Source organism: Microchirus variegatus, assembly GCF_963457635.1.
Source record: "Microchirus variegatus genome assembly, chromosome: 19".
In the NCBI taxonomy this organism is placed as follows: domain Eukaryota; kingdom Metazoa; phylum Chordata; class Actinopteri; order Pleuronectiformes; family Soleidae; genus Microchirus; species Microchirus variegatus.
In genome coordinates this window covers 16,191,037-16,263,125 of record NC_139820.1, presented here as the reverse complement: position 1 = coordinate 16,263,125, position 72,089 = coordinate 16,191,037, and the positions used below count along the sequence as shown (strand labels likewise).

The 72,089-nt window shown below is 41.6% G+C and overlaps 4 protein-coding genes across 6 annotated transcripts; 3 read left to right on the top strand and 1 right to left on the bottom strand.

Annotated features, from left to right (window-relative positions):
* Positions 1–17,563: 17,563 nt before the first annotated feature.
* tmdd1 (transmembrane and death domain 1) lies at positions 17,564–18,274 on the top strand (the record flags this gene model as incomplete). The annotated part of the gene is made up of 1 exon (XM_083906076.1): positions 17,564–18,274. One exon carries the CDS (start codon positions 17,564–17,566, stop codon positions 18,272–18,274), a length of 711 nt encoding a protein of 236 aa, XP_083762202.1.
* A 14,853-nt stretch (positions 18,275–33,127) lies between these two features.
* On the top strand, positions 33,128–35,536 carry LOC310941068 (protein EFR3 homolog B-like; the record flags this gene model as incomplete). Its single annotated transcript, XM_083906147.1, has 1 exon — positions 33,128–35,536. The coding sequence occupies exon 1, from the start codon at positions 33,143–33,145 to the stop codon at positions 35,534–35,536; it is 2,394 nt and encodes a 797-aa protein (XP_083762273.1). The 5' UTR covers positions 33,128–33,142.
* A 6,380-nt stretch (positions 35,537–41,916) lies between these two features.
* Positions 41,917–44,350, top strand: svbp (small vasohibin binding protein). 3 transcript variants are annotated; one of them, XM_083905695.1, is made up of 4 exons: positions 41,917–42,036; positions 42,482–42,537; positions 42,644–42,777; positions 42,888–44,350. In XM_083905695.1, exons 3-4 carry the CDS (start codon positions 42,664–42,666, stop codon positions 42,972–42,974), a joined length of 201 nt encoding a protein of 66 aa, XP_083761821.1. In that variant the 5' UTR covers positions 41,917–42,036; positions 42,482–42,537; positions 42,644–42,663; the 3' UTR covers positions 42,975–44,350. The 3 variants fall into 3 exon arrangements, with proteins under 3 accessions (XP_083761821.1, XP_083761820.1, XP_083761819.1); XM_083905693.1 differs by lacking the exon at positions 41,917–42,036 and adding an exon at positions 42,253–42,354; XM_083905694.1 differs by lacking the exon at positions 42,482–42,537 and having other exon boundaries at positions 41,974–42,036.
* A 3,204-nt stretch (positions 44,351–47,554) lies between these two features.
* bin2b (bridging integrator 2b) lies at positions 47,555–67,074 on the bottom strand. The gene is made up of 12 exons (XM_083906161.1): positions 66,972–67,074; positions 64,053–64,133; positions 57,334–57,388; positions 54,830–54,924; positions 52,822–52,917; positions 52,587–52,694; positions 51,767–51,852; positions 50,942–51,017; positions 50,714–50,796; positions 49,047–49,752; positions 48,532–48,624; positions 47,555–47,699 (listed from the first exon to the last, which is right to left on the bottom strand). The coding sequence occupies exons 1-12, from the start codon at positions 67,062–67,064 to the stop codon at positions 47,586–47,588; spliced, it is 1,686 nt and encodes a 561-aa protein (XP_083762287.1). The 5' UTR covers positions 67,065–67,074; the 3' UTR covers positions 47,555–47,585.
* Positions 67,075–72,089: the final 5,015 nt, after the last annotated feature.

Genomic DNA, 72,089 nt, shown 5'->3' with positions numbered 1-72,089 from the left:
CATCCATCTCACTGTGTCAATTTGTGCAGTGGAAGTTGAGGGAGCCTCCTGCTGCTGCCCAGCCATGTCCTGTTAAAAAAGGCTGAGAATGTGTTAATACTTCAGTGTAGGCTAAATGTCACTCTATATTCCACCAGAATGTTAAAAAATGTAAATGGGAAGAGAACTATCAATAACATATCAAGATGTTACCTCTATAGGCCTTTCTGGATCGCCCTCTGTAAAGGCAGCAGATAGAGTTTCCTCGTACTCTTCAACCTAGATGAGTGATACGTTTCAGTATAATTTAAATTACCATTTGACAAAATGGTATAAGAGTATTGCTTACTTACAGTAACAAGGTCTGTTGTGGCGTGAGGGGGCTCCAAAAGGCAGATAGCGGCATCAGAACCTGTTGGTATAAAAGTAAAAAAAAAAAAAAAAAACATTGAAAGAGAAATAACTATTTTTATGAATAGGCCTTCAAATATATATAGGTCTAGGCATATAAAAGCACTTGTGTCTTGGGGTGTGAGCTCAGAGGATGAGCTCCCTCCGGGGATTCCCTCAGCCACTGGCCTTCCAACACTCTGGCTTAGGGCCAGCACCTCTGCCTCTGTTAGAGGTGGCGGTGCTGGGCCACCACCCGCTTTCTTTCTGTTGGCTGAGTAGAAGTCTGTGTTAGTTTAACTACATTTAAACTTACGCATTGACCCCGAGCAGCAATGTTCTTCCATGCCGTCTCCCTCTCTTTTACTGCTGCAGTGCTGTTACACTTTCTTCTAAACACATGCTCAAACTCACCGTATGAGCACATTAAGATTTCCAACTCGAGTGGGGTGAAAAGCCCTCCGCTTCCCCGTTGCCATGGTGACTCGTCGAAACGGGGCTCCATTGATGATGTCTTTTTAAACTTGTGGTGCATGCGCTTAACGCCACGTGAAACCAGTCTGAGTTGATCAAACTAACTCAAATTAGCTGTTGTGAAACCGATAACTCAGAGTTTAGGGTTAGACTCAGAGTTTGTTGAACCTGCTTTGTGAAACGGACCCCTGATCTCTTCAGTTAACTGCTCAAAGGGAGAGAGAATATCGAGAGGAGAATTCTGCCGCAAGTTTCGCTTTTGCACAGAGACTTTCCAGCATTTAATAAGTGCTGTTACAGACTCACGTCTTGTTGGAATTGTTTTATTGGTTTTCCAAACGGATCTTGGACAGACTCTAAGTGGGATCTTTAGGATGTCCTGCCTAAAAGTAGGGCGTCTAATTTCTTATTATTTTCAGTACTGGCTAAAAGCCTGTTCTCCGGCATCTCCATTTTCCTCCTTCGCACCAGCAGCTACTACACTCAAATTGATCTACATGACAACAGTGCCCAGGCCATGGGCCATGGGATTGTTTTGATTTTTCAGCCTAATGATGGCTTGCTTCACTGACAGTCACAGCTCCTTGGATCTCATATACAGAGTCAAAATGCAAATGTCACTTCTGGAATCAACTCCAGAACTTTTACCTGCTTAATTGAAGATGACATGAAATAGCTTTTCAGTCAATTGTGCCATTACTTTTGGTGGGAGAAGTGGGAGGCGCATATTAAAAAAAAGTGACAATATGTACAATATGTTGGATCAGCTCATCTGTCAAGAACAGCTCCAAGTAGTCAGCTGGCAGGTCAGAATCCAGCTCTCTTTGCCCTGCCAAAAGTAGTGGGTGTGGGAGTGGGGACTGCTGCGATCATATGACATGGACTGAATTGGGTGTGCGTGTGCATGTGTGTGTGTGTGTGGGGGGGGGGGGGGGGGGGGGGGCGATCAAAGCGATCAAAGCGATCCGCCCACTCCCCTTTAGCCAAAGCTAAAAAAGTTAGCACGTTCTTACCTTCTTCCTGTCCTCCTGCAGCGTCTGGGGATGAGTCTCTGCTGCTCCTGCCCGATTCGGACGGCAACCACTCATCTGACGAATCCAATCTGATAAGGCTTAAAGAGCTAAATGATTAAATAATTCTATCAATATTCAGGTTAGCTGACTTCTCAGACGGAAGACAGTGAATTATTATGATAATAATACAGGAATTATCTGCATACAATACAATATGTATATGTTAAAGACTTTCTTGATTGAAAATTTGATTGTGTGTGTGTGTGTGTGTGTGTGTGTGTGTGTGTGTGAAAATAAAAGCCCTCAGATCTATTTTCACCATCAGTGTTCATTGTTCTGCCAATTAGATAACCTGAATGCAGCACAGATACAGTGTTTCATACAGGGAAGCTTTGTCCTTTTGGTGACAGTTATGAGATTCTTTAGGAATGTTCTCTCTCTCTCTCTCCCTCTCTCTCTCACACACACACACACTAAGGCCACATGATTACTAATTCCTCATAACTCTGTCTCTAAATCACACTATCGCTCTGTCACGCATCAACCCTCTTTGTCTTGTTCCGCCCATTCACACACACACACACACACACATAAATGTACTGTTGGCAAAGGTACTGGTGATGTTATTTGACAGAGTTCTGATCTGCGTCTGCCACACGCAAATGTCCATGGTCCAAATCAAGTAATCTATCAAACATGTGTCCTTTCACAAAGCACAGCAGAGAACAAGGCCTTTTCAGACACATTCCTACGAATACACAGTATCAATCACTTCACTGGCATTCTCACATTGTAACATACTCTCCCACAATAAAAGTATATGATTGGCTGACCACAGATGCCAGAGGAACTGAACCACTTAGCCAGAGCTAAGCTTCTATTATGTTGTGGGTCATCTCTGATTCTTTAATCGTGAAATAACCTACACGGAAGAGGTCAGTGACACACAGCGCCAGTGCATGTGCAGAACATCCAAATATGGCGAGCCAGCAGCAAAAAAGAATCAGTGATTTCTTTTCAATTAAAGGTGCATTATGTAATAAATCTTAAGCAACTGGCCATAAAATCCTCCTAATAATGTTCATATAAAAAACTGAACTCAGTAACAAAAATAGTACAACAAAAATATTTGCATTAAAAAAATATTTTTCGCACTGCAAAGTTTGTTTATGTTTTGAAATTATGTTTTGGCATGACGCGCCATCTACCCGGTATGAAAGGAAACCCGGTATGAATGTCAAAAACGGCAACATAAAGTTTACGACAAAGCGAGGGTCTATATAGGACATGCTTTTGAACGGTGGAGAGAGTTTAAACCTGAGAGGAATTTCAAAACGGACCCAGGTTGTGGAGTTTCAGGGCCAGCATGTCCGGGAGAACAGTGTTGAAGGCTAAACTGAAATCCACAAATAGCATCCTAACATAGGTATCAGGATGCTGCAGGTGAGTCTGCGCCGTGTGAAGTGCTAATGAGACGGCATCCTCCGTAGAACGGTTCTCCCTGTAGGCAAACTGCAGGCTGTCCAGCCCAGCAGGGATGGCGTCCTTGATGTACTTCAGGAGGATCCTCTCGAAGCACTTTGTGATGACCGGGGTCAGAGCAACAGGGCGGTAATCATTGAGGCAGGTGATTTTTTTTTCGGCACAGGCACAATGATGGAGGACTTCAGGCACACAGGGACCGTGGAAAGCTGCATAGACTGATTGAAGATGTCCAGAAAAACTCCTGCCAGTTGGTCAGCACATGATTTCAGGGTCCAACCTGACACCTTATCTGGACCTGCAGCCTTGCTGATGTCGATCTTCCTCAAGACGGATGTCACCTGGTGTAGCTCCAGGACGAGAGGCTGATGATGTGTCTCTGTCTGAGGAAGATGTACAGTCCTTCTGCTGCTTGGAGAGTCGAAGCGTGCAAAGAAGTTGTTTAAGGTGTCTGTAGTCTGTGATGGTTCTGATGCCTTTCCACATACTGCGTGGGTTGTTGTCCTTAAAGTGCTCCTCAATGCGCTGCTTGTACCTGTGCTTTGCCAGCTGGATGCCCTTTTTCAGATCTTTCCGGGCCCTGCTATACGCCAGCTTGTCCTCCAACCTATAGGCTGCATTCCGGGCTTTTAGCAGGTTCCGCACTGTGCCGTCCATCCAAGGCTTCTGGTTAGGAAAAACCATGATTGTCTTTGTGGGTAGGACAGCATCAGTGCAGAAGTGAACATAGGACAGCACAGATGACGTGTATTCCTCTAGATCAGTGCTTTCCTTGAACACTCCCCAGTCTGTCTGCTCAAAACAATCCTGTAAGGCTGAGGAAGCCTCCTCAGTCCAAACCTGAATGGTTCTGGTGGTGGGCTTGGTCCTACAGATTAGAGGTCTGTATGCAGGGGTCAGTTCCACAGAGATGTGGTCTGACATGCCGAGGTGAGGAGCTGCTGCAGCCTTGTATGCCCCTCGGATGTTGCAGTAAACCTGGTCCAGTATGTTGTAGTCTCTGGTCGGAAAGTTTATGAATTTGTGGAACTTGGGGAGAACAGCTTTCAATTCCACATGGTTAAAGTCCCCCGCCACAATCACAGCCGCCTCTGGATTAGCGTTCATCTGGCTGCTAATCAGGCAGTACAGCTCCTCCAGCGCTAGCTTAGCGTTAGCTTGCGGTGGTATGTAGGCTGCTATGATTATGACAGAGGTGAGTTCTCTAACCAGTTTAAACGGTCTGCACTTCACGGCCAGATATTCCATTCCAATTATGCTCGTGGCTGTACACCACGCGTTGTGAATGTACAGTGTCAAACCTCCGCCTTTGGTCTTGCCCGAAGCTGCAGTCCTGTCGGCCCGGAACAGAGAGCGTCTCGCCAGCTCCACCGCTGCATCGGGGATGTTGTTATCCAGCCAGGTCTCGGTGAAAATCGCCACACAGCTGTCCATTCTTCGTGAGACGATCCTCAGTCGAATCTCGTCCAGTTTGTTGGTGAGTGACCTGACGTTCACGAGGAGGAGACTGGGCAGCGCCGGTCTGTGTGGTTTAGCTTGTAGCCTAGCACGCACCCCGCTCCGCTTGCCCCACTTTTGTTTACGTTGTCTCCTTGGCCACAAAGGGGGTGTGATGAGTGCCTCTGTGGTCCCCTGCAGTTCGGGTGGGATAAAATCCAGCTTTGGAGGTGGGCAAAGTCCGTAGCCGATGCGTGTGCCCGCGCCGCCATCTTGGAAGGGCAAGACTGCCCACCGTATGGCGAGGCACATCTTTTCGACGGGGCGGTCGACCCCCTCCACCTCCTGGGACAAAACGGCACCCAGCCCGCTGTTCGAGGCATCCGACTGCAGAGTGAAAAGGGGAGAAAAGTTAGGGGTAGATGGAAGTGGCTTCCCACAGAGGGCCCGCTTTACCCTCTCAAACACCAGCTGACAGGGCTCCGTCCACTGGACCGGATCTGAGGCACCCTTTAGGGTCAGGTCGGTTACGGGGCTGGTCATCTCCGAGAAAGCCGGAATTAACCTCCTATAGTAAACTGCCAGCCTCAGAAACCTCCTGGCCTCTTTTCCTGTCTTTTGTATCTGTGGCCGCACATGCCAACCCCCCAAGTGGTAGAGCTTTTATATGTACAAAACAGCTACGATCCACTAAAGTAAAGGGGAAAACCCCAAAACTTAATATGGACACTTTAAAACTTTGAGCGCACATAAAATAAAAATGTGACTTTGATGTATAATGTTGGTATTAAATTTTATTGTAGAGAATGGTTCTAGTTGGCCTGTCGGGGTACACATTACATTCCACAAAGTTTTGAGAACTGAAAAAGTTTTGGCCAAAGGTAGTGTTTTTTGGGAGGGTTTTTTCCAAAAAGACTGAAGGCTGAAAACTTATAGAAGATCAGCTTCCATCATGTCCTGGTCCAAAAGATATGCAGAGGGTTTTGTATAGCTTCAATGCAATCTATTTCTCTAATTGTACAATCACCTGATTGTATGACTGTTGTTTTTGTATCCAGGGCAATACAGAACTCCAGGTAATTGCAGATGTATACCTTCTAAATTAATTTACCTGGACTTTGTTTTAAATTATGTTTTTTAAAGAAAAATCTCTAATTGATGGTAAGATGATCGCTGAACTACATCTCTTACAAGACAACTGTGTTAACTCCAGTTAGCTTTTTTTAGCTCGCATCCTGCTCTTTTGCTATGAGCTCTACCCCAGGTACAGAAGTGGTTTCATCAACAACTGTAGACCACTGAAGATCTGCCCATTATACTAATTTTATTGCACTTATTTGGTCAATTTATCAGGTTAACTAACATTTTTTTAAATATTAAAAATAACATTTTCCCCCAAATCCACCAATTACATCAATGAGGCCCAGAATGATTGTTTTAATGTATTAGATTTTCAATTAGTCACATATTGTATTATTTGTACTTCAGCAAAGCGGATGTGCTAATTTAATAAAGTTGACACTTGAACATGAGAACTCATGTTTTAACTCTGACACCAATGTAATCTCCCAGGATTACACGATTACACACCAAAACACAGTGCAAGACACAGGCATCATGGGCACACGGACACACACGTACAGGCTTTCACCATGTTTGTTTATGTTGGCATGAATGCATGAATGGTGCCTGCAGAGAAGCAAGCTCTTGCTGCTGTTTCTTCACCCAATAAAACAAATCTGTTGACATGAATCAGGACTTAAGTGGAATTCACAGTAGGCATGTAGTTGATAGTGAAGTATTTTAAAACCACAATAACGAACACAAGTTAAACAATGAAAACATGTGGTTATGAAAATAACACCAATCCGAGTGTGTGGGTGCGCAATCCAACACGTTCAACACAAAGAAAAGTTAACAAACACAGAAACATAATTTAACTCTGCCCAGAACACGTTGCCTCTTACTGTAAGCCGATATCAGGTTGTGTGGTCCGTCCGTGGGTCCGGTCCAGTTTGTTGGAGCCGCGTAGTGTGGACGGGCCGTTTTTTGGCTCACAGCAGACAGCTGTTGATCCTCTTTGTCTCTGAGTGGAAGCAGTTCGGGCATCAGGTATGGAGGGATGCGTCGGCCGAGGTGCGCTTCCCACGGGCGGAGGGATGGAAGCTGGCGGCTGCAGAGTCTTCATCTCAGTTCTGGAGGAATGCGTGGTCAGACACAAAGCAAATTTCTCACTCGGGCAGCGAGTGTGAAACTGGCACGGCTTCTTCAAAAAGGGCTTCGTTTGTGCGGCACGGGATGAGAGCCGCATGCCAGAGGCCATGGCCGGAGCCATGAGCCACGAGGCCAGAGAACCAGCAAGAGAGGAGCAGGAGCAGCAACAAGAGAGAGAAGAATCTCTGTCTTTTGGTTTTATATGGTTGACCAGTCGAGGGGCTTTTTGTCTGCATACAGACCTTAGTCAAAGAACAATGGATTACAGCCACACGCTTAGGTCCCAACAGCAGTTATGTGATTATTTTGGTTTATTTTGGTTTATCTCATTATTCCAAGTTAAGCTGTTTTCTACAGTGGCCCATAAGTGCAAAACACTTGAACAACTTTGTAAAGCTAGAGATATGTACATTCAGTGCAAAAATTTTTTATAAAAATATTTCTCACCACGCAAATTTACAAAATGTGTAATACTTTTGTAACATGTTTTTTTGGGGGGGACTTCATAAAAACCAAAACAAAAAAAACAAAACAAGAAAAGGGTGCATGTGTGTTAATTAAGTACATTTGAATGAAGGATTTCAAACATCTTCTCATCTTATTTTGGTACTATTCCTAATGGGAACACACTGATGACTGCTTGTAAAAAATCTGACTGTTTTCACAGTTTGAGCTCATGTTATTATACTACAAAGTCACCACAATGATTTGCATGACTTTATTACTTGAAGATGCTATTAGGTCAAATTACATGCACTTCACTCAGTGTGCAACTGGAAATGTTGCTCTCTCTGGGTACATGTGGACAGACAGTGGGATTTAGGAATTGATTTTCATGATCATTGGGTGTGTCCAGGCCCTGTTTGAGGCCAGTAGAAATCATTGCCAACTGCTCGGAATCCATAATTCGCCTACTCCGTTTCATGATTCTATTTAGTACATAACTAGCAGCTGACGTACTTGTGATGTGATTTTCGATTGATCCTGCTCTTGAGATAATGAATCCTCCTTTGTAAACATGTCATCATGTATGGAGACTCAGTATTTCATATCATGTTTGAGTACTCCAGCTAAGCCCAGGTGTTTATGATCATATCAATATCCATTTTTAATGTGTCCTAAACTAGCAAATCTCTCTCTCTGGTGAATCTTGACTTTCACTTGTAAAAAACCTAAAGCATAAAGACAAGTGCAAAGTGTATGCCTTGTTGAGGGTGGAGTAAGTAAAATAAAAATACTTATTTAAAAAAATTAAATAAAATAAAAAAAAGTATTTTGTTTAAAAAAAGTTCACAAGACCCGAATCATTTCCTGTCTAGTTAACAGACCAACAATTACAGTAAAATGTAAATATGGATCCTGTCCACTATCTTGCTATCAATCTCCACATACAGTAGACTAGTGTGTAACTCACACAGCTGTGCAGCTGAAGTGCAGCCATGTGTGATCACTGTAATCAGAATCTCAGCCACAGTTTACTACAGATTACAGACGATGACTGTTTTACTAACCACACGACAAGACGGCCTCTGACCCACCCCTGTTTCTTTTTTACACTAATCAGTATTCATATGTTGATTTATCCGTAGTCACCACCATTTACTCATGGTTAAAATATTATTTCAATGTGAGAAGGGCTATGATCTTTTTCTTACTCACTCACTCACTCACACAAACACATTTACATTAGACACAGTCAAATTTGTAAAATAATAATAAAAATAAAAAAATTCAAAAAGTCATGACATCACTGTGTATTCAAAATACACATTGTGTAAAAATGTGAGTTATTTTAATTCATGCACAAAAAAATGATTCTGGGTGTGATGACATAATGCTTGAATGTTTTTGGAGTAAAGTACAAAATCATTTTCACAAATGACCCAAAGCATTTGCAGTTTGTTTGTTCAAAACACTGAGAAAATGTGGCCAATAAATAATGTTAAATGATGATATGAAAAAGTAAACTAATGACTGACTGATCTGCACATGTGTAAATTAGGACCATGACTTTGCATATAAGTTGTTGTGGTGAAAATGGCTGGATGTGTCTATGCCACAATTAACTGCAGTGCCATTCAGCTTCAGTTTATCATAAGAACCAATATGCCATAAAGCATTGGCTCTATGAGACGCCATGCTCACCAGTGCTACACAAAGTCTGCGTGATTCTTTCGACAGAAGACACTCAGTTTCTTACACGGTCTTTTCAAATCCATGATACTGATGCTAATGCTAACTGATGTGACATAAGCTGAAGTGTTGCGTTATTTGTGAAGCCCAAACCAAAGTCTACCATCACAAGATGCTTCTACTACTAATCTTGTTGGAGGTTTAGCTTGAATATAACATTATGACTTTATTCATGTCATTGTCTGCGAATATGGCCCTAATACTCTGTTGTGGCGTCGACGACAGCCAACAAGCAACCAGCATGTGTATGTTACGCAGTAGAGCCAACAACTTTTTCTTTATTCGATGATCTCGCCCAGAAGAATCTGAATTCCCGCCAAGAAGTCGCCAGAATCGCAATTTGGTCTATGTGAAGGTGAAGCTGTCTTTTGATAACAGCTGTAAAAAATAGATATATACTGTATATATACATATATACTAGTGCAGTGCCTGAAGGAAATATGTATTACTATAGTGGGAGCTGGAAAAGATTTGTCAGTTATGGTAATGCAGGATAAGGAACGTAAAGGCTAACATAATACAAACACTGGCGTGGCTGAGAGTCACGACAGCTAGCTACGCTAATGCTAATTGGCCTTGCTAGCTTATTATTATTAACTTTGGAAACAGGTTCGCCAAGTTGGCTGCAAAATCGTAGCATGCTAATGCAAAATAAATACGTGCTCACATATTGGTGAATGGACACCTCGTCGTTTCAGTATAACATCATGTTCTGTGGTGAACCGTGTGAAAATGTCTCACCCACTGCAAGGACAGCCTCTTCACTCCACCTCCCTGCTCCAGACAGGCATATGCATAAATAAAAGAAACATTATGTGCATCCTCCTTTTGCAGAAATAACAGCCTCTAAACAATTCTATAGCTTCCAATTAGAGTCTGGATTCTGGCTGCAGGTATTTTGACAAGATTTTTGAAAAGATGAGGAAAACGGCCTCCAACACGTGTGCACAGCCCTGCGCAGAGCTTTTGATCACACCACGGCATCCAGAGAGGCAGCTTGAGCCCTTGGTCGCCTGCGACAGAACTGGCACAGTGTAGCGGATTACACCATTGATTTCCGGGCAGCAGCGACGGACAGTGGATGGAACAATGTGGCTCTGTGGGATACCTTCAGGAGGGGCCTTTCGGAAGAAATCGAGGACCTGCTCACCCCCACGGAGACCCCATGAGACCTGGATTCCCTGATCGCCCTCGCTATCTGTCTAGACTCTCGTCTGCACAAGAGAAACAGAGAGAGACAAAACTCTGCTGTGGCTACAGCAGAACATCGCCAGCCACAGCAGAACATCGCCAACCCGTTATGGCTTCCCCTATGCTGACGCAGAGAACCACAGCGCCCCATGCTGTATCGAAGAAGTCGATGCAGGTTCTCCAGACTGCTTCCTGTCCAGGAGAAAACTCCTGTAACATTACATTAAAGTAGTGATTGAGACCTTTAACTGTAGATGTTTTAAATGCACTTATATTGTTGTCGATTTTTTCTTTCTTCAGGAGAAGTGGAAGACTACGTCAACTTCTTATATACAGTCTTTAGGTACAGCACATATAAACCACATCACATCATACAGATGGTGCTCCAGACAGCCCTGTCATAGCATTGTATTCATGTCCAAATGTCCAAATGAAATAAGGAAGATATGGAAGAAGTTTGTCATACTCAAGCCCTTTTGTGTGTGACCTGTTGTTTGCCGCAGCCAGAACTATGGACAATCATCGGGTGTGTCTCGAGGCTTCAGATACAAGCTCCAGGTTTTGTCTTTCTCCTGTTTGGAATTACCCTGCTCCGCATCATGATCACTCTCGTCACTCCATGCCGTGTGGAGCTACACAAAGCAGCGTCCAAATGACGAAAAACATTGTCATACAAAGTGATTTGCAGCACATCAAAATAAATGGAGGATAATAGAGGATAATAGAGGATAACAAGAAGCGTTAGATGTTTTCCTATCATCACACGATATGTATCATCGTACCATTCACCCCTATTTCAAATTTTCTCTACACGGTTTGCGGTTGTCCCGACCACTGTACAAGTGGTACACAACACAGACACACACACATACGAACCAGTTCTGGCAGCTATGTGCAGCCAGACGGTCAGTCAGTGCATCTGATTCTGATGACCGCTGGTTTTTCCCAGTTTCCCATGGTTCAGTCTTTTTACGAGCAACTGGAAGCCATTATGGAGATGAAGGAGCTGAGTGGAGCGAAGCAGTCCTCTCCCAGTGATGACAGGACTTTCAGTGTGGGTCCCCTTCCCCTCCCAGCGTAAATTAAACACAAATGGACTCTGTGCTGTCTCACACACTCACACATACACACGCATTCCCTGGACACGTAGTAACATGTGCACAGAACATGCACGGTACCATGCAACCATGCAAACATGCTGTCACACATGACATAAACAAACATTTGTAATGTATTTTTCCTGCATCTACTGAAACTAAATCAGCATAAAAAACAGAAGAAACACTGCTGTATTTTTTTTCTTTGCTTTTCCTTATTCACTCATCGTTGTCTGGCTTTAGTCATGAAGACATCCAAAGTCATAAATCCAAATGTAGGTTTCATGCCTTAGTGTGAAATATGTAGCATAGACACGCACACAAAAATTTTTGAAGCTTTTTACTACTTTTTTATTATTCATTATCACATTCATCGAAGCAGAACTTTTGGTTTTCTCTGGCAGCTGACCAGGTTGGTTCAGTGTGTTCAGTGTGAACGTAATGTAGGAAACAGAGCTGAAAGTCACTGATAACAAGAGCGGGTGTTTGTTTACAACCCAAGTGTTTACAGCTGCACCAGCAGCGAGGTTGCTGTTTTTGTTTTTCATTTTGAAAGTATGTGGTCATAAAAAACAAAGCCATCGACACGTTATAAGATCTATTTCATCCTTAGTGACCGCCAGAGGCGGTGCTTTAGCACTGAATGTCTCCATCTCGCACATGCGCAGTTCGAGTGTTTATACCAGTAGTCTCGGACACACGGCCCGCGGGCTGCATATTTTGTGGCCCCCCACTTGATATCAAAGTTTAATATATAGGCTATAAGTGAGGCCCGCAGTGATGATAAGGAAGAGCAGCACAAGTGGGACAGAAGAAAAGCTGCAGACCGTTGCAGCTGCTGATTCAAAACAGCAGTTATACACACACACGCACGCACACAGATCTATATCAAAAAGTCTCAGCTGTTGTCAAGTTACTATAGCAGCCTATATGTGATTCTGTTTTCGCTCAAACGTGCGTCCGTGTATCCTCAGCGGCTGCACTGGCCCGCCACACCCGTAGAGCTGCAGTCTCGCCCCCGGCAGGTGCCAGGGAGAAGATATCAGTCAACACTCGCTGCAACCAGGGTATAACTGCGGTGTTCAACAGAGTCAATGGCCCGTAAGTGGGAAGTTCGAGGATAAGACTGACTGTGGGACTGTGGTAATGTGACGAAGACAGGAGCCAAGCGCAGGCGCCAATCGGCACAACAAATGTTGTGATGACGCATGCAAAAACTGCAGGCAGCACGCGCCTGTTCCAACAAGATGTGAGTACACTGTGTAACAGCACCTACTAAATGCTGGAAAGTCTCTTTGCACAAAAGCGAACCTTGGCTGCAGCGCAGAGCAGATTATGAACTCCCTGCGACAGAACTCTCTACTCTCTCTCTTTGAGCAGTTAACTAAAGAGATCGGCTCATCTGATGCATCTGTTATCGTCTTCTAGATTGAGATCGGGGTGAAAACAATGAAAAGTACGCTCTTGAGAATCTGTCAACACGTTTTACTAAGGCCCACTTTACATTACGCTTTTTGCAACAGCGGGACTGGCACAGCGGGAACCCCGTGTAAAGGGAATTCCCGCTGTCGTAGACCCACTGTCTTCAAATTTTCTCCCGACAACTCAACGGGAGTCCCGGACAACTTCAAAGTGCGTATAAAGAGAACGCGTCGGGCTCGCGACAGTGGGAGATCAGGGTTTAGGCAATTAGCATATAGTGCGCGCTAATTAGCATATACCGCAGGACTTTAGCTCCAAAAGAAAATGTCTGGGGTGAAGGCGGGAGCTTTACGTGGAGCACCTCCGAAACCAAGTGCCTGATCAGTATCTGGTTGGAGGACGAGATCCAGAAGAAGCTGGAGTCATCCAGGAAAAAGATGGCCTATGTAAAAATGCAACAGCGGATACGGGAGGCCGGCTACGATCGTACAGTCAAGCAAGTAAAGAGGAAAGTTGTAAGCGCCGCCGGTGTCCTGACAGATTACCGGGCGGTGTGTCTAAAGACAAAGAAATTTCCCGCTGTCGGGACGCCGCGTAAATGTAAAGTGGGCCTAAGATCTGCTCGGCTCTGTATTTCTTATTTTCCTCGTCATAAAGATCATTATGTATGTGTCATTTATGGATGTGGGGATATAACTGAACATAGAGAAATTATCCATTCTGCGTTGGATACCAGAGCGCCGCTTGGAGCCACGCACGATGCAGGAGAGAGGAGAAGAGTCAGCAGGGGCGCACCAGATGAGGGGCTGGGACTGCATAACAACACAATTAGATTTTAAAAAAACAATGTTACAGAATTGGCATAATAATTCATTTTGTTTTTTCTGTTGTTTTTTTTTACCATTTTGAGTTACTTGCCCTTCACCATAAGTCTTTCAAAAAGCCTCAGAATGCCCCATTTTTACCTCAAATTTTCAAAAGCTCTGCATTTTTTTTTTTGTGGGGGGGCTCCGGGCTTTCTTTTGAGTACTGAGTCGAGTGTATATACCAACAAAGTCACCCTTGACCCCTGATGATACCGGCCAGTCTATATCTTCCAGTACGTACCTCAGTGAGAGTAAAGGGTAGAGGCTGCAACATGGCCACATCCAGTGGGTAAGGGTGGCCACATTCACCCGATAGAATCTGGAGAGGGTAGTTGGTGATGCCCACCAGGGGCACGCCACACAGAGCCGCCCATGATGTAGAGACAGCCCTAGTAGAGTGGCACCTCCCCCGGATGGCAGGGGATAACCACTGTGTTTATAAATATACACCTGAGTGATGATGTCCATAATTCTGTGCGAGAGTCGCTGTTTGGAGGGAGCATACATACAGGGGTGTCTGGAGGGAGCATAGAGTGCTGTTTGGAGGGGTGCGTACACAAGGCCTCCAGCACCAGGGGCAGACCCCAAGCTGGAATTCTCTGTGCCCTTTGTAGTTGTAGCCTTGAGGCTCCCTTTAAGAAAAAGGAACACAAGTCTGTGGCACCCCACACTGTTGTCATCGACTTGAGTGTGTCAAGAGGAAAAGACCGCGACATAAGCTCTCCCATCCACCGTTCGGAAGTGGCTGTGCATCAGAGGAAAAACGTGTCATCCCTGGCCAGAAGGGGGGGCCACTAGTAGCAGGCTGTGGCCCTGCTGGAGGACCCTCTGCAGTATTTGAGGAATCAGAGGCTCTGGGCAATCGTGGGCAAGAGCATCCTGGCCAAGAGGGCTGGCCTTCTCTGTCAAGGAGAACCAGAGGGAGCAATGTGTTGACCCCTCTGTGGCAAAGAGATCCACCTCTGACCTCCCGAAAAATTTCCCAGATATTGAGTACCACCTCTACGAGTGTGTAAAATTATGTGAGAGACGGTTGAGACATTGTCCGGCCGTACACATGCCTCTCTCTCAGGAACTAAAGAAAAAGCTGCAGTGCCATGTGCACTGCCCGTAGCTGTGAGGGATACTGTTGTGACAGTCTCTCGAAGGGATGTAATGGAGCCCATGGGCATGCCCTGAAGAAGAAACAATCTCACCCTCCGTGGGGCTAGAGCAGGCCGAGGAGGCAGGAGGCCAAAGAGGCAACGTTGTGATGCCTTAAGCTTCCTGTGCTGGTGCCGCTTGGCATAGAAGTGGAAAACTGTTCGGCCACCTCTGAAGGGGGCGTAGTGACAGCAAACCGTTAGCTTGCCTAAGAGGCACATATACTGGACATAGCGCAAGCAGCGGCCCTTCTGAAGAGGAGAAGGAGGCAGGATATGTCGTCCACATGCCGAGGTGATGGACAGGCACTCATGGCAACGGCATCCAGAGTCACCCCCCTAGAAAAGTGTACTTGTACATGTGAGAGGAGAATCGATGTGTCTTGGTCACCAGAGACCAGGATGGCGCGCAGACCAGCCAATCGTCCAGATACTGCAGAACCTTCTTGCCCCGACTGCAGGGGTTAGAGGGCTGCTGCCGCACATCACTCACAGATATAGCAGAAGTACAGATGTCGGGAGAGGGAGCGAGTACACTTGCTTCACCAACATACGACTGCAACAAAAGGCGGGTACGATCAGCTGTGTACCGATTACACAGATGCTAGGTCGAGCAGGCAATGCTAACCGCTAGCGCCCGTAACTAAACACAGACATGTTGTGAGAGAGAGCGAGTGCAACGCCTTCACCGATCTAATTAAACAGAGAAAGACATACTCTCAAAGGAGGCGAAAGACGCCTGGATACACAGCCAGTTGTAGCGTTGGCTGATCCAACTTCTATTTCGGGGTGTCCACTGCGAACCGCGACGAACCTCCCATCTGGGCTCGTCGCAGCCCTTGGAGGGCGAGCAGCTCGCAGCTCCGACACATTGTCACACGGCTACCAGCGACTTAGCGGCAATGAACGCTTTTGATTCAGCTAGAATACGCTGACGTGCATCTACATGCGAAGCGAGAAGATGAAAAGGAACAGATCCTCTGATGTCACCGGAAGATATAGACTGGCCGGTATTATCAGGGGTCAAGGGTGACTTTGTTGGTATAAACCAGGGGTCTCAAACTCAATCTGCCTGGGGTCCGCATAAGTTAGAGCCCAGGTGAGGCTGGGCCGCATCAAGTAAGTACTCAAAAGAAAGTCCAGTATATGCTAATTAGCGCTTGCTATATGCTAATTGCCTAAACCCTGACCTCCCGCTGTCGCGAGCCCGACACGTTCTCTTTATACGCACTCTGAAGTTGTCGGGGACTCCTGCTGAGTTGTCGGGCGACCACTTCGCAGTTGTCGGGAGAAAATTTGGAGACAGCGGGCGGGGTTCCCGTTGTCGTAGTCCCGCTGTCGCCAGTCCCGATGTCGCGAAAAGCGTAGGGAGCTCATAACTTGCTCTGCGCTGCAGCCAAGGTTTGATTTTGCGCAAAGAGACTTTCCAGCATTTAGTAGGTGCCTTTATTTTACTCAAGCGCATCGTGGCCCAGGCCTTTATTGGAAGGAGGCCAGAATTAGATGCAGGCCTCTATTTCTATTTGAGCAAAACGGACTTACCAGTAGAATGAATAAAAACAAGATTTTGTGTCTATTTGAACCTATAAAATACTAGGTTCATTTATTGAGTAAGTACAGTTACCATAACATAACATATATTAACAAAAACGTAGCAAACATACCGGTAGTGCATTGTAAACACTTTGAAGTTAAAAACCATAAAAATCCTCCTCATCAGTTTCCTCCTCCTCTTCATCTCTCCCTGTAATCTCCTCATCAGTCGCGCAAGCCTCTACAACAAGTTCATTATTATACAGTTCCTCTTCGTCCTCCTCATGTTCCGCTGCGCGTCTGTTCTCTTCCTCGCGCAGGCAGGCATCAGTCAAGGGGGCAAACATTGCCCCCCTGTGGTACTTGCATGTTACTATCACAAGCATAATGTTGAGGCCTGCCCAGAGCAAGCTTGTTGACGCTGATAAGGACTCGTGTTAGTTGTGGATTATAATTGTTCAGATGAGGAGCATTCCAGCTGTCATTTAAGTATTTCACCATAATACGGTAAGCAACTGTTGCATGCTTTTAGCAGAGATTATTTAATTTTATAGCAAAGAAATCTAATGGTCTTTGCTTTTAGATTTTTGATTGGGCTACCATTGATGTAACGTTAAAAGCGGTATTAGCTGTACATGGGGGTACAGGATAATATATGGCTACAAGAATGACTGGAGGAGTGCAGGTCTGCGGAGTTGCATTTTGATTCGTAACTTTTATAATTAGAATTATATCGATATTTTAAGTGTTCTAATGAGAACAGTCTCATCTGTATATTTTTGCGTTCAATTATCCATTTAAAAACGTTGGTTCTAATAATAGCCCTAGTCTCTATTAGAGACCAGCCTTTATTTACCCCCGCCGACAGCAAGACCGGACCATGTTAGAGACCCGGCCGCTAATGGAATACAGGCCAATATAAGACGATTTACAGTATACCAGTTGCATGAAGAAATGCCAGAATCCGAGAGATAGCTTCAAAAGGAAATCAAAGGAATCCTTAAGATTCCTTTGAAGAAAAGAAAGCTTATTGAATTGTTATGTCAGACATGTTCTACAACTGTGACGTTTGCAAGGGAACTTTGTAAATTACTAGCAGAAAGAACCAGGTTCACAGTACTTTGGCTGACATGAAAGGCTGGAAACTCTGTCTCATCTTCATCTTTCCACAACTGACTTCAACTCTTGGAGGAGAGGACACAGTGGCAGAAGACATTGGTGTCCATCAACTGGCGCGATTAGTGAAGATGCTGACGTTAAAGGAGTGCGAAGACCTTCTGCTCACTCTCTCCCACCCTGAGAAAAATATATTCCATCAAATTGAACGCCTCTCACCAAAAAAAAATATTTTGGATCTTAAGCCCCGCTCCAAAAGAGACAGCTTGTCTTCATCTGAAGATCGTGAGGGTCAGTGCCCAGCAGCCCTCACAAAGTGGCTGCTGATGTACGGTGACCAGACCTACTATGACAGGTTCACACGCGCCTTGCAGCATATTGGCAGAACTGACATCGCCATTGAAGTGGGGAAGAATATCAATCAGGACAAAGTCTTAAACCTGAAGCGCTATGTGGATGGTTATCACAAATATGTGAGCTCTTTAAACATCCCGTCAGTACAATTGGATCCAAAACAAGATGCAGGTCAGAAGGTCAAGAAAAGAACTGTGAGGGATCTAAGTTGGCGTGACCTTGATCTGATTGTGGAGCGAGCTCCTGTTCGCCTGTACATGAAGGGACCCATGGATGTATTTCTGCCAATCTTGTATGGCTTCATGATGGGGTTTACAGGCACTTTGTTTGTAGGTGTCCTTATCTTCATTATTGTCAGCAGAAACAGCTGAGTCATCAACCAAGGGTCAAGATCTGCTCCAGCTGCAAGTACACAGTTTGAGAACACACGTTTTCTTAGAATAGAATTTAAAATCCTTACAAATTAGTTTGTAACTGTATTTTGGAACGTTTAAAACATTGTAGACTGACGTGTGTTCATGTGTTCACGTCAGCAGCTGTGTGTCTATTTACATAAAGAAAAGATTCATCTGTGTAAAATCAATTTCGGTCATTTGCTCAAAGTAAGATTTAGAGAAAAGTGTGTCTCACGCACACACACACACGCGCATCGCACGTGTTTGAAGTGTGTGTGTTTACGCACGGGATGAGTTTTGTCTTCAGTGTCCTCTCGGATCTTATCCACACATGTTCTAACGTACGTGGTGTATCATTGTTGTTTGTCACAGAATAATTCATGTTTGTCACTGTAGAAAAATTAATAATATTATTTTGAAACACTGTGATAAGTTTCAGAGCTTAATATTGCAGCGTCTCCACCTGACAAGAGTTTGCGGAGCGCTCCGCAAATTCTCACGGCAGCTAGAGAGTTTTCGCTGCGGTCCGTAAGGTTCCACGCCATGTAAATTTTTTATAAATGCCATCGTGTGCGTGAAAGCAAGCGTACGTCGTCTTTTGGTGCGTACGCACGGTTTATACATGAGGCCCCTGGTCTCTATCTTCTCTTTCCTCTTGTAAATGTGATGTTTGTAATCTGCTGAACTTGTTTCTGTGCATGTGACACCTACTGCAAGTCTGGTCAGAGGACAGAGGATGTCACTTGTACTGTGTTTGTGATGTTGGGTGACATAAATAAAAATCACTTGAACTGAATGTTACAATGAGTGGACATGACAGAGCATGGAACTCACTCACACACACACACATGAAGTTTTCACGACTTCAGGCGACATTACATTGACTTACATTCATTTTCTGGAGACTTACTCTAACCGTCGACCCGGAAGTAAGGAATTAACGCTGTTTTTGGTGTGTATCTGCGCCATTACCTCAGTTATGAAGCCCGAAAGTTTCAAAAATAAAACAGTTCAGCCACTGCTGGGGTCATAAGCTGCTAAGCATCTTCTGAAGGACTCGGCACCAAACTCAATCTGAAGGAAGGAGCAGTGTCAACTATCCATGATGGATTCTTAATGACAGAGATAAGTATTTCAAATGTTCATTAATTAGACTTGTGTGTGGTGCATGTTTGTTCTCCCGTGTAGTATGAGCTAACGCCGGCTAACAGCTAACTGCAACAAGTATGTTCATTGGCTGACAGTAACATTGGAGCATATTTCAGAGAGCTCATGAAAAGTGACTCTGGTATATTTAGTTTCTGAAGTAATTATCAGTGCCTTTATGCTTTTTCATGTAAACATTGCCATTACCGACGTTATTGAAGATACAGTAAACTATTAGTTATTCATATAAATCAACGAAAAATGATCCTCTGCTTCGTGTGTGTTGCTGGGATACATGTATCTTAACTTTTCATGTCTTTGAAATTATTTGTTGAATTTGCCAAATTTACATGATCCATAATAATGTTGTTTTTCTTATTTTTGGACAAATCTGACCTGGTTAATAACAAAGCAGATGTCATCAGTGGAGGCTTCAACAGCGTGGTCCTATGTTTCGCTCCTACAGTGGAATGTTATACTGGTGATGCACCTTATAATCAAGATTCTAAACTCATTGTCACATTCATTGTATAAATGAAGCAGCAGTCACATTAAATAGTAAGATACAGATTTTACTGTGCAAAACAATAACATAAGTTAAAGGTACAATATGTAGTATTTATGGGTTTATATAACCCAAAATCCACTTTTTTATACATATTATGTGCTCCTGCATTGTCTAGTCGCTGTATAATAGTTTTTGTTTCATTTTCGTAATGTTTCAAAAAGTCATGTAAAATAACATGGTCGCGGGCCGCGGTTGCATAGCCACTGTTAGCAGCGAGACGCCATGTTTCTACCGGAGCCTGTAAGGACAATCGCGAGAGAACAAAACAAGCGTCGCTTTACTTGTAGCGGAAGTCCCGCCTCCTCTCTCTCCGCTTCGTCTGCTACGGCCGCGGTAGCTCGCCCTCTCCCTCACCTCACGAACCTCATCTGCTGACACGGAGAAAGACAACGAGGACGACATTTGACCAGCTGCGGATACCGTAGCGCTCAGGGAAGGGAGGGGGTGAGCAGAGGAGCAGGTCTTTGTTGTAAATTTCCTAAAGACCTGCTCTTTAATTAATTAATTAATTAAAATATATATTGATATAGATATCACTCCCGCCATACATTGTATTTGTAAAAAAAAAATATAATTTAAATTTATTTGGAGCACCAACTATCGCTATGGAACTGGGAGGAAACTGTTCTCAACTGTTCTCATACACATGCTTGCCTTATTTATTCTTTACTACTGAGCAGTGCTCACTTTAGTGGGGGTCGTACCTATGTTCCCCGGGTCCTATGTTCCCCGTTTTCCCAAAAAAGGTCCTATGTTCCCCACTTTGTATGTGACAGGGGAACATGGGACCCTTTTTTTGAAAAAGGGTAGGTTTAGGGTTAGGGTTAGAGAAAGGGTCCCATGTTCCCCGGTCACATACAAAGCGAGGAACATAGGACCCGGGGAACATAGATACGGTCCCCTATAGTGGATACTCCGCTTTGTGGCCAAAAGGAGAAACCACACCTCTCTGTATGAGCACAGATACTATTTTGTGAGCTACACCGCTACACAGAACAATACATTTACAAAACTTGACATAATAACCTCACGAGAAAATAACTAATTTCCGTCCTGTTTTTGTTGTTTCTTTTATTTTGAAATAAGAGTTTGCAGTGCATCGTTGCATTGTCCATTTTAGTCGAGAGGCTTCTTTTAGTTGTAATATTTAATTTTTAAATGTTATATCCTGGCCATGCATACATTCATACTTCGCGTTGCTCTAAAATCCGGAGAAACTCACAACTTGTACTCTTGAGTACTTGAGTCTTTTTTCGCTGCGTGATTTTTTACTAATTATTTTCACGAGTACTTTTACTTCTACTTGAGTAATTATTATCTTAAAGTAACTACTTTTACTTGAGTCCATTTTTTGGCGACACTACCCACCTCTGTTTGTGACTGAATATTTGTTTTAAATGTAATATTTTATAGGACGACCTGGCTGATCTGCTGGTTCCTGTTTCAGTCACAGAGCGGACGTCGATGTATTAGGCAGCTGGATCAGGAAACTCTTGGCACACACAGGATGATATGATTTAACTGCGTAAAGGCGTACAGAAACGATCGTTCAGTCGAAGGTGCAGGATTCACTAAAACATACTTCTTATTGTATATGGGTTTCGCCAGCTATCACACAAAAGCTAACGGAGAAGCTAAAAACACAAGCTAACACACACTTCCGAGGGGTTTTCCTACTTGGAGGAAAAAAAAAGAGAGACACCCGTAGTGGACAACATTTCACATGCAAATGATGCCACACAGTGGCTGCAAGTGTGTACTGCAGGTGTGAACCAAACAACAAAAAAAACCCATTACAGAATACAACCACTTCCTCTCTTTCAAAAGCATTACTCACATAATAATAATTCAAATCAATAAGAAATTTACAACACAGGACGTGATGGCGACTTATACACTTCTACCCAAATACTCCCAGCAGCAGCAGACAAAGCTGTGATAACATCTGAGAAGAGAACCAGACAATAACAGTTAAATGCTGTTGTTGCTGTGTATGTTTTTGTAAATATTTTTGAAATATTCTTTCATTCATTCTTTGGTCCATATCGTATGATTTATTTTAATTGGCCTCTAATTTTGTTACATTACACTAATATTCTTCGTTAGATGTGATTCAGAATCTACTTGTGTAATGTTTTGCCTCTCAAAGACCCATGGTCTGCACAGCTGTAAATATTTTTGTACTCTTATTACTGTAAAATGATGAGTAAAACTCTAGTTACAGCCAGGAGTTGACAAAATGGAGGTATGTTTGAGTAGACTGAATTACGTAAAGATGCTGTCCATTCTGTATGATTCATCAATGTTTCCAAACGAACTGTTGAGGAATTCATTTTTTTCTCAACACTTAAATTACTACTAGTGGGCAAAATGTTAGATACTTTTTGTATCGCATTTTTTTGCGGCTAACTTGGCGAGTTGTGCAGCAGATGTTTCTCACCTCTGTGTGCAATGCTATGCAGAGACATCAGAAGAGACAGAGAATGTGATGTACAGAAAGTTCTGTTGCACATTTGATAGATTCAAGATGTATATTTGTCATTTCCTCACCTATCTATAAAGCAAGTTGCATTTGTGTGTGTCTGTCTGTGACAGGCATATCTCTCTGACCGTTAGATTGCCCTAAGATTTGGATATGCGTTGAGCATGGCCTGATGGTGTGCATCCTTGGTTTCTTTTGGAGGAATTTTAATTTTCACTGATTTATCATGCTGCACTTTCGCTGATTTATCACGCTAGACCAGGCAGGCAGCGGCTCATCAGCAGCAGCTGCGCTGTCTGGAGCAGGGAGGTGGGAGTGAAGAGGCTGTTCTCATGGTGGGTGCTACTTCTTTGCGGCTAACTTGGCGAACCTGTTTCCAAAGGTAAGCTAGCGAGGCTATGATTAACATTAGTGTAGGGCTAATATTATACAAACACTGTGCAACCTCTTTAGGCACAACGCAAATGTTAGGCACAAAGCTAGCTGTTTTGTCAGCGTGGTGTGGCTGACAGTCACAACATCTAGCTAATCGAAAAATGAAAACCTTTGTGTTGCGCCTAATGAGGTTGCACAGTGTTTGTATTATGTTAGCCTTTACTTTCTTTATCATGCATTACCATAACGGAAAAATCCACTATGAGAACTTCCTACGGGCACTGCACTATTAAAGGCAAATTAAATGACTTTTCAGTTCAATTACTTTACAGTCCCAGCAGCTAGCTATGAAAATGTGTGAAAAAGAACAACGTAAGTACAAAGCAGTGCAGAAACCAGTATCACTGTAGAAATCAGTAGACACTGTGTTGAGACGGCAGGGGAGACGAAAAAAACAATTGTACCCAAACAATGATCTCACATACATACATTCTTGTTTTTATGGTCAAAAACCTCCTAGATGTTGAAAATGTGCTGATTGTAAATGAGCTGAAGCTCTCGTCAGTCGCGCTTCATTTTCACATTTCAGTTTCAGACTGAAATCTCACCCCCAGAAGACATTGGCCAGCCAGAGTGAGCTTTCCCAACTGTCCTTTGACTGGCCAATACCTGGAAGTGACGTAATCAGCACACCAGCTCTCAGAAGCACAGCTCCCCCTCTGGAACAGTGGATGCACTGCTACTCATTATCAAAACATGGTTTTAACACTGTTTAAAGGACTCATATTATACCGTGTTTCTACAAGTGAACCTTGTTCCCTGGTGTCCTAATGAACATTGTCTGTGACAAGCTTTGGTCAAAATACCTTAAGATTGGAGCACCATAGCAGTTCAATCACTCTGCCAAAACAGCCCTGTTCAGAACGCTCTGTTTTGAGTGCCTGTCTCTTCAAATGCAAATGGGACACTGGGAACTAAAGCCCAATTTATACTTCTGCGTAAAGTGCTCTGCGTAGGCTACGTAGAGACTCTGCGTCGACGCAGAGACTGTCGAAGAGCCTCTGTGTCATCTCCGTCTGCACGGAATATTTTTTAAGTGTCCGTCACTCCGTCACGGGACTACGGAGACGGCAAGAGCTGCGATTGGTCCTCAGGACAGGCTGAGCTAAGCTGCTCTGTGCCGGCTCTCAGTGCGCTCCGGGCGTCCTGACAGAGGCGGAGCTGATCCCCGCCGATAACGCCGCTGCCGAACTATAAATACGTCATATCTTAACACACACAGCACATGTTTAGACCCTAAATGGCCAATTTCTCGCCTCAAATTATCTTAAAACTGCGTTCCGTGACACAGAAAAGTGAGAAACGGCCACTGTTTCAACAACAACAGTCTTTCGCTCTCTTTCTTTTTCGGACGCCATTGTTCACTGTAGCCAGAAGCACAACAACCTTGCGCAGCGACCCCTACTGATCGGGCGGGAAATTGCAGCGAGTGTCCGTCACCACGACGCAGAAGTATAAATGCTCGAGGCGTCTCCATGGTGACGCAGACGGATAACGCATTCGCAGTCGGAGAAGTATAATGTGGCCTTAAGTCAGCGTCACACAGGCTACTGGGAGCTAACAGCAGTTAGGAAAAGCCATCATTTAGTGACTCTAGCCGACACATTGCCGTCATGCCGTATATAATGTAACCACTGGATACGTAAATCCTCTGAGGCTGGAAGTTTGTGTAGAGCTCTGTGCTGCATTGTGCAGCCAAGAATAGAACACTTTGCGGACTTCCGCTCTTCTGTATACTATTTCCCTCGCCTGCACTCTTTTTTAGGGACAAATCAGGGGCTCTGCGAGACAACAATTTCATTGAATGTATCATTGTGACGTAGCAGTGAGTGCAAAGTCAACATCGCTTGCCTTATTTCCTGTACTTAGACTGAGGCTGACCACAAAAACATGAGTGAGTCATATTTTGTTCACACTTTGCAGACTCATAGTGCCTCCAGAGTCCCAAATATAAGTATTAAAACGATTAAAAAGATTGATTTTTGCATAATAATGTGCCCTTTTAGTTTTAAGGGGTGCCTAAATAACTAAAGAAATTCTCATCAGTCAGCCATACACAAATCAACCACGACATTGTAACAGGTAACTGGTTTGAATGTTGTGACATGTATACCACTGAAGGGCGTGTTTGTGCCCCCACTGAAGGAAACACACTGGTGTGTTTGGATGATGGCTGGCATTTAGAGGCTCTACTAAGTGGCACCTGGTCATTGCCAAAACAAGTAAAGCTCTCTCTCTCTTTGTGTGTGTGTGTGTGTGTGTGTGACAGAGAGAGAGAGAGAGAGAGAGAGAGAGAGAGAGAGAGAGCGAGAGATGTGTGCACACAGATGTTGGTGAGTGTGTTGCTGCTAAGTGCCACTGTATGACTGCCAAAAAAAACAAACTTAATGAGAAGCAGCTCCTGGGACAGAGAGAGTGAGCGGGAGCGAGAGAGGATACCCAGCCAGGCCAAACACACTGACCCTGCAGTCTCCCTCACATGGACTTAAAGGTTACACTGTTCTCCTCTCTCCTCCTCCTCTCTGCCTATAGTATGGCCATTACCTCCACACTCCCTCCTGCTATACACGCTCACCTTTCTATTTACAGCTGAGGTGTGAGGGCAAAAGGGGTGGACCAGAGGAAGGTGTATATACATATGTGTTCTTGTATTTGTTACCTCTTCAGGACATTTTCTGGCATACACACTTACCTTGTCAGAACCAGTAATCCTCATCTAGGCCAAAACCTTTTACTAATGAGGAAAAGTCTCATTGGCCTTAAGTTAAGGTTTGGTTGTTGTTGATGTTAAGATTAGTGTTAGGCATTAACTGGTTAGGGATAACACTTTGTTTATGTTGTCCAAATGAATAGCGGAATTCAAAGCGGTATCGTAAGAAGAATGGCTATACATAAAGGCTATACACATACATATACATCAGTAGGATTATTAGAATTTTAAACCGAATGTCAGCTATAGTTTAATCTATCCATTTTCTACCGCTTTATCCTCCACAGGAGGGTGACGGTGGGTGCAGGGCCACATAGAGTAAAACAACCATTCACTCTCACTCTCACACCTATAGTCACTTTAGAGTGACCAATTTACCCAACGCCCTTATTGCATGTTTTTGGACTGTGGGAGAAGTTGGAGAACCCGAAGAAAACCCACGCAGTTTAATCCATGACATCCATAATTTGCTTCCTTAACTACTCATTCTTTTTTAGGTGACAACTTTAAATTGAGTCTTGTTTCTGACATCCCTAACTTCCTTCATGTCAAGCAATACAGGTGCAAGCAAAAAAAAAAAATGTACACGAATTTGTAAAATGTCATAGAATTAAGCTGGCATCAAGTTTTTTCAGAGAGTGTTTGGTTGAGTTGATAAAATCAGTTGTTTCCTTGTTTTCAGTGAATGTCTTCAGCTGGTTCACAGCTCAGGCAAACCCTGTGCCCACTCAGCACTGACTATGTGTCAACACTTCACACAACCACACTACAAAAAAAACGTGTGTGCGTGCGTGTGTGACCTTTGTCAGGTCATACCCTGTCCATATCTCTCTTTTTGCTGTTTACCTTGGCAGCTGCTGGTCAATCAGGGTTCAGGTGTGAACTGTATCTGCATTTTGTTCCATATGTGTGTATGCGCCCGTGTGTGTGTGTGTGTGTGTGTGTGTGTGTGTGTGTGTGTGTGTGTGTGTGTGTGTGTGTGTGTGTGTGTGTGTGTGTGTGTGTGTGTGTGTGTGTGTGTGTGTGTGTGTGTGTGTGTGTAAAGTTCTTTGTGTGTGCATGTACAGTCAGCGTATGTTTGTGGATATGTGTGTGTGTGTCCAGTTATTTCTGACAGTCAGCACACTTGTTTATTTTTAGTCCTGAAAGACTTTGTGTGTATGAATATGCACGTCTGTGGGGATTTGTACACATCATGTGCATATGCATATGTGTGTACTGTGTATGCGTCGTGTGTGTGTGTGAGAGAGAGAGAGAGTGTGTGTGTGTGTGCGTGTGTGTGAGTATGTTTTGGCAGTGGACTAGCGTGCAGGTTAAGGAGGTTGTGATGAGTTTGTGTTTTCATGGCCGCTGGTGTGAAAGAGCAGTCAGAGCCGTGCTTCCCTCTAGAGAGAGGGAGTTTAATTTAGAAGAACAAGGCTCCTAACACATACTTTCGTGCCGCTGCATACCACCTCTTTGGCCTTCTCTCCACACCTCATCTGTCCCCTCTTCAGCTCTCTCAGCCACTCTATAAAACGTAAACCATCTCTCCATCTTCTCTTCCATCACGTCCAAACCTTTTTGTTTCTTTTGTCCCTCAAATGAAACAAAAAGCCTCCATATGAGTAATAGTCACTTGGAGTCACTCAAAACTCTTTTCCCTGCTAAGTTTGGTTCAGTCGTTACTGCGGCTGTTTTGCGTTTTGCCATTCCCAGAAATCACCTGTCAGTCAGACAGTGTGGTTAGCACTATGACGTCTTTCACCTTGGATTTTCTGTGGGTGGCACATGCTTCTGACAGCTGATGACTTTGTAAATGCCCACTTTTTTCCTGTTGTTTCATTCAAATCAACTGAAACAGCATGACACACAAACATCATATCCTCCCAACTTTTCCTGCTCGAGAGGTTGAAGGCATTCAGTATAAATAGTTTCAGCCGAGTCAAAACAAATTGTGTATCATATTTCAGGTTTTTTCTTTTTTCTATTGCAAGAAGCATAGGTAAATAACAATGAGGGAAATTATGTACATTTTGGTTCACACTTACTTCTGCTTCACATACAGTGTGAAGAGTTTTGAGAGAAATGCAGTTTCCAGTTTATCATATTGGCAACACCTATTTGTTTGGAGTTATAGCAGGCTAAGTACGTATGGGGAAACTGCGATGAAGTGAGCGCATTATCCTTGGCCTTATGTGAGTCTCCTGTAGAAGTCTGTGCCTCTGTGATTAATAATTTTTAATCTCTTCCCCCGTGAGCCAATTCCACGTACATTCCAAGTGACAACAATTAATGCCATGGCCATGTCTAAAATATGCCAAGAAATGTAAACTCGATGGTTGAGCTTGCCGTTTCAACTGGAAGGTTGTGAATTTGATTCCCAGCTCCACTAGTCCTCATGCTAATGTGTCCTTGAGTCAGACACTTAATTCCGACGTTGCTCATGATGGCTGTACCAGAAGAGTGTGAATGGGTATGTGAAAGATATGTGATAGAAAAATGTGCTTAACATAAATGGACTGTATGAATTGGTGAGTGAATGGGTGTGAACTTGTGAATGGCAAAAACTGTAGCGTAAAGAAGCTTTGACTGGTCAGACTAGAAAAACACTATATAAATACAGACAAGTTACCATTGTTTATTATTATTATTATTATTATATATTTCAATTGAACGTCCTTCCTCATTCTCTGATGATGGACTTTATACTGTATCACTCAAGCCATGAAATGTTGCCAAATGTACCTTTAAATACACCTTTCTAGATGCTTGAGATGTTTTTAAGCAAACACACTACATGTGAGTAGAGGGGGGGAAACATGTCACCGTGCTGGTGATAAAGTCCAATGTCTTTTCCTTTGTCCATATAGAGCAGCAGGTCTGGTTGTTGTCTGTAACGTTCAGCTGAAGTTGCTCTTGGCAGGATATTACTGTATTCCAGGGGAGAGCACTCTCCTGTAGTTGGAGGATAAATCCAGGTAAACCATTGGTATGCCACATGATAAATCTCTGGGCCAGGGGGCACACACACACACACACACACACACACACACACACACAACAATAACATGGGAGACGACCAGTGCTGTCAGGTGATTAGTTCTCACGTCATATGTGAGAGTGTTCTTCTGTTTCATCATAATGATTTTTTTTGTTTCTAAGGTGATAAATGTGTGGTGTTGGCCTCGTGCCTCACCACCTTCAGTGCTCGTCTTGTCTATTGTTTTTAGTGGCGCTGTGTGTCTGTCTGTCTGTCTGTGCTTCTGCACTTGCATTTGCCAATATGACCAACAGAGGCCGACAGAGGCTTGTTGCCTGAATGGGGTGAAGTCTGCCAGTTCTGATTATTTACTTTGCACAGAGGATTTGTTTTGGGCTCCTACACTCTAAACAATTATTCAAGGACCCAGTAAATGTGACAGTAATATTAAGGCATGCTCAGGGTGAGATTATTAAAAAAAAACAGAAGGGGGAATGTTTTTTTTTGTTTTTTTTTAATTCAAGGACATTTTACTGCAACTTGCCTAACTTGGCTCACCATGTTATTTAGGCCTTACATATGCGCCCGGTGTATATATGTAAGGCCTGCACTATCACTCTCAGGTGTTGGTTTCCTTGTTTTATTAGCGGGTCCTGTAAAAATAGGATGATATGCTACTCTCACAGATTTTCAAGTGCAAGCTACCAGCTATTTTCATTCAGAATGGGCTTTCGCAAATGGCTGAAAAACCAGACCGTTACCGTCGCTGGAGCCTGGCAGCAGCAGGAGAAGCTGAGGAGCACTTGTCGAGCTTTGGCAGGTGCTCCTCAGCAGCGGCAGCCACACTGTTTTATCTAAGCCTTAGATAAAAGAGTTGGGCTGCCGCTGCACAAGTTTTCTTTAACCCCTGGGACTGCCGTTAATGTACCATCAGTTAAGTTGCATCCATTGCTATGGGGGGGAGGAGGGGGGTCCTTGTCCAGAGATAGGGATAGGACACAAGGACAGCTCATAATACAGCAACAATGTTTACACACAAAATATACAGTACTCAACAAATGTTTAAGTTGTTTTTGAAAGAGCTCTTTATGTCATCAGACAAAGAGCTCTAATTATGTGCAGCAGCTATAAAAGGTAATTAATTAATTAATTAATTAATTAATTAATTAAAATCTGTTAAAATATGCCAATATTATTGTTATTATTAATAATACTATCACCTTTTGGGGTTGGAATGTCTCCTTTTCTGCAGCACCTTCACACTCAGACACAACAAACCAATTTCTACATAAAGCTGTTAAATTGGTCTGTCAGACAAGGGTGACATCTTGTGGTCAGACTTAAGCTTAGAGACATCCTTCATGTGCTGGACAAGCAGTCTCAGTTGGTCTTTTGGTAGTGGTGTTTAACAGCAGGTGATGATCTATCATGTTGCATTTATACCTTCCTCTGGATCCAAATGATTTAATTCCTCTATATTTAACATCCTTTGTCTACTTTTACAGGACTTTAAAGTACATGGTTAAAGCATATAGCAACAAAAAGATGGTGGCAAAATGTTTTGACAAAGAGAATAACTGGACCCTCGCAGGCAAGTGTGGAATAGTCAAAATGTGTCACAGCACCACAACATGGGCCGTCCCAATTGTCACATGAATCGCTTCTTTGAACTCTGCCAACAAATGTAGACGATGTTTGCCAAAAGAGATCCTAATCGCTGCTCTCAAGAGACATTACCAACCCCTGAAAATACCATTCACACCGCACCTTTGGCTGGAAGAAAGAATCTACTCAAACGTTTCCTCAGTGGTCATGCAGCTACAGTACTATTTGACTCTGGATCACATGTAAGCATCATTGACTCCTGGAGAGAGACGTTCATCCCCAATTACATAATGCAACCACTAGGAGAGCTTATTGATCCAGGAGAGAGCCTTGACTGCCTGTATGCTGCAAATAGAGAACCACTCTCATACAAAGGATGGGTGGAGCTGACAATCCAAATCTTGCAGTGTAGGTCCCATTCCCTCCACCTCTTCTGGGTTCCAATGTTCTCCAAGAGATGATTAATGCCTTTGCTTTGTTATCATCTGAACAACTCTAGACTATTTTAAGTGAGTCGTAGGCTTCGTTGACACGTGTGTGTCGCTTGAACATTAATTGTGTGTAACTGCAACATGTTGTTGCACATTTTAAGGTGGAGGCAGGTTTGGGAATGAAACCTAAACTTTTTCGCCCTGCCAAGTTTCAGGTTTCAGACCGAGTACTGAAGGCGCAGGGCTGGGCTCGATCAAACTCGCCACAACCCGTAGCACCCACCCCATCTCTCAAAAGGTGCCATGTTGACTAGCACCGAAAATAGTGGTTGTAGCCTACTTAAAAGCTCACAGGGCACTGTTGCACCGCATTGTTTTTTTTTGGTCGTGTGCAGGCTGTGAGTGAGTTATAGAGAATCAGACCGCGTTGGGTCTGGCAATTAGCATATTGTTGTTATTTGCATGTGTCATTTGCATATGTGGACATCATTCAAATGTGTCATATATGCTAGTTGTCAACTGTCGAAATGTCAACTAACAATATGATGTTTGTATAACTGATTTATGTAGTTAGTTTGGTAATTGTGGTGACATCCTATCTGCTATCACCAGTTTCTTTGCCTACAGAATTTTGATGATTCAGCAGTCAATCAAGAGGAGCCGGCAGCAGAGACGATGGCTCTGTACCTTGTGCATGATGAAGATGGACAAGTCAGGGAATTAGGGATCGTCACTGAGGGTTCCATCGTACTCAACCACCTTGGTGATCTCAGCAGCTACAAACACGTCTATAGCGCTAGTTATCACCATAGCACAAGTTGAATGAGAGAGTTACAGAAGAGATGTCTGTGTTAACTGAGATATTGTTGTAGTTATGTCTACGTCGTTATGATGCATGTGGAGATGCTTTGCTACTCACACAATATACAATGAACAAAAAACATAAACGCAACCCTTTTGTTTTTGCTCCTATTTTTCATGAGCTGAACTCAAAGATCTAAAAGATTTTTTATATACACAAAATCACCATTTCTCTCGAATATTGTTCACAAATCTGTCTAAATCTGTGTTAGTGAGAACTTCTCCTTTGCTGAGATAATCCATCCCACCTCACAGGTGTGGCATATCAAGATGCTGATTAAACAGCATGAATATTGCACAGGAGTGCCTTAAGCTGGCCACAATAAAAGGCCACTCTGAAATGTGCGTCCAGGAATTGTATACTGGACGCATGCAATTATCATTCTGCAACATGAGGTGATGGTCGTGGATGAATGGCACAACAATGGGCGTCAGGATCTTGTCACGGTATCTCTGTGCATTCAAAATGCCATCAATAAGATGCACCTGTGTTTGTCCATAACATACGCCTGCCCATACCATAACCCCCACCATGGGCCACTCGATCCACAACGTTGCCATCAGTAAACCGATCACCCACACGATGCCATACTGTCTGCCATCTGCCCTGAACAGTAAAAACCGGGATTCTTCCGTGAAGAGAACACCTCTCCAACGTGCCAGACGCTATCGAATGTGAGCATTTGATGTTTTCATTATTCTGAATTTATTCTTAGATGTAATTTCTGCACCACTTTGTCCATTTGTTGTTTTTTACAAATCTTCATGGCTAGCTGGTGGGACTGTAAAGTAAAACAGTAGTAATTTAGTAAATTTAGTAAATGTAATTTAATTTGCCTTTATGAGGAAATGACAAATACAAATCTTGAATCTATGAAATGTGTAACAACGTTTTCTACATCATGTTCTTGCTGTCTCTTCTGATGTGTCTCTTCCCCTTGATAATACAATTTATTTCATGCCAAAAACACAGCACTATTTATAAACAGGAGCCAGATGGAAAAATCCTGTAATTCCCATTTAAGTAGTAAAGCTCTTCTTTATCACATTGCTTTTCAGAAGATCAAAGATTTCTACCTCTGATAATTTCCAGCAGGCTGTGCACCGAGAGGTGCAATGCTGCCCTCCACAGTTCAAAGTTCCTCATCACAGTCTGAAGTTCTTAATAACTGTTCAAAGTTCTTAGTCTCATCTTCTTGTCCTTATTTATCAATACTCTGAAAAGAAAAGTGCCTTAATGGCAATATGACAATTCTTCTCAATATTAAAAACTGTTGAATCTACTACATGAAAAAAAGTCCACAATGGCACAGACCATCTGAGTGTCAAAGTAACATGCTAAGTAACATCCATCATGTTTATTATGTGCCTGCATCAAAGCTCCTCTTTTTACTTCAAAGACTTCTCTGGTGTCCCATGTCACCTGGAAGGAGTTCTTACATCTTTTTAAAAGCCCATTTATTTATTCTGCCTGGCAAAGCTCACTCATGCTCCACATCAGTTGGAACTCACACGGTTGCATTACTGCGCTCTTCTTGCAATTAGTTACTTAAAAAACGAATTATACATTTCATTCATTCTACCATGTCACTGCAAAAAATTATATCTTTCTTGATTGGTGATTGTTGTGGGGCACTCAGTCCTATGTACAAGCGATTGGTAGACAACATCTTTCCAGCAGACCAAAAGAATGGACTAGTAAAAGCCAACATGGAGAAGCTAACGTTTTATGCCTTATCAGTTCCAGAAGAGCTTGACTGTATTGGAGCTTACCTGTCTAAGAGAATGTCAAAGGATGTGGCTCGACAAAGATACAGGTATGTGTGCATAGCGATGGAAGCACTGGACCAGCTGCTGATGGCCTGTCGCTCTCAGAGCATCAACCTGTTTGTGGAGAGTTTCCTTAAGATGGTGCGTGAGGTTCTAGAGTCAGGCAAACCTAGCCTACAGATCCTAGGAACCAATTCATTTGTAAAGTTTGCTAACATACAAGAGGACAACCCATCCTACCACCGGTGTTACAATTTTTTTGTGTCACGCTTCAGTGACATGTGCCACTCTAACAACAAGGACCCTGATATCTGCTTCAAGATTCGCATGGCAGGTATCAAGGGTCTAAATGGAGTAGTGAGGAAGACGGTGAATGATGACCTACAGGCCAATATTTGGGATCCTGAGCTCATGAACAAGATTGTCCCATCTCTGCTTTTCAACCTGCAAAGTGGAGAATGTACACAGAACCACTCCCCTTTGCTGCTACAGATGTCAGAGAAAGAAAAGAGTGGCTTGGTGGAGTTGACAGAGTGTTGCTTTAGGGAGCTGCTGAGGCGAGCTGCCTATGGCAAAATCAAGAATGTTATCACACCCGTGCTAATACACTTAGATAACCATTCTCTATGGGAGGGGACAACCTTTCCAGTGCATTGCTTCAAAATCATTATGTACTCCATCCGATCTCAGCACTCACACTTGGTCATCCAGCAGCTTCTTGGTCACCTGGCTGCTCACAGCAAGAACTCAGCCACAGTGCGAGCTGGAATTATAGAGGTCTTGCTGGAAGCAGCTGCCATCGCAGCCAGCTGCTCTGTTGGGCTCACAGTGTTGGAGATTTTCAACACTTTGGTGCAGCAGCTTCAGTTGAGTGTTGACTATGAGTTGACAAGTGCATATGATGGCAGTATCAACATCAGAACTGAGAGCATCAAAGCTCATGAGGAGAGGCAGCTGCAGGAGGCTGTCATCCGTACCATCAGTTCATTTGCCAACACTTTGCCAGCATACCAGAGGTCAGAGGTCATGCTCTTCATTATAGGCAAAATCGCTGGTATTCACACATCCCTGCCATACACAGGCTCAGGGCCTGAGGGTGCCAGAATGATTCAAGTCATGTTACTTCAGACCTTAGTCCAGGTGACAGCAGGTTTCCAGACCACCAACATGCTGAAAACACAGCTAAGCTCCTACCTGGAGCCACTGCTGTCTGTGTCTCTCACCAAGGATCCAGAGGTGCAACTGTTGGCACTCCAAATACTTATTAGTCTCATCGATTGGCATGACAACAGGTCCAAGCTCCTCAGCATTAGCAGCATCCTGGACATATCTGTGCTGAAGATCAAAGTCGTCAAGTGTTCCAGACAAGATAACTTATTCATGAAAAGGCATGGCCAGCAGTTTTACCAACACATCTACTTGGCCTGCAAGGAGCAGAGCAATGACCGACAGCATTATGAGAGCCTTTTTGCTTTGTTTGCCATTTTGAGTGTGGAGCTGGCAAATCAAGAGGTGGTGCTGGACCTCATTCGCCTGACAGTTGCATTGCAGGACCTGGCACTTTCAACTGATGAGGATCTGTCTATTTACAATCGCTGTGCTATTCATTCCCTTGCTGCCGCTTACTTCAACCTTATTTGCCAGCTCACCACTATTCCAGCCTTTTGCAAGCATATACATGAGGTTATTAAGGTCAGAGAGATAAAAAGCCCTCACCTTTTACCCGAGGGTGTCTTCACTGCCAACCCCAAGCTGCCTACCTCACTGGAGAATGTAGAAGGGGATGGTTTATTTATCCAGTCTAAAATCACTGAGGTCCTTGGAGGTAGTGGTTACAACACAGAGAGACTTTCTATACCTTTCATTCCTCAGTACACAGATGATGATCATCTGTCCGTTGGTGAAACTGTCTCACAGGTGGAGTTACAGTCTAGAAGTAGTCCAGAGAAAGAAGAGAGGAGAGTGACAGAGGAGATCACATTTAAAGCCTTGAAAAATGTCATTGTGGGCTGTGCGGATATGGAGCAGCAGGACAACGAGTGGAGGAGACAAGTGATGGAGAGGTTTCAGAAGGCCCCCTTTACAGAAATAGCTGCACATTGTGGTCCAAGGGCCACACAATTGCAAAGTAGACTAAATAAAATCTTAGAGATTACAATTAGACCCCCACCCAGTCCTGCTGGAGCCATTTTATCAAGTCATGGCCAATGTCAAAGATCATCTGTACCTATCTACGACATGAAATTTCCTGACCTGTTTTTGTACTAAACCAGAAAGTCAACTGAGGTGTTAGCCTAACATAGTTAGAATAACTATTGTATACAAAGGAAAAAGACACTGTAAATGCATGTTCAAGGCATGTTGCTGTAGAGGTATGTTAACCACAGAATTTACAAGATATATTCTTATAGCAATAACCAATGTTGTATCCAGCACACTTTAAAACATTTTTTAACCATCTGAAATGACAATTATTTCACTCTGTACTGCAGAAGTGCCCATATTCACCATGTCATGACATAAAGCCAGCCTTCAGGCTGTCTACGCACAGTTGAAATGTACTTATGTTTTCCCACGGTTCAGTATGCATCACGGTTTTGGGGCCATGGTAACTATACGGTTTCGATATCTTAATATAAAACTACTCAGACTAGCAAAGGCAATATTGCATTGTAAAAATAATTAAAAGCACAGATATAACAGAGTGGCATGAACAGAGCAACGCAGTGCTGTGCTCATATCTCTGCTCCTGTGGATCTAAACACACAGCATTGTGTATTTTAATACATTTTGACGGGCTGAAACGTACCGAAATACCGTTGTTCGATGTTGCGTTTTGAACCGAACAGGGTGTACTAAGCGGTTCGGTAAAATATTGAATATTGTTCCATCCCTATTAGTAGTATAAGTCTACAGGGTCATTTCAGGCCACTTTGACATGTCACTTTCCACAGTCTGCAGGACCATTCACAATGTTATGCAGGATATGATGTATATTATGTAGAATGTGATTAATTACCCCAAACCAGGGGAGATGGAGCACTAAATAAATAAATAATAACAATTTCTATACATCTGTGCACCAATCTTAAGTTATTATTATTTTTATTCAGGCATTATTAAACATCAGTAGTCTTAAATTATAATAATATTTCTTCCTTAAATTATTATATTTGTCTTGTGCCAATCTGGTAGGGAATGTTTTACCAGTTTCACCAACTTACCGTAGGCCACATTATAATATATGGCTGAAAGTGTTGGAACCCCTGATTTTTGAAAAAGCTGAGAAGAGTGCACGAGAAGGGAAATGGCAGTTACGTCACAAAACAAGCGCGATTGACATTGAGACCAATAATGCATAGTAAAAAAAATACTCAAAACCACACATTTACAAAGAAAACAAACTACAAAATTACTCATTTAGAGAAAAAGCTTGTATTGTGGCCAACAACATACCTCAATAAAAATGGGAGTTCACACTGAAGGTGTGCTCGCTCACTGCATGATAATTTGTACATTTTATTTATTTTTATTTTTTTTTACCTGTCCTGTCCAGTACCTTGGGCATGTACTGTGGTTGACTATTAATTTGTACATTTTAGATGCCACTATCACTATCAAAATTAGCATGAACCAGGGCGAGCATTTACAATGATTCAGCTGACAACGAACTATGCATGCTCCATGGACTTAATCATAACATCTAACACATACAGTTTCATCTGCTGGAAAGTTCTACAACAGTTATTATTATTATTACATGGTTTCCCCCAGTGCATTATAAGCCTGGCGGGACGCACATTTAGGGATGCACTGATAATTAGGCGGCCGAAACACAGTGAGTACACTGTGGAACTGCACCTATTAAAGGTGAAGTAAGTAGTTTATAGTGACATCTAGAGGAGAGGCTGAAATTTACAACAAAGAACTGCTCCTCTGCTAACCCCCTCCCTTCCATGAGCGCTACGGTGTCCGCAGCCGGTCAAATGTCATCCTCGTTGTCTTTCTCCGTGAGGCGAGGGAGAGGGCGAGCTACCGCGGTCGTAGCAGACGAAGCGGAGAGAGAGGAGGCGGGACTTCCACTACAATTAAAGCGATGCTTGATTTGTTCTCTCGCGTTTGTCCTTACAGGCTCTGGTAGAAACATGGCGTCTCGCTGCTAACAATGGCAATGCAACCGCTGCCCGCGACCGTGTTATTTTACATGACTTTTTGAAACACTACAAAAAAAGGAAACAAAAACTATTATACAGCGACTAGACAATGCAGGAGCACATAATATGTATAAAAAGTGGATTTTGGGTTATATAAACCCATAAATACTACACAGTGTCCCTTTAAATGCTGGAAAGTCTCTTTGCGCTAAAGTGAAACTTGGCTGCATACGGAGCAGATTATGAACTCCCAGCAACATTCACTTCACCCCAGAGAACATTCTCTCTTTGAGCAGTTAACTAAAGACATCAGCTCATCTGATATTCCCTTAATTACAGCACTAAAGTGTCTTCTACACAAAGATTGAGACCACGGTGTGAAAAAAATGAAAAGTGCGATCTGCTTTTAAGTCTGTCACCACGTTTTATTAACATTTACCTGGATCCCCTGCACTTCATCGCGACTGTACGCAATCCTCATCATAAAGATGTAATGTTGTGTGAAGTGTTTTTGATAGGTTAGGGTTAGGTTTAACTGATGTCTAAAATACATGTTACTATTTGAAATCAGCATATTTCATGTCATAACTAATGTTGTCAGGTGGTGCAACCAATTTAAACCAATAAATGATAAGTAAAACCAAATGACCAAATGGTTTATAAATGTAATGTGTGTAGTTACTATACTGAATATATGAATTTGTGTATTTGTGTGATTATTTTCCTGTCTTTAAATGTAAAATTGGTTGTTAAGGATGCTTAAAACCTATACAGAGAGCAAAAATCTTAAATTATTGTAAAAAATAACCCCACAATGATAAAAAATAATAAGGTGAAGTAAACATCAAAAATGCTTTACCACGAGCTACAACTAGGAACTACGCTAACTACGGTAATGCAGATCTTCTTCCTCGATGGAATCCACATTGTTGGAACCCTTCAGCATCGTCACCAGGGATCTCAGGGTCTCAGGTGTTTCGCCCCTTAACCTGAACACCTCGCTTGACTGGGGCAGCGAAGACGGACTAGCCTTCGCCTGCAGAAGGGTTCCAACTGTGGGCTCTCTTTAGCCACAGCCAACTTGAGCTGGACTCGGCTGCTGTGGCTACGTCCCTGGTGGCTATCTTCAGCTGTTTGGGTTGCAGCCCCACCCTCTGCAGGAAGTAGCCCACTGATTTTGCGGGGAACCCCGCAAGTTTCCTCTTCAGGTCCACACTCAACTCCCAGTCTGAGGCTCCTTGCAGGGTGAGGGGTCGGATCGTGGCCACGGAGCTGGTCTTGACTCCTTGGGTCTTGACTCCTTCCCTCACAAAGTTTATGACTTTGGGAGGTTGGGCTTGCATGTTGTTGGCCTTAACTCGCTGCTATTCCACCCATTTAACAATTTCTGTAAGGACCTTGTCATGCCTCCATCTATACAGCCCTTCTGCCAATGCCTTTGGACAGCTGTTCAGAATGTGGTTCAGTGTGCATAAAGCTGCGCCAAACTGCTTGCAAGATGGGTCTTCATCTTTGCCCCAGATCTTCAGGTTTCTTGGGGTTGGCAGCAGGTCAGTCACCGAGCGCAAGAGAAAGCTCAACTTCCCTTGGGTCAGTCTGCCACAACTCCTTCCAAGACAGGTCGGTCCTGTGCCTGGTCCCACTGCGGCCATCTGCCCTGGGAGGCAAGTCCGATGGCTTTCACCTGGCGCTCCTCCTCTACTGCCTCTCAGACTCTCTGCATCACGACACCTCCTCTCGCTGTAGTGACCCAGGCCCAGTCGTCCCTTACATACCATGCCCATGATTTCCTGGTGCTTCCAGTGAGATTCCGCTTCCCTTACGGCTTGTTGGGGCTTCCACTTTCTGCCGCATTTGATGGTCTCGCTTGCATGTCTTACTTTTCCATCCTCAGACGAAAGGAGTGTACTAACTGCCCTTGCCTTGGCGGCTTTAAACTCCTCCATGACTAATGAAATTGGCAGAGGAAGCTTGGAGGTCTTGCTGTACAGGTTAATGATAAAAATAATAATGTTTATCTAATGTAGAGACCTTAAGGGATAGTTGCCAAATAATTGATTTTAATATAAATATCAGGAATGTATATATATTTTTATAAATATTTGGTTGTGCCACCTGACATATCTTTTTGTTGTGAAGTTAAAAATACTCTTAAAAAATGAGTTAAAACAGTTAGAATAGTTATTCAATATATGAGACATGTTCAAACACATTGTTCTGGACTCAGAAATATGCATTACATCTATTTTGAAAATACTTTTTAATACCTTTTTAGAAGCTTTATTCATCATTGACCTATAAACCATTCATGTGTTCACGAAACACAGTTAAAACACCGATGGATCAAACAGCAGGAGCAACACATTGAAAAGTGGCACTCGAGCGTCAGCGTGATTATGTAAACAAACAAAAAAAACGTGTCGGCTGGACAACGGAGAATCCACAGATTCCAGCGGTAGCCTTTTTATCACTCTACGACCAAGATTCACGGATCCAGCCCCAAAATAAGAGCAAAACAACTGACTTTCAAGAAATACAAGCAGAAATGTTGTCTTACCTTTGCTGTTTATGAAAACGAGTTATTTCCACCAGAACAAAACCACTTCTAATGAAGAACTACACTTTCCAGCATGCTTTGGGAACAAATCCCGGTCTGATTGATCATTACAGAGCGACATTAGATCGTTCTGATTAGAGAAGGGCGAATGTCCGCACAAATGTGTCATATGCATTTATGTCCTTTTGACTCGCTAATGAAGTGGTTCACACACATTTGGAGACCGGTGTTTGATTCCACCGGTTTTAAAAGAGCTGTCAATCACCCAAATTGACCAAGGTAAGCCAGAGCTATGGAGCTGCGTAACAGAAGATGCTGCACAGAGTTGTCATTACGCACCGCACAGGGAGCATCCATTTACAGCGATAGTTTTTTTTTTTCAAAATGTATTTAGTGACATCCATCCATTATCCATCCATTATCTACCGCTTTACCGCTTTAATTTTTATTGAAATGTGATGAAAACTGAGATGATTGTAATTTGATGTTGTCTAATTCTGAGAGATGTGTTTCCTGTAGTAAACAAATATCTGCATGGAGTGAGGTGAGATGATTAAATACTTTTCTTAGCCTGAGTACCTATGGCCACGCCACGGATGTTCCAGGAAACGAATATTACTGCTGACATGTTGGGTGACTTTTATCAAAAGGAGAGGGATTCATTATGCTGAGTGAGTGAATGTGTGTGTGTGTGTGTGTGTGTGTGTGTGTGTGTGTGTGTGTGTGTGTGTGTGTGTGTGTGTGTGTTTGCGCGTGAGCGAGTGTATGAGAGAGAGAGTAAATCTAGACAAGTGATTACAAAACAAAAAACGACATATGCAGTAAAGTTTACACACATACAGACAACAAACAAACGTATAACAATAGAGAACACAGAGAGCCCTGCATATCAGAGCCAGACGTTGGTGCGTGACTATTTATGATTGTCAACTTATCACTTATTGCAAACAATGGCGGGAAGGGGGCAGAGGTCTGTGTAGCGAGAGTGCATGTGTATGAGAGAGGAAAAGAGCGATAGTTTATTTACAGTAGTAAACTGCTGCAGTATAACTGTCCGTTTATGTAAAGTTTGTCCAGGCAAACTGCAAAAGAGAGATGACTTATTTTTAACTATTATTCCACCCACAAATATCATAATGGCAATCTATCTATTTAGGTAATCATACACTAAATACAAAGTCAGATTTGTCATACAAGTAGCTGCTGACCTTTTGCATTATGTGAAAGACTTGGTGTACATTAACAGTATATTACATTATTTTGTTAGATACTTTTATTTTTCTTTACTACTGTTTGATGATAAACTGTAGTCATAGTAATAAAGGTAAAACAGTTAATGGAAAATGTTCAATGTCCCAAACTTACAAATATGTATTGGTAAAACAATTGTGATTAATGGCACTGTAATGAAAAACAACACGTATTCCTTATACTGCTTGTTTCACACAAAACTGATTTAACATCTTTTCAAGGCCAATGACCACAAGTTCCTCTTTGTATGCAGCACAAGATAAGCTCAGTGACAACTGTTATATGTTGTGTATAAACAATATGTTGTGAAAGATTCTAACAACTGTTACACTGTAAGTTATTCACTTTGAATGTATTACAAATTATAATTGAAAGGTTGACGGGTTATTAACATTTAGAAAACCACTGACCATTACCTCACAATTTACTATGTAAAACAAGATAATAAGCGAACCTCAACAACTATGTGTTCAGTAACTTACCAAAAGACGCACTTGAAAGGAAAATAGTCTTCCTTCACACAAGGGACACTGCACTTGTTTCTGTGACAAAATTACATAAATAAAGTAATATTTACGTCACCTGCGTCATGACTTCCGGCGTCGTATGGGGCTACAGCTGTTGGATACTGTTGGAAAATGGTAGGGCAGAAAAAAAACGGAAGCGGAACACTACACTACACTACACTTTCACACTCGGGTTTGTTTTCCTGTGACACAGTAGCTACAGCTACGTGTAGCTACAGCCAACGGACTGGATTTGTTGACGTGAATCTCATTGTATTTAGCAACTTCTATACTTACCGGGTGAGTGCGACATTTATAGTGGAGGAAGTAAAGCGATTAGCTAACTTAAGTAGCCTGTCAGCTAATCTAGTATGGCAAAGATATGCTTGTTAGTCGAGTCTATTTTCCGAGATGAATGGCAGGCGTTCTGCAGCTGACTGGCTTAGATTTAAGTTTAAACACGGTGTACAATTATTATTAGTAGTAGGATTGCTGATTAACATACTGTCCCCACTGTGACTCTCAGTCTATTAGTGAGAATGGGATGCTACCGTTATCATAAGTATCGTGTTCTATCTGAGGGAAAATATGTTGAAGTATAACTACGGTTGGAGACGCGTAAGTTACTCAGAGGGAAGTTAGCTTGTATTGCTCATCTTCCGACGATGTTGTTTAAGTGATTTGCCTTGAAAACGTTGACATTTGAGCTAAATCACTGTTTTATATTTGTTTTTGTAACATCTAGAATTGTATTGGATCAGGTTCTGGGGAAAAAACAACGCCTTATCCTAATAAGCACAGGTTGTAATTGTAGTTGGCAACCAAAATACCTGTGACCGCACTGTTGTGTGTGAAGTTTACAGACCCAGAGACGCAAATATCCGGTGTTTTCTCTCATACCTCTCAGGTTGAGTGAGGACTGTTGCCATGGAGCCGGCCTGCCGCAAGGACAAGCCAAAGCTGAACTCCACCCCAACCAGAGGAGACAGAGCTAAACACAAATCTGCACAGCAAGAGCTCAAACAGAGACAGAGAGCTGAGGTGACTCAATTCAACATTACTCCTCATCTGTTTTTTTCATTTTTAATGATTGTTTAAGTCATGTGCCAACTATGCTTTTCTGCCTTCTTTTCTGTGTGTTTTTTTTATAGATCTATGCTTTGAACAAGGTGATGACAGAGTTGGAGCAGCAGCAGTTTGAGGCCTTTTGTAAACAAATGCAGTCACAGGGAGAATAGAGAGACCGGATTGCACTGCCTTCTCCTCTCATCTGGACCAGGACTTGTCAGCCCGTACGTACACTATCAGAGGACTTATAGGTATCAGCATCTGTAGCGAGGGATACAACAACAGGTGGACAGCACTGAGCTTGTCTGATTGTGTTTTTTGTGACCACTGTGATTTTATTATTGTAGGTTTATGACAGAATTACTTTACGAATTACGATACAAATACAAATCATATCAAGATTATTGTCAATATTTTGAGGTGGCCACCAATAAGTCAAAGAGAAATGTGAACAAACTGAATATATTACATTGCATTTAAGTTGAATTGTAGCAACTACAGCGAATTATCCTATCACACAGATTACTGCTGTCTTCCCAATTGATCAGAATAACAAATAGAAATCAAAAGACTTTAAGTGTCATGAAAGTACCAGATGAATAAAAGTAGTAGTATCTCTAAAATCGTCATAGTACCAGGGTTCCTACGCAGCATGGAAAAATATGGAATTTAATCTGAGTAATTTCCAGGTCTGGATAAGTATGGAAAAAGAGAAAAAAGTATGGAAACATGTTTGTGTTGTTTCCAGACTATTATCTCACTTTCTAAAATTAAATATATTAATATATACAAATCAAAACAAGTTACTAACCGAACATAGCCTACCTGTAGATGATATGAAACTAATCAAGCTGGCTGTAGAATGGTGTCGAGTTACCATGGTTACTGTTACTGACTGTGATTCTCATTTATTTATTGTGTCGTCGAGCCAGCCACCTATTGTCCGCCGCGACAGTGTCATGGGTTGATGCAAGTTTTCCGAGGGCTGGCTTCATGAAGAATGAGTGAAGGATGTTAAAACCATTTATTTACATAATAAGGATCTAACAATTGGTATTCACATGTTTAATATTGACTGAAAAATCCTCAGAGAAGTCTGGAAAAGTATGGAATTCTGAAATGGAAAATGTGTAGAAACTGTGTAGTACTCATCCTCTACATATCACTGACATTTACCTTTCTTTCACTGTCAACCCTTGTAATGTTTCAGTAATGCTTAAACTGAGCGTAAATATTGTCATTTGGGTAGTGTGTGTATTTTAATTTACATTTTACGAAAGTACATTTTAATCTACTTTTGCAGTATCCAACACTCACTTTAACACATGAAATGTCTATTAGGATAAGATCTACAAAAAGATTATCTTGTTTGGGCTAATAGAAGTATCTCATATACTGTATGTGGTCTTGAATGTAACATGCAAGTGTTGCAATGTCTAATGAACAACATAAATAGGTGTCAAATCAATTGATAAAAAACACCTGAGCCCTGAAAGTATAATAGAAAACAAGTTGTTGATTACTACTGAGCCAAGGTATGCCATACGCTCAGATAACTTTTTCAGTTTATATCAAGAATACTTGTGCAAGTTTAGCTTGAAAATGTACTTTAATAAACGTACCTTTTCTTGGGGGGGAATTCACAACTCCAATAAGCATCCCTATTTTAATGCAACATTTCAGAGTTAATGTTTCAGGTGGTTCTCAAATGCAACTGCCGGAACTGCCGTTTCCTGATATCTTGTGAGACAGAAGGTTGCACATTGAACTTTACATAAAACTGCACAATAGCACAGCAGTACCTGGCTGCAGAATGGGCAGGGTAAAGGCAAACCCTCTGTATAATACATCATTTGTGTATGTTTTGTATTTTGTAAATTACATTACATTACATGTTACATACAGTGGTATTTAACCAGTTTAGGCACCCCTGTAAATGTTCATGATTTTCCTTTATAAGTTATTGGTTGTTTGTGGTTGTTTGGATAAGAAATTTCATTTAAATATATATTTTTCAAATTAATAATTGCTCTACCACTCAATCGCTATTTCAACTTTTAATCAGTTTGAGTTTCTCGACTTTCAGCTTCTTAAATGTGAATATTTATTGTTTTGCGCTGTCTCAATTGCAGTTTGTTAAATTTAGCACGTATTGACGGTTTTGCATGTTTTGTCAGTTGCAGCTGACAAAATGTATGTGCATTATTCGTACATTTTTATTTAGGGGTCAGGGTTAATCTTAGACAAATTCTGCCTGTCTTTCATGCTGCTCGTTGAATTTTTAAGCCCTCCAAATGCAGTTTAAGTAAAAGAAAAAAACGCTGTCGGCTCTGTTTTTGTTTGAAAAACATGGGGCTGATGGAAAAGATGACGCAGTTATCCACATTCACTTCCTGGTTAGTATCCAGTGGCCATATCTATCTATCACATTTACTGATTTGTCAGATTCAGAAAACTTTATCCCAGAGGGGCAATTCAAAGGCGAGGAGCAGCACAATGAGGGACACAACAAGGACACAGAAGAAAAGTGCATTGGGACAGTCCGCATGTGTGGCCGAGTACACAATATGCGTATATACATATATACATCATTATACTGAGGACTGTGTATCAGCTCAGCGACTTCAGGGAATTCAGAGCGTTCAGGAGAACAGCCTGGGGAACAAATGTCGTTTTTCTCCTCTGGTCTGGGCAGCCATGCCATGAACCTGCTGTTCGTAGACAGCGATCAGGGAGCGAGTGAGCAGTCCGATAATCCTGGAACACACTCTGACTGTACTGAGAAGCCAGTTCTTCTCCTACGGGGTGATGGAATGGAACCAGCAGACCATGGAGAATGATAACAGATTCAATGAAGGTGTAAAAGAAGGTCAGTAGGATTTTATTGCTGACGGAGAAAGAGTTCATTTTCCTTAGTTGGTCACTGATTCTTGAAAAAACATTTCCCACTAAGAAAAGTGCCAATTCTGTTGTTAATTAATAACATTTACATGAATAAAAACAATCAAGGTTATAATCAGGGGGTCCTTCGCACATACTGTATGTAAGGTTCTTTTTATTTTTCATTTGTATTCATTTAAAGATTATATGCTGGCCCACTGCCTGCAAAATCAGTTGTCCTTAGAAGATAATCATTTCAACTTGATTAAAAAAAAAAGAAGTAATAATTGAATTGAATATTATCTTTACCACATATTACTATTATGTAGTATTACTACTACCTTGTAATATGTATTAAAAACTACAACAGTGAGTTTTGAACAACATCTACTATTATTTTGTGGTTGCTCAAAATGGGTCCCAAATATTCGTCACCACCGTCAGATATTATGCCCGCATGGGCTGACTATATATACTTGTACCCCTGAGGCCCATTTGTAACCCATATGGGCCCCACATGTACATGTTGGCTGGGTAGTTGTGTATGGAAAGGACATGGAAGAATATGACCTCATCTTCAGAAGGTCCTGGAGAGAGTCGAGTCCACTGGGCTCAAGCTCAACAAGGAAAAGTGCAAGTTCATACGGGAGCAGCTCAACTTCCTTTGCCAGGTGGTCAACGCCACTGTGCGAGCAAACTATCTGTAAATATGTGCCAAACTTGTCCACAGGCTTTGGATTTGTCAACATTGTTCATATGGATCAGTGTGACCTAACTCTAACCTTTAACAGCACAGCTATCTGGAGGGTTATGTGTCAGCGGTGGAGGCGGTAATCGAACCCACAACCTCCAAGTTGAAAGATGGAGCATTTTATGCTGCATATTTTGATGACAAAAAGTCACTTAAAGGGACAATGTGTAGTATTTATGGGTTTATATGACCCAAAATCCACTTTTTTATACATATTATGTGCTCCTGCATTGTCTAGTCGCTGTATAATAGTTTTTGTTACATTTTCGTAGTGTTTCAAAAAGTCATGTAAAATAACATGGTCGCGGGCCGCTGTTGCATTGCCACTGTTAGCAGCGAGACGCCATGTTTCTACCGGAGCCCGTGAGGACAAACGCGAGAGAACAAATCAAGCGTCGCTTTACTTGTAGCGGAAGTCCCGCCTCCTCTCTCTCCGCTTCGTCTGCAACGGCCGCGGTAGCTCGCCCTCTCCCTCACCTCACGAACCTCATCTGCTGACACGGAGAAAAACGACGAGGACGACATTTGACCGGCTGCGAACACCGTAGCGCTCAGGGAAGGGAGGGGGTGAGCAGAGGAGCAGTTCTTTGTTGTAAATTTCAGCCTCTCCTCTAGATGGCACTATAAACTACTTACTTTATTCATTTTCTGTTGATGATACATTTGCTTCGGTACATTAACATACTACCTTTAACACTCAAGAATAGTAATAAATATCAGATACTTTTAAGGCTTCTTTCAGAAACCGTAGAAGTATACAATTTTACTGATTGCTATCCACTTAGATTCCAAAAATTAACAAAACACTCCTGTTTTCTTTCATTTAGAACTTTATTGAAAATTGAAACAGGATTAAAGCACAATAATAAAAAGTTTTTTGTTCACAGTTTTTCATTAAAAAGACAGAAAATACAAAAAATAGCAAAAATGCTGTAACTTTCATCATCTCTTAACGTTCAAAACGTTCTACCTCTTGATCACTTTTATTCCACAAGTTGCAACATGAAAGTGTGTGTGTGTGTGTGTGTGTGTGTGTCTGTGTCTGTGTCTGTGTCTGTGTCTGTGTCTGTGTGTGTGTGTGTCTGTGACCACAGCTGTTTGGTGGACGGACAGAATATGGCTAAGGAGTGACTTGGCCTGTCATATTGGCTCACTCTTCTTGAACAGGCTGAATAGGTTTTTCCAAGATAATCCCACAGGGATTTTCTAGATCTGTGTGAGGGTCCCAGCTCTCCTCCCTGATGCCCTTCACCATGCCTTCCTGCTGAGAAAAAAGTTGAACACAGTGTAAGCTTTTAAGGAAACAAACAACTTTGTTTTATGCCTCGTGCAGACTGTGAGATTTCAGCAATCTTATAAGATCACAATAAATCACACTGTTTGACACACTTCCTAGGCCTGATCCACAGCTCAAACTCAAATGACCGGGGGCCAATGAGCATGTAAATCTACGACATGAGGTCAAAAACATATCACCATAGTCTATCATCTATAATCAAAATAATGTGGAATAATATTTTAGACTTTCAACATAAAAGTGTTTATTTTGGTATGGAACGATCGACGAAATGAAACGACTGCATAATGTATACCGCAGAAAGAGCCCGTCTACTTCTCTGTGCTCAGCCGAGCGGTTTCCGTCTTGTGATTGGTCAGCTACTGTTAGGACCCCAGGGCCCTTTCTCAATACCTATGTACTTGCATACTTGGACGACTGGAGTACATACTCGCCAAGTACAGGAGTACACAAGTACGAACTCTTCAATTGGAACAGCAGTGTGCTTCCTTGTTCTACTGTTTGAATGGCGGGAGGCACCAAATGCTTAAGCCTCATTACCGCCACCTACAGAGTGTTGATAAATGAACATATAAAATACTTTTCATGAATGCATATTTGATCATTTTGAATTAACATGTTTATCACAGCTAATTAAGTACTTGTATGTATGTATGTATGTAAATGTATATATATATAGTACATATATGTATAAACAGAAACATAATGTAGAGGCCTAAACAACAGCTCAGGAGGAAAATGTACAGCAGCAGCAGCAGAAGGGTGTTACAGGTAACAAAGTACCACAGAAAACACAAACCTCCTGACTTTCAGCAGGCACCAGGATGCCATCTCCCTGTTCAAACTGGAGCAGGCCATCTTCAGATGCTGCATGGCTCTCTAATGCCTTCCCCTGGTGGAAAAAACACACAGTACATCAAGGCCAGACTCCAATATCTCCTCCAGACTGGACTACTGCAATGCACCACTCATCACTATTTGTGGCAAAAATATTCAAACACTCCAGTACATTCAGAACAGTGCTGCCAGGAACCTGATGAGAGTCCATAAACAGTAGCACATCACCACCATCCTCCACTAACCCCCCATGCCTCACAGATTTTCTCACCCCCTCAGCACGATTCCTCCGCTCTTCCAACCCTTACTGTTCCCCAACCCCCTCAGTAGCAGTGGATCAACAAATCCTGTGTACCGTGAGGATTTTCAATAAGAAGTCAATAAAGTCGCAGATTCAGCTGCTTTACATATTCAATTATCATCACTTGTCATTGCCATTTGATATGTCATTATATTGATTAAAGTATCATGGGTTACCTTGTGTAGGAAACCAGGTGACTTGTTGGACATGGAGTCATGTCTTGATTCTGACGTTTCCTGGTCGAGTGTTGTTTCCTCTGCCTCTTGCTGCTGCTCAACAGGGAGGAGAGTGGGTCTGTCTGTGCAGCGGAAGGAGAGTCGAGGTGCAGGGACTGGTGGGGGTTTGGGTTTAGGCTCCGCTGATGGAGATTCACTAACACTCTTTGGCTCAGGAGTGTGTAGGACGTCGTTGTCTGCAGAGTCAGATGGATCGGACACTTGCTGGCTCACACCCTCTGACTTTGGGACTCCAACCTCAGAGTCATGTGACTGGTTCACAGCAATCTCTGCTTCAGCATCAGCCACTACCTCATTCTCCTTCCCCTCCTCATCAGCCTCTTCAGGACTTTGACCCTCTGTGCTCCCGTCACTGGCGTTCTCGTCGTCACACACCGATTGCCTCTTGGGTGTGTTGGTGCTGCTGGAACTGAGGTCAGATTCTGATGAGTTGATGTCTTTGGTTGAGACTCTGCTCTCCTGTGGTTGTGTGTTTTCTTCAGAAATGCCTTCAGTTTGCTGAGCAGGAGAAGAGGACGCCTCGTCTTTCTCATTTCCATTTTGGGTGGAGGAATAGATGGAGATGTGGTCCGCAGGGAAGGCAGTATTGCAGGGGATGGGATTGGAGATAACCAGGGACTTTCTCTTCTTTGACTTGCCTGATGTGCTATTTGAAGAAAAACAACGTTTTTGTTCTCAACACATTTTTGTAAATCTTACAGAAAGGAGATTGGTCACATTAGCATATACAGTGTTATGCAAAAGATTGGGCACCCCCATTTTCATGATTTTCCTTTATAAATCATTGGTTGTTTTAAACAAGAAATGTCAGTTAAATATATCATATAGGAGACAAACAGTGATATTTGAGAAGTGAAATGAAGTTTATGAGATTTACAGAAAGTGTGCAATAATTATTCTTGCACACTTTCTGTAAATCATATAAACTTTATTTCACTTCTCAAATAGGGACAGAGGATGTTAACAACCCTGTGAAGTCCCGTGAGACAAACTATGTTTTGTAAACTGTGGGCTAGACAAATAAAGATTGATTGATTGATCTCAGATATAACTACTGTGTCTTTTCCTCAAGGTGTCCATTTATTCTCATGTCCTGCTCTCTTTCGGCCGCTAAATAATTCATCCATTTGTTGTTCATAAACTCTGGAGAAAGTTTACGATGATGAAGTCTGCTAGCGTTCATGCTAACTTGTTAGCGCTAGCTTAAATGCTAATGCTAGCGAGTCCACTCACATAGCAGAAGTGAGATCAGTGTCGGCCTCTGTCTTTGTTAAGAAGTACAGCTACAATTTAGTTCTTCTGCGTTTTTCTTTGTCCATCTTTATTCAACGGTAAACACAGAAGCAGTGAGGAGCCTCCGCTGCATATTAACTAGCCATGTGTTTTTACGAGCAGCTGATTGGCGGAATAAAGACCCACAATACTGTGATATGAAGCATATAGTGGCTTCTTCAAACTTCAACTTGCACAATTAGAAGAAAAACAAAAAAAAACATAATTTTGAAAAAAGAAATAAACATTTTTTCTTTGTTTACTCGGTTTGCACTAGGCCAACTTGTTCCCCCTTTTGCTGTAGCGGGCCACATATTTGCAACACCATGTCTTACCTGTTTAGACCTTTGATGATGAAAGCTTTTCCTGAGTGTTGAGTCTCCAGTTTCTTCATCACATTGTAAAGCTCTCGGTTAAGCTGAAAAACAAAGTACAAGATAAGCAATTTAAACTTGCAATGTTGAAATCATTAAATCTGATGTAAAAGTGTAGTCACAGCAAATATCATATACACAGTCATATACACTAATAATAATAGAGTGATGACATGCGTAATCTCTTACCACACTCATTTCCTTATAGAAGATGTCTCTCAGGTTTGAGATGTTTTGGAACACCGTCACGTAGCAACCTGTACGGCTACAGAAACATAGACAGCGGCTCAGTTTATCAACGCCAATACATTTCAACACTCCTATTACATTCATGACCTGTTAACTTCAGGATGTGACCGGCTTAAGGCGACTCTCTGGATTTTACAATTAACTCTGTTTTTTTGGTGCGTATCTGCGCCATTACCTCATTTATGAAGCCTCATTTATGTAGACAGTAGGCTTGTGCGCCCCCTGTATTTAATGTGTTTTCCATTCGGAATTATTATTTCCATGTAAACTCGAAGGAGAATAATTTAATTCCAAACAATTAATTTGGAATTAAAAAACATCATGTAAACGTGGACAGTGGTTTGTCGGATTAAATAGTTAAAATTAATTGATTAATGAGTGTTATTGTCATTTAAAACACTACCCAAAATATTTTAAAACACCAAATAACTAATACAGTTAGAGGCAAATTCTGTGCCCTGTGATTATTTAATGATAAAATTAAAAAATGGAATAATGGAATTGATGGTATCAATGCAGCATTCCAATTACATCTTAGTCAGAAGTCAGTGTTATTGTATGCCTGCACAGAATACAGTATATCCTGTGCTGAGCCCAAACCAAAAAGAAATATGAGTTGTGTTCCAATAGCATGAATTGGAACATTTTATAATTTCAAACAACATGCAAGTTGCAAACAACATGCAAAAATGTTTTTATTTTCAGTCCAAAAATATAACAAGAAAGTGGATATTTCACCTGAGGTCATGATCCTCACTCACATACCTCTGATAGAGACCAGGCAGCTCCTCCCTGAGCTCATTATTTATTTCTTCAAAGACGTTCTGGGCCTTGTTAAACTCCTCTTCTGCCTGTTATGGAGAATTTGAAACTTTGAAAAAAAAACACAGCTGAAGCCTCAACACTTCTCGTTAAGACTCTGTACTCAGAGCCAGAGTATGACCTATGTTGCTAAAAACCAGTACACCGTATCAAAATTTGTTTCATAATTTCATTCACACTACACCGGCTGACAGAAATTACATTTTGATTCCTATGTGTATTTTGTACACATGACTTTGACTGAGACTGATGTCCTGCAATGCATTTGTTGGAAATCACGAGATTCCACCCACTACCTGCAATCCTAACCACACCCCTAAGTTATAAGCCCAGCCCTAAAGAACATTGGCCTCTCCGTCAAAACCATTTCAAGGTAACAAAAACTCTGCTCCTGCAAGTTAAAATGGACCCCTTTGCATGTTTGTTATGGTTATTCTTTTGATATACATTACTTGAATATTCATATTGTTTTATCCTTGATAGAGTCCTGTGTTTTAAGACCTAATCAAGGCCATAGAGTTTGTATATAGTTTGTAGATTCATACTATCCCTTTATCTGTGTAGGAAAATCATCTATTATCCATCATCATCATCAATCATCTAGCATCCCAAAACCAGCTCCTCTTAGACCAATATCGATGTCTACAATAAACTGTTGAAACAGCTTTCTGGATCCCCAGTTTAAATGTGCACACCACATCAGATGTTCTGTGAACTAGCGACACCAGTCTCGATGTAGTTTTTACACTAATGTTAAAGCTACCTTTGCTATTTTGCCATCATCCTTTTTCTTGGCATTCTGCAGCGCCTCCAGGTGGTGACGCGCCGAGTCGTAGTCAACCAGCTTGCGACCACGTTTAGCAACTCGCTCCTGAAAAAAAAGATCATTAGTCCAATGGAGTCACAGCATCAATAAGCTTCATTAACAACATGTATCATGTCACCACTTATCGACAGAAATCTGATGAGTATCTAAAAGTTTAAAAGTGTCTCGTTACCTTCACCTCAGGAAACTGGCTCGTGTAGTTCTCCATTGTTCGAACAATCTGGTCACTCAGTTTCTCCTCATAGTCATTCCACAGCATGTCTTCACTCTAAGAGACACAGCTGGTGTCAGATGACTGCAACAGTAACAGGTCTTTTAACTGCTGGACAACTTTAACCACAGCCACATCACTTTGAACAGTTGCACGAAAAACGTCATGACCATCAGTGTACGATCATGAAACACTTAATTCAATCCATTTAATTACCACCCCACAACTTTCAACAAATCAAAGCCTTGTTCCAAATAAACATATCATTTCTTTTTTACATTACATGTAAATGTAGCGGTGGTGTCCAGAAAACGATGTTGCAGATAACTGGAAAACCTTCTGGGGAAAACCTGGTCTTATGAGGAGGGACCGGAAACCTGACTCATTTTATTAGACACTCAAACCCCTAACACTCCAGAGTTGAGACCAGGAAAACAGAGTTGTCACCCCCAGCACCACAGTCTTACAAAAGTGAATTTCAAAATACTTCAATAAAATGTGGACTATTAAATATCAGGTCCCTTTCCTCAAAGTCACTCTTAGTCAACAATTCAATTGCAGATAATCACATTGGTCTGTTTTTCTGGGAATATGCAAGTTTAAATGAATCCATTCCTACTCATATTAATGCAGACATTCCACGTAGCACAGGTCGCGGAGGAGGGGTTGTAACAACACCGCATTATGTAATAATGTAATACATTTGCACTCCATTATACTCCATTGAATAAACTTCTTGAACGCATTATGTAATAAATGTTGCCGCATTATGTAAGTTATGACATATTGCGGTTGTTACTACATAATGCGGGTGTTGCGATTTCTTTTTTTAGCAAAATGTAACAATTGGTGCATTATGTAATAACCAACAGAAATTGACATTACCACAGCAAAATAATGTGTATTTTACTGACAAGATGTCTTAATTTTTTTCAGTGACTCTGGAATAAGATGATCATAATTTAATGAGGAAGTTGAAGATGTCAGAATACCGCAGGTATCAAGAATGTTCAACCCATTCATTTTAGCTGCATCTGAGAATGCTGACATGGTGGTTCATAAAAACCCAGTCATGTGATGTCCAAAGATCTGTCAATTTTTTTTGATGTTCAACTCTTTTTAGATTAGTAACCATGCTAACGGATGTGAAGTTTGTTCAGTCAGTCAAATTTCCTGATGACATTAACCCACTGACGCCGGGAAAGTATTGCCGCACTTCTACCATTGACGCCGGTAGAGCGGATACGTAAATTTTCGGGGGTATCAGGGTTCCTCGCCACATTGTTTTGAAATTACTTTGTGCGAACATGGAGTTTTACAGCGGAAATATTTCTGAAGGCAGTGATTTTGAGGAGTTTCGTCTTCGATGACGTCATCGCTGATAATTTCGAATGCGCTGAACAAATCGACCGGGATTTATGGTTAAGACATAATTATTTTTGAAGATGACGAGGTCGGCGATAATGACGATAAATACCACCATCATCGACGGAATGTTTACAACCGCGCACCAGGGGTGACAGTGGATTTACCTGCAGATGCCACAGTGCTGTAAACATCATCACCGTCACATGTGAAGCAGACTGTTACAGTCATTACATGCTGTTCTTGTTCTTCACACTCCATCAGGCCCAAATCAAGGCACTGACACAAGTTGATAACTTTATTTTCTTACTGTTTTTAATTTTTTAATTGAAAGTGAAAATTCACTTTAATTGTACATTTTTGTATCTAAATAAACTAAATTTCACAGGAAAGCCACAGGTGTGAGCTCTCAAATACTTTTTGAATTGTGTTCCTATATCTGCTACAGAGGCCGAGAAATCAGTCATTTAGTAGGCATTGAAGCTCAGGTTTTAGAGACATTTTTTCCAGGCGCTTCAAGCCTTAATGGGTTAAATGATTTCATCAGGTTATTTACCTTGTTGACTGGCTCTCAGATTATCGCTGGAGCAAATCGTGAACCTACCTCTGTGATGACAGTGAGGTCCTCCGCTCCGTTCCAATCAGATTCGTAGATGTCTCCCAGCGTCTGGGACAGTCGCTTTGATGTCTCATGCACAGCTGTGGAAAATTCAGATGTTGTAAGCAGCAAAACAGAACAAAATAGACTAACACTCATTACATAATCATGACTCCACATGCATCAACCTTTTTCAGCATGCAGAGACCTTTGGTGGTATTGTTTAGAGGTTTGTGACACCCACGTCAAGAGGGTCGGCACAAAACTGGTTTCCTGACTGGAGTCCACAATGCAGGAGTAAAAGCCAGAAACAAAGAAGCCTATTTTTGAACATGAATCACGTGTGCATTGCTGTGTGTGCAACTTTTTAAGAGCAGCTCTTTTGGAATGACACAGAATTGCAAAATAGTCAAACACAGACTCAAGAATAGAAGAAATTCACTTCCCTATTATTCCTTACTCTACTGAGCAAAACTGTTGTAAATGGAAAATGGAATTGGACTCAAATTCAGGTCTATTAAGATGCTACGCTTCAACTGGATAATACACAGCAGAATTACACATCAGTCAGCATCTGCCTATTTGGATGGACAGGGTTTGCCCCAGAAAAGCTGCTAAGCCCGGTGGTAGGACCTCTTGGGCAGCGCACCGGCAGACCACAGCGTTTTTGTAAAAAAAAAAAAAAAACCTTTAAATTATGACTATTATGTGTTACAAATATTTTTAATTAACTGAGTCTAATGATTCAGTTCACCCAAAACAACTGCTTTACAAGCCACTAGTTACTAATTTGTGTGTGTCTCATGCAAAACGAAATCACAGCACTTTCATGCAGCTTGCAGTGATGACCAAGTAATCATTTACAGTTACTAGTTCATTCTCCCAAAAGTAACTGAATTGGTTACTGAGTTACAAATTATAAAAGTAGCTAGTTACTAGGGAAAGTAACTATTGCGTTACATTCAAGTACATTTTAAATGCTCAAAGATTTTGGACCTCACCTCCACCCACTCTTTAACAGAACTTAAAATTCATGTGCATCTTCAATTATTTATGGTAAATCTGAACATTATAATGAAATGGACACTTAATACAATACATTACTAACAGAAACAGTCTACACAAATCTAAACTATTGTAATTTTGCTATGGGATGAAGTGAGTCTCACATACCTGGCTACCAGTTTGTTAAGCAAAACGTGTGGGGCTGGAAAATCAAGCTTCAGTTGTTTTGATTGTGTGGCACGGTCTTCGTCTCCTTTGGTGTTAATGACCACTCATTTCGTGGAAGCGCATCGCGTTCAAATATGTTTGTCTGATCCGTTTAAGTGATGTGTGTGCATGCGTGTTGCTTGTGTGTGTGCTGGGCTGGGCACTGTTGTCATGGAGATTGATTTGAGTGACATGCAAAGGAGGGAAATAGAGATTGATATGGAGACGCTGGAGAACAGGCTTTTAGCCAGTACTGAAAATAATAAGAAATTAGACGCCCTACTTTTAGACAGGACATCCTAAAGACGCCCTATTTTTTCCTCCATTTGTTGTTCCCTTAATTGCAGCGCTAAAGGTCTTCTTCCCAAAGATTGAGACCACGGAGTGAAAACAATGAAAAGTGTGCTTTTGAGAATCTGTCAACACGTTTTACTAAGATCTACTCTGATCTCCTGTATTTCATCACGACTGTACTCGATTCTCGTCATAAAGATCATTATGTATGTGTCATATATGGATATGTGGATATAACTGAGCATAGAGAAATGATCCAGTCTGCGTTGGATCATATGGTTTTACATGCCATTATGTATACACACAATATACAATAAACACTATGTGGGCAGGCAAAGTGATGTTTGTCCATGTATCTACACGGTAAATTAAGAAACGGGAAAGTAAAGTAATACGTAGTGAAGTTACTTTTCAAATCCAGTAACTAGTAAAGTAATCTCATTACACTTTACAGAAGTAACTAGTAGCTAATTACTTTTTTTGACTAACTACCCCAACACTGGCCACGATGCTTGCTTTCGTTTGTGTGTCAACACCCACCAACTCTGCCTCTGATTGGCTTACAATGAAATCTTACTCTACCTCAGCCAATCATCATCACTTATTTGGTTGTCTCATGCAGAAGAACTGTAAAAAACAAAAGGAAAAAAAAATGCCTCTCCATTTAGATATCTAGTTGGTCTGATAAAAACAGTATAATAATTAAAGTAACGCGCCACATTTTTGGGCAGTAACAGTAATGGTGTTATTATAATTGAAACAGTAATTAATTAGATTGCTTGTTATTGAAAAAAGTAACGCTGTTACCTTTTAACGCCAATACTCTCATCACTGGTGATGACTACCCCCACAATGAGCAGGTACTATAGTAAAACGAACTAAACCGTGACATGCCGAAGTGAGGCATGCCGGGACTATGTAGTGAAAAAGTGTCATACCTTGCAACCATACTGTGTTTTGTGTGTGTGTCATGTGTCTGTGCTGCACATGCTGTAAAAACCTACCTTTCACCGCTGTGTGGTACGCTTTTACATCTTTGAACAACCTGATTCCATCGATCTGTGTGCAGAAGCAAACAACAAAAACAAGTTTTGTTTGGTGACACAGTCCCACTTCAACTGTGCACAATTGATGCTGCATATAATTCGATACTACAATTAAATATAGTCCGTTCACTGTGGAATTCAGATGGAATCACAAAACATTTAATGTTAGTGTCAAAGTGAAAGTTGCATTGTGTCAGACCCTGGACTTCCTTCCTCTTTCCCTACACTATGGTATGTGCTATAGCTGAAACATGCCTCTACATGAAACACTGAACAAACCTTGAACAACCTTAAAATACATTTGTAACATTAGCCTAACATAAGAGAGTGAAGCGATCTTGATGGAACACTAGACAATGTTAAACATGGAAAAAAGTAATCTTTCGCCCATTACACAACAAACTCGATCTAAAGTTTTCAAACATTAACACATACAGTTGTGCTTTACATACCTAGACAGAATTTATGATTTCTTGACCATTTGTCAGAGAATATGAATAACAAAAACTTTTCTTTAACTCATTGCTAGTTGTTGGCTGAAGCTATTCATTGTCAAATAACCGTTTACTCTTTTTTGACAGGAAGAATGGGCAGCTTTACCATCTGAGAAGATAAAGAGCCTCATCCACAACTACCACAAAAGACTTCAAGCTGTCATTGATGTTAAAGGGGGCAATACACACTATTAAGAACTGGAGTATTCAAACTTTTGATCAGGATCATTTGGGTAGTTTGTGTTGTGATTATGATTTAAAAAGAGTAAACACAGTTGTTTGACAATAAATGGCTTCAGCCAACCAATAACCATGAGTGAAAGAAAAGTTTTTGGCAGGAGTAGCAGTAAAGACGGGCAGGAAATGGAGAGTGGAGGTAGCAGTGGAGCAGGCAGAGTCTCGACTACGCCACAGAGTCCTGGTGGGAACAGTGGCCAAAGGCAGGGCCGGACTAGGAACCATCGCACCTCACCCCCCCGAAAATTTGTGGGGCATGCGGAGCTTTTGAAAATATGAGGTAAAAATGGGGCATTCTGAGGATTTTTGAAGGACCATTATGGTGACTCATGAATTAAGAGCAAGTCATTCAAAATGGAAAATAATCTCACTAAAGTCAAGGCATTGCAATTATAGAGCGTGCCCCTCATCTGGTGCAGGCCTTTTTTTTCGGCCACCGCTCCTGCTGACTGAGCACTCCCTCTCCTGCATGGATAATTTCTCTATGCACAGTTTTATCCCCACATCCATATATGACATATACACCCATAATGATCTTTATGACGAGTGCAGTCACAATGAAATACAGGGGATCAAAGTAGATCTTAGTAAAATCCAGACTCTCAAGAGAGCACTTTTCACTGTTTTTTACTCTGTGGTCTCAATCTTGTGTAGAAAACCTTAACGCTGTTATTAAGGAAATAAAAGATGCATCAGATGAGCTGATCTAGTTAACTGCTCAAAGGGGGAGAGAAGGGAGTTCTGTCGTGGGGAGTTCATAATCTGTGCTGTTTGCAGCCAAGTTTCGCTTTTGCGCAAAGAGACTTCTCAGCATTTAATAGGTGCTGTTCCACAGTGTACTCACGTCTTGTTGGAATTGTTTTATTGATGTTCCAAACTGATCTTGGACAGACTCTAAGCGGGTATAGACAGGCGTGTGCTGGCTGCAGTTTTTGCATGCGTCATCACAACATAGTTTCAATGGTTACCCGGGGGAAACTAGGATGTCTTTAGGGGCGTCAAATTTCTTATTATTTTCAGGTTGTCCCCAGGACTCCCAGACGCCCTGCTGGCTAAAAGCCTTCGCTTGGTTAAAAGCCTGAACTTTGCTCCTGTCTTCTCCACATTACCGCAATCCCACAGTCAGTCTTATCCTCGAACTTCCCACTAACGGGCCATTGACTCTGTTGAACACTGCGGTTATATCGTGGTTGCAGTGAGTGTTGACTTGACTTATACAGTTAGGTCCATAAATATTTGGACATCGACACAGTTCTCTTTATTTTGGCTCTATACACCACTACAATGGATTTGAAAAGATACTAACAACATGTGCTTTAACTGCACACTTTCAGCTTTAATTTGAGGGTATTTACATCCAAATCAAGTGAACGGTGTAGGAATTAGAACACTTTGTGCCTCCAACTTTTTAGGGGACCAAAAGTAATGGGACAAACTAAACAATCATAAATCAAACTTTCATTGTTTAATACTTGGTTGCAAATCCTTTGCAGTCAATTCCAGCCTGAAGTCTGGAAGGCATAGACATCACCAGACATTTCATCCCTGGTGATGCTCTGTCAGGCCTCTACTGACACGTTCTTCAGTTCCTGCTTGTTCTTGGGGCATTTTCCCTTCAGTTTGGTCTTCAACAAGTGAAATGCATGCTCAATCAGATTCAGGTCAGGTGATTGACTGATAACATTCCATATTTGCCTTAAAAAACTCTTTGGTTGCTTTTGCAGTTTGGTTTGGGCCATTGTCCATTTGCACTGTGAAGCGCCGTCCAATGAGTTCTGAAGCATTTGGCTGAATATGAGCAGATAATATTGCTGGAAACATTTCAGAATTCATCCTGCTGCTTTTGTCAGCAGTTACATCATCAATAAATAGAAAGTTAACAGCAACAGATTCCAAATGCAAATGTCACTCCTGGAATCAACTCCAGAACTTTTACCTGTGTCATTGAAGATGAAATAATGAGAGAATAGCCCACAATTGTCCATGAAATAGCTTTTCAGTGAATTGTCCCATTACTTTTGGTCCCCTAAAAAGTAGAAGGCACATATAGAAAGTGTTGTAATTCCTACACCGTTCACTTGATTTGGATGTAAATACTCAAATTAAAGCTGAAAGTGTGCAGTTAAAGCACATCTTGTTCGTTTTATTTCAAATCCATTGTAGTGGTGCATAGAGCCAAAATAAAGAGAACTGTGTCGATGTCCAAATATTTATGGACCTAACTGTATATTCTCCCTGGCACCTGCAGGTGGAGAGACTGCAGCTCTATGGGCGTGGCGGGCCAGCACAGCCGCTCAGGATGCATCTGTGCGATCACACAGCCAGACAAACTAGAGACATACTGTACGTATGTCTCTAGTCCACATGTATGCAAGCTAGGGCTGTAACGATACACAAACTCAAGATTCGATTTGTATCATGATTTTTGACCCACGGCTCGATACATTCCACGATTTTTAAATTGAAAAAACATTTTATTTAAACATTTACTTATATAACAACTTAATGTAACATTTAATAACAATATTTTTGGAACACTGTGAACAAATTTGAACATAAATAAATAAATAACCAAAGATTTCTCTCTTTTCTGTAACAAAACAATACTGTTGAAAAATACAAAGTAAATGATCAATCAGACTGGGATTTGTCCCCAAAGCATGCTGGGAAGTGTAGTTTTTCATTAGAAGCAGTTTTGTTCCTGTGGAAATAACTTGTTTTGATAAACAGCAAAGGTAAGACAACATTTCCGCTTGTATTTCTTGAAAGTCAGTTGTTGTTTTGTGCTTATTTTGGGGCTGGATTCGTGAATCTTGTTCATAGAGTGAGAAAAATGGTACCGCTGGAATCTGTGAATTCTCCGCTGTTAACATAATCACGCTGGCGCTCCGGTGCTGCTATAACAGTTTTTTTCACCTCCTGCAGGTTTGATCCATCGGTGTTTTAACTGTGTTTGGTGAACATAAGAATGGTTTATATGAGCTTTTAGCCAGGTTTCTGACCTTTGTGGGTATGCAGTATGTCTGTGTTTGTTAAAGTTAGACATGGTTTTATGCCGCTTTTGTCGCTGCCTCTGACGCTGACCACGGGTTACCAGGGACATCGGTAAAGAAGAGATTAACGCGATTAAAAAACACAACGCGTTAATGATGACTGTAATTAATTAATCTCAATTAACGCGATAATTTGACACTCCTAATAAAAATAAGTTTGGTAGCACTAACAGTTCATATCATGTGGCTGACTGGAAAAATAACTGGGAGTTAGAAAGAGCGTTTTTTGCGATTCTGCCTTCTCACGCCACGAGACAGGTTCGTGGCTCTGAGTATCGCGATTTCAATTTAGATGCGCATATCGTTACAGCCCTAATGCAAGCGTATAAGCAAAAACAATCACATATAGGCTGCTATAGTAACTTGATAACAGCTGGGACGCTGCGATATAGATGTGTGTTTGTCTGTGTGTAACTGCTACTTTGAATCAGCAGCTACTCCGGTCTGCAGCTTTTTTTCTCTCCCACTTGTGCCGCTCTTCATTATCGCCACTGCGGGCCACACTTACATTAAACTTTGAGTGGGGGGCGTGTCTGAGACTAATGGTGTAGAGCCTATACTGCACTCGGCACAACAGGAGAGAGAAGGAGGAGGGCTATCCACAACAACACAGAGGCAGCAGAGAGCCTCTAGGTGGCTCTGGATCAAGAGAGCGGATCCGTGGTTGAATGCTGCTCGCGCACAAGTTGAGGCCTAATTAACCTCATCTGGGTCGCCTGAGAGAGGGTGTCTGATGTTCGAAAGACCCGAAACAACCAATGACCTCAGGTACATCACTGACGAAGTGCCCTGGCTACACATCAGAAGAAATCAGTAGAAACTGAAAACTAGTGCTGTCAGTTAAACGTGTTTTTTGAGCTACTTGCCATTCCTTCATGAGTCACCATAGTGGTCCTTCAAAAAGCCTCAGAATGCCCGCTTCCCCCGCAAATCTTCAGGGGACCCCTAAAAAGTGTCTTGGCATGCGTCAAGATTCAGCCAATGTTCTGAAAAAATGTTCATGTTCTCAACCGTTATTAATAAAGATTGAGAAGACTACTTACTTGATGCGGCCAAGCCTCACCCAGACTATAACTCATGTGGCCCCCAGGAAAATTGAGTTTGAGACCCCTGATATAAATCAATTGTTGTGACTATTTGTAATATTAAGAACATTTTTTATTTTTTTTTTTTCAATTAATGCATTTAAAAAAACAAAGTGTTGTACTCCAATTGCAACTTAATTTGTGGTGCTTCTATTACCACAAGGTCGCAGCGGCAACAAGCATTTAGGTAGTGGGCTTAAATGTGTTTGCAGGAGTGATGAAATCTAAGAGAGTTCTTGAATACATGTTGAAGCTACTCTAAGCTCAACTTGCTGTCACTCCTGTAGAAGTGATAGGTGGAGCAAATCGTTCTTGCTCTGGTTAGCTCAGCATACATCTCAATATGCACTGGAATTCAGAATATTTAACAAATATCACCATTGAATATTCAAATAGCGTTTTTGCTAGAAATACCAATCCCTAATTTCAACATATCACATTTTTTTTTAAAAAGTAACACACTGATGTTGCTTTTGAGGTTCTGATGACAAGAAACAAGCCTCAAAATGGGAAAAACATCTTCCACCCGCATCAACCGAAATTATGTAAACGTAATAATCTGTGATGGACATATGGAAGCAACCCAACATTTCAATCCATCATTCAAAGAATAGCAGAACATACAAATAAGAACAAAGTCCTGGTGAGAAATTTGCCATTACTCGAACGGAATGTGAGATCTGGGTGCATGCTAGCAACCCCTCTTTAACTATAGGCTTGCCCTCCGCATTAGAGTAAAAAAAGGAGAAGGAGTTTAATTGCATGCATTGGTGTATTAATGCTGATCGTGTTTCCGGGAGCAGAAAGAACATCTGAAATACTGGCTTATTGAGTCTACTGCCAGACTGAAAAGCAATACAACTTTGAAAGGTGTTAGAAATCTATTAATGTTACTTTTATTAAAAAAAAAACATGCATATACTTCAGTCTCGCTTTAATATGTTTTTATTTTTGATGATGCGATAACATAACTACAACACGGAACTAGAGTAGGCCACCTGCGCAGCCCAGTGATAATTTATCGAGCCCCACTTGCTAATGTGCTGTGCGCACGGGTCGCAGTGCGGTGTTACAGCTTAGCATAGCAGCAGAGAAAACTTAATGAAAGCCCACAGCGAAGCAGAATTGCTGGCATAAGATGAGTAAGTGCAAGTTCAACAATTTATGGCTCCAATTTTCCTTCCTGTCTTTTGTACTTTTTTGCCAGTATGTATTTGAAATGGGTCTTAAATTGTATTCATTATGGTCCTAAAAAAGTCTTAAAAAGTCTTAAATTTGACTTGTTGAAACCTGCAGATATCCTGTATACAATACATTCATATTGTTCATAAATGATTTAAATTTGACAATAAGGCCTTATGCAACGTATGCTGGCGTGTAGCGCTACTGACGGGATGAATGACCATTCAGTTTGTGTGCAAAAAAATTCCAATGCATTGGTGACAAGAGGGGTGGGTAAGTAACGTCGCTACTTTGTGAAAACATGTTTGTTCATTCGAACTGGATTGAGCTATGGAGGCCCATGAAACTGATTTGAACAATGTTGAAAATGGCGTTGATGCACACAAAAAAGAGTGTTTTAAAATTGAGTGCAAGAGCTTATGAAAAAAGGACATAAATCACAAGTTTAATGTGTTTTTAATGACTTGCATATTTCTCTTTTCAAGGGCTAGATGACCTTCTGAACATTTGAACTAACTGACATCTGCAACAACAAACAAAGCAGTGTGCCAATCCATTAAACTCTCTTCCAGGGTAACCATGCAAAGAGAGCTTTTTGTGGTGAAAAAAATAAAGTGCTGGCATACCTGCTGCCTGTTGAGGTTCTGGAAACAGAGTTCAAACTGTTCGTCCTTGGTCTCCATGGTTTTGCCAAGTTTCTGAAGCACCTGCCAGAGAATAAATAGAGCAAGAAACTTTTAACAAACAGACAGATATAGGTCTTTAATGTAACGTAATTATACAAGTTACAGAGTGAAAGCTGCTTTGATCGCAACATCTTAAAATTCTCACTCCACTCCTCCGGGACAATAACCTCATTCTCAAAGTTCTCCCACCAGATAGCAGTCCGCCCAGGTCGGACCCAAAACTGGCGATGCTGACGGTGACACGGTGTGGCTCACCTCCAAGCCCTAACACGACAAGGTTGCATTTTTGGAGTGTAGATTGCCTAAAACTCTGTTTTTCTCCCTTTACATGCAAACGTGAAAACTGTTTTCCTAAATCTCCACGTTTGCCAGAGTTTTTAGAAAGGATTCGTCTTCAGTGGCGAAATCGCCGTTTGTGAACGAAAGGCACAAACGCAGGGGAAAGTCTCTGTTTTTAAAAATACCGGTGCTCGTGTAAACATAGCCTTAGGGCCTGTCCATATGGAAATGATTGTTGGTATGTTCAGCCACTTAACAAAAGGCTCAACGAATAAAATCTACACCAGCTTAAGTCAACTTTATCTTAAGAATGTGTTTGCTTCTTTGTCTCACCAATACACTGCCTTTTTAGAGTGAAAAGTGACATTAGTGTTGCTTTGTAATTGTTAAGCACATTTTTCCGACAATGAAGTCCATAGAGAAAATCCATTTTCCATCACAGCACAAAAGCATTCAAATGTGTTGTTTTGTGACTAGATTAACTCATTTCATAGTTCACATTAGGGATGCACCAACATGAAAATTGTTGGCTGAAATGCAAAACCAAAAATCAGGAAACACCGAAACACCAAGAGAAATGATTACGTCAATTCTGTACCATTGTTTTTATTTATATATATATAAATAAATAATTTTGTTATGTATTTGCAATTGTATAGATTAATATTCATGCTTCAAAGAATAAATCAATTAAGAATCTATGAAAATATTTTATCTCACTGAACATATCAGACAACATGGGTGCATGCCACTGCACACCGCTCCTGCGCTGGGCGCTTCTCCATCTCCGAGCGGGCGCTCCAGATCTAATGCAGCCTGGATCATTTCTCTACCTGCAGGTTTATCCCCACATCCAAGTAATGATCTTTATGACGATGATCGAGTAAAGTCGCGAAGGTCAAGTGCAGGGGATCCCAGTGAATGTTGCAGGGAGTTCATAACCTGTGCTGTATGCAACCAAGTTTCGCTTTTGTGCAAAGAGACTTTCCAGGATTGTATAGGTGCTGTTCCACCCCACCATGTACTCATATCTTGTTAGAACCGTTTTGTGTTCCAAACTGATCTTTGACAGACTCTAAGCAGGAAAAGAGTCAGAATTCTGAGAAAAAAAATCTGACTTTAATGGCTATTTTTATTACACAATCAGTCAACCCCACCCACAAAAGTACCTTTTGCCTGGGCCCCCAAAAATGTGTTTGAAATGCCCCAAAACATCATGATCAATGGCATCATTGAAGGCAGGGTTAGTTAATCATATATATATATATATTTAAGCCCGCTGTGTGAGATCATTTAGGATTCAGCGTAGACTACGATGAGAATAAGAAAATGAATGTCAACAAACAAACCACGGTGTGCAAGCATCTGTTATGCAGAGTTGTGAAGTTGGTTTGAAGTTGGATATTGGACAGACACTCGCTCTACAGCGCCACCCAGAGTAAGCGTCATCACCCGTCTCTTTCACTTGGAGCAGCATGGTGTATTTGTAGTTGTAGTTTCTGTGAGTGGGTTAAAATGTTGTTTATTTTTATTGGATAGCACTAAACTTTATTTATTTTTAATTTGTGTGGTTTCATGTTTGCTGTTTAATTTGATCTGATCTCGCACTATTGTTAAAATAAAGTTTGCGGTTTGATTATATCTGTGCTTTTAATTATTTTTAACATGTAATATTGCCTTTGCTAGTCTGAGCAGTTTTATATTAACATATCGAAAACCGTACCGATACCGTGGCCCAAAAACCATGACACATAGCGAACCGTGGAGAAAATGTACCGTTGCATCCCTAATATATATATACAGTACTGTGCAGAAATAACCCTAACCAGAAATAAGAACTATCTGCTGTAAAAAAAAAAAAAGTCTATTAGGTCAGGTTTTTTCAAGACATGCTTGAGCATTACATACACATGTTGCATGAGTTAAACTCATCGACAGCTCGCTAATGTAGCTAATAAGACCAGCTTTAAGTCGCATCACTTCATACCAAATTCCAAAGATCACAGAATTTGACAGACAGAAAAAAAAACAGAGCTGGTGTAGTGTGTATGTATACATATATATATATATGTGTGTGTGTGTATATTATGGTTTGTCTTCACAAAAATAATAACAATAACCCAGACTTGCTGTTGAGTGGGAGCAGAGAGAGTGAGAGAGAGGGGGGAAGTGCAGAGTCAGGAAGTGGTAGCTTCAAAAACAACACTGTGGTGTCCTGACAGTCTCTGTTCCTGAACACAGTTTGTAAGTAGACCTCCCTAACTCACATATTTAGTTTGCCTCCACTTTAACAACACTTTGAATACTTTCCCTCTGTCATGTCGTCACTATCACAGACTTACAGTTGTGTACATACCTTGGTCTAGTACACACTGAAATGAACAACAATAATGAGCTTATGAATATGAGCTTCTCTGTTGCAGGTCAACAGCATCGAAGTTAAAGGTGAACAGGTGAAGCTGGATGATCAAAGACAAGCTTTAAAAAACAATAATGATGATAACGTGGCTGTGCCATGACTCATCACACTGATGGCGGACAAGGAAAACGGTCTACAATCGCCACAGTCCCCGGGCTCACCTTCTCCTGGGCTCTGTTCAGAGACTTCTGGACCCGTTTGGCGAGAAATCCAGCTCCAGCCTGCAGGTTTGGACCCATCTTGTTCTCAGCCATCGTGAAAGTATCAGAGTGTGTGTGTGTGTGTGTGTGTGTGTGTGTGTGTGTGTGTGTGTCCGCTTCCTCTTGAGAAAACGGAGTTGCGACGAGTTTGAAATGCGGAGTTGGAGGTGGAGCGAATGTCAAGACATCACAGTCACATCACACACGGAGACAGAGAGACGATCAACTCCAGCTGCTCGTCCGCTGCTTCACGTCATCGCCGCTGTTTAGCTCATGTGCTAACTTGTTTGGAGGACTTGTTGTGGTAAATGTGTCGACACTTGCAGATCCCACCGGTGATTCAGCTAACGTGACGTGGTGCAGGCAGGGCCCGAGTTTTGACACATTTACGCTTTTACCGATTAATATATAACATGTACTTTTTGTGGTGGGGAAAAAAAAGAGACACCGTTCAGAGGAGCCGAACTGTGGAAACACTTTTATCAAGAACATAATCGCTTCGAATTATAAGATGATTTGGATTCAAACGTACACCTCCCACCAATATATAATTTATTGGTTATTCTGGGGTTTTTCTGAAATATTGATTATATTTTCATTTGGCCTGTGTTTTAATTGTAACCATAAGGTGGCGCCATATCTCCATGCATCCGGTTGCAGCCTCCACTCTCAGGCTGCTCATCATACTTGAACCATGGACGTATGAGTGGCCCTTTCTCAATACCAAAGTATGCCAGTACGTACTTGTATACTTGGGAAGTACATACTTGAGAAGTACGACTGGAGTACATACTCGCCAAGTACGGGAGTACACGAGTACGATCTCTTCAATTGGAACAGCGGCAATACTTCCTTGTTCTACTGTTTGAATGGCAAGTGGTGCCAAGCACTTAAGCCTCATTACCGCCACCTACAGTGTTGATGAATGACCATATAAAATACTTTTAATAAATGTATATATTGTTATTTTCACATTTTAAATATTTAACTTAATGTATCAATTCATGTTTATTAAAACATACAGTACCATGTGGAAAATAGATAAATTAGAGCAGTGTAGAGTAATAGACACACACACACACACACACACATTATATATAAAATGTGTGTATATATATATTTAAATATTATAGTGTCCATTATATTTAAAAACATATACAATGACAGTGTGACTTTAATATAAATCTAACATTAATAATATACAAAAGTTCACACTGTCAGGTCAAAACGTTTGCATTAAAAACAAAAGAACATGTCAACAACAAATCTATGGATCACACCAAGTATGTAATGACGGAGCCGTCTGAGCCAGCGGATCATTTCATCAGGACAGGCCGAGGTAACGCTGCTCTGTGCCGGGCACTGTGAGCACCGAGTGTCCGCAGAGGCGGAGCTGATCCCCTTCGAAAGCGCCGCTGTCATACTATAAATACGTCATATCTTAATACACAAACCACATTTTTGGATTCTAAATGACTAATTTCTCGACTCAAATGATTTTAAAACTGCGTTCCGGGACAAAGAAAAATATTTATTTCAGGTTTATATTATGCTGCGTTCCATAGCCCATCCAAACCAGTTGGACGTGGGACTTATCCTCCTACTCGCGAAGTCGGGGCTGATCGACCTACCCCGACTTCACCAAAATGACGTCGGAGAATAATAGTGGCGCCCATGGAGTCACATGAATAGGCTATAAACTTTACTTTTCTGGACGTGGAAGCCTCCGCAGCAGAAGGTCGTGCAGATAAAAGAGACCGTGAGCTGTATTCTTACATATATTGTAATATCATGTGACAGTGTACAATAGCCTGGTTAGGCATGTTTCCAACTAGTTTTGCCGGCAGCAACATCATTTGATAACATGGTTTACTTGTACTACCCCTGTTTTCATACACTCTAACCTAAGCTGTTATGGTCGTCATAACATTAAGCCCGCCTACCACGATGTGATTGGGCCGTCCGTTTCTCGGTTTCTCAGCTCCTAAGCTCAATGGAGCGTAGCTAGACTGCCCCGCCAGCCAAATTACATTTGCTGCTGCTAGGGGCGTCTAGATTTCTAGGCTAAAAGAATTGGAACTGAGAATTAAAACCGATCTGGTAACTGATCCCAACAACATAGCTACAGAATTAAACACCTTGTTTATAAATTCTGTCAGTGAAATTACCCAACTTTTCTGACAACCATACACAACCAGGTTTTTTATAGATCAAATAACAGAAACAGAAGTTTCCTGCCTGCTGTGTCAAAGGTAGCAGATAAATGGGTTGCTGAGCTCATGATTAAACATTTAAACACAGGCTGTAATTCAGGGGGCACTTGAGCGATTTCATAAAACTCAGACTCAGACCTGAATTTTAACAGCCACATAAAGACCATCACTAAATCAGCCTATTATCATCTCAAAAACATTGCATGAATCAAAGGATTTCTGTTTAAACAAGACATGGAAAAACGTGTTCATGCATTTATTCTTAGTAGGTTAGATTATTGTAATGGTGTCTTCACAGGTCAGGTAAAAAATCAATCAAGCAGCTGCAGCTCATCCAGAATGCTGCTGCCAGAGTCCTGACCAACAGCAAAATGGACCATATCACACCTGTCCTTAAATCATTGCACTGGCTCCCTGCGTGTCAAAGGATTGAATTTAAAATCTTGCTACTTTCAGACTCTACCTGCTGAGGAGACTGAGGTCTTTTGGAGTGCAGGGAGAACTCCTGAAGACCTTCTATGACTCGGTTGTGGCATCAGCCATTTTTTACCCAGTGGTCTGCTGGGGCAGTGGCATCACAGCCGCAGACAGGAAGAGGCTGGACAGGTTGATTAAAAAAGCCAGCTCTGTCCTTGGATGTCCCCTGGAACCAGTGGAGGTGGTGGAAGAGAGGAGAATGGCTACCAAGCTATCATCTCTGATGGACAATCTCTCCCACCCCCTGCAGAACACCATCGCAGCACTGGGCAGCTCCTTCAGTCACAGACTCAAACATCCAAAATGTCTGAAGGAGCGTTATCGCAGGTCGTTCCTCCCTGCAGCTGTTAGACTGTACAACAAGTACTGCTCTAAGTAGACCACACACACACACACACTCTCCACTCCCCATGTGCAATATATTGTTCATTTTTCATTGCTGTAATATACTGTATATTTTTTTTTCATAATGTAATTTTTTTTTAAGTGCAATATATTGTCAATTTTCATACTGTCAAATTTTTTATACTGTAGTTTTCTCATCAGTGCAATATCCATATCCTTATTTAATATCATTATTTAATAGCTCAGCCTTGTTTCCTTACACTGTAAATACCATGTGCATACTGTGTATATTCTGCAGACCGGTTGTTATGTACATTCTACATTCTATTTTTAAACCTATTTTTATAGTCAGTGTTAATATCTTTATGTATTGTACTTTATATGTTCTATTTCTTTTTGGTAATGCATGTTTATTATTTATTATCCTTGTCTTGCTGCTGTAACACTGGAAATTTCCCCACTGCGGGACGAATAAAGGACTATCTTATCTTATCTTATCTTACTAGTCTACAAGTCACTGAATGGTCTTGGGCCTACATACATATCAGAGCTGCTCGTTGGTTATGAAGCATCCTGACCCCTCAGGTCATCAGGGACAGGTTTACTCATTGTCCCCAGGGTCAGAACCAAGTAGGGCGAAGCTGCATTTAGCTTCTATGGTCCTCACCTGTGGAACAAGCTCCCTGAACACCTGAGGTGTGCACAAACTGTCCGCTTGTTTAAATCAGGGTTGAAAACATTATTGTTTACTGCAGCTTTCTGATATTGCCAATATTATATCTGCCTGTTTAATTATTTTAATGATTTTAAAATCATTGCCTTGGAGGTGGAAGACACTCAATCAAAATTTCAGATTCAAATCACTCTATTGTGGGTCTTAAAATCATACAGTTTATATTTGAATTAGGGTTGTTTGATCGCTGTGAATCGATTCCTGGTTGGTTTGTTGTGATACCACATTCCAGTGCTTTTGGTTGTTTTTTCAGCCAATCAGCTGCTTGTCACAGAGGAAACACATGGCTACTTAATATGCAGCCATCCACACGATTATCCATCCACACTACCACAGAGCCACTTAAATGTATTTTATTTTATATAATGTTAGAAATGTGTATGATTCTTATAACTCTTAAGTATATTACCTTTCTTGTTTTACATTTTTATGTAATGTGGGCACAATTAGCAGTAGTATTATCATTATTATTATTATTATCATTAGCAGTAGTATTATCATTATTATTATTATTATCATTTGCAGTAGTATTATTATTATTATTAGCAGTAGTATTATTGTCATTATTATTATATTATAAGTCAAGTCGATATCAGTATAATGTTAATGAACAGTCTCATTAATTGAACATCAATAACATTGTAGTTATAAACATGTCAGAAGTGATTCATAAATGTCCTGTTTAAACTTAGAACCTGACACTGTTATATTTCTGCTCCTGGTCTCTCTCCTCTGTCTCTACCTCACCTCCCTGATTCACTTTCTCTCCCTCACATCTCCTCTGTACCCCATTTCGAGGCAGATGCTGCACATGTTTGAGTCTGGTTCTGTCTGAGATTTCTTCTTCTGTTAAAAGAGTTGTGTGTGTTTTTTTCTCTATCCACTGACCCCTGAACTGTTTGTTCGTTGTATCAACTGTTGGTTTCTCTTCTCTCTATAGTGTTGTACAGGCTTCTGTCTTCTCATGTACAGGGACTTGAGATAATGTGATTTGGTGTTTTCATTCAGTTCAAAACAAGAATCACAGCCAGCTGATATATCTTCACTTTGAACTTTCATCATCATTTAAAACATCTCCAGATAAAAAACAGCTGACTCACAAACTGAGAAGAATGAGAATATTGACTTCTTTGTGTATTTCATCTCCTTCAGGTTCTTGGAGACTCTCTGGATTATTTTTGGACTTTTCTGAGTCTGACCCAGCAAGAGTCCCCGGACAGAGTCCATGAAGGAAGCGAAGAAACGGGTCCAGACGACCATTTTCACTTTGAAGGGATTTCTCCATGGCTCCTTTCAGGAACACAAAAAATG

Bases quoted from the DNA above. Each gene is read 5' to 3' on its own strand.
- svbp (XM_083905695.1), top strand. From the start codon at position 42,664: ATGGAGCCGGCCTGCCGCAAGGACAAGCCAAAGCTGAACTCCACCCCA. The intron at 42,778-42,887 runs GTGACTCAATTC...TTTTTTTTATAG, and splicing joins AACAGAGACAGAGAGCTGAG to ATCTATGCTTTGAACAAGGT.
- bin2b (XM_083906161.1), bottom strand. From the start codon at position 67,064: ATGGCTGAGAACAAGATGGGTCCAAACCTGCAGGCTGGAGCTGGATTT. The intron at 57,389-64,052 runs GTATGCCAGCAC...TTCTGCACACAG, and splicing joins AGAACCTCAACAGGCAGCAG to ATCGATGGAATCAGGTTGTT. The intron at 50,797-50,941 runs GTAAGAGATTAC...TTTGTTTTTCAG, and splicing joins TCTATAAGGAAATGAGTGTG to CTTAACCGAGAGCTTTACAA.